Below are 72,089 nucleotides of genomic sequence, written 5' to 3' on the forward strand. Positions count from 1 at the left end.
CCTCTCTTCCTAATAACGTTACTCTTGACTTGCTTTCTTATCATTTCTATCCCTTTGAAATAAATTATATCCTAATATGTTTATTTTCCATTCTTAACCAGCTTACAGCCAAGTTTTTGTTCATGTTATTGAAATCAAGACCTTCCTGTAAACTAATTGCTTCCAGTTTATTCTCAGTTTATTTCCCACACTCTGTTCATAGCACTACATATGCCTGAGCCGTTTCTTTTGTTGATTTAACATGACCCTTTGCTGTGTCAACTTCTTCATTTAACCAATCTCTGGCCTTTACATCAATTCTTTCACTAATTTGGACCATTTGATTTTATTCAGCTTTTCCATATCTTCTTGCTAAATTGCTTTCCATGTGAAGGTAATCCCTATCTATTTTTCTTTCCACCATTGATGAACCCTGATTACTTTTAATCACATTTGCTCACTAAGTAAAAGTGGTGGTAGCATATTCAGCACACAATTCATAAATATATATATATATATAAATTTTTAGGAATGCAGCCCGAACGTATGAAAACCTCTTTCATAATTTAACCATGATAACCCAAGTGTTAGTCGAGTGAACCTTTGTTGCACTGCCTTCAGCACCTAGACTTCTTTGCTAAAAGTGTGGTGCCCTGAACTAGGCTTTATTATGGCAGTAACATAACATCTACCTGTTTGGTTTCTCATTCTTTGGACAGAAAGGCCAGAATTCTATTAACCATTTTTTTTGTACCTTATCATGACATTTAAGTGATATATCTAAATGGATCATAAAGTCTTTTTGGATGTCCCTTTTTTTGTTCCTTTTCAGCACTGGTTTTTCCTTTATTAATCCAAAGAGGATTACCTCATATTTAGTGACATTAAAATGCATTTGCTGCAGTTTTGACCATACACTTAACTTATCAATATCTTTTCATAATGTTATCATTCCACCTGTACTATTTACAAGGTTCTTTATCTTTGTATCATCAGCTGGCTTAGGTATTTGGCTTACTTTCCATAATAGATGAATAGTTGAAGCCCAAACATATTTCCTTGTGAGATGCCACTAGTTACATTCTGCCAAATTGAGTAATTGACCATTATCCACAATCTGTTTCCTGCTAGTCAGCCAATCTCTTAATCAGGTCCTCAATTTCATGGTTTTCAATTGTTCAAATGCCTTCTAGCACATCATATAAGTAACATCCTGGGACATTTCCTGTCCAGTACTTTAGTCACCAGCTCAAAATTCTCAAGCTGCATTCCACTTGAACAAACATGGGCATCAGGAGAATTTGATGGAATGTTGCCTTTAACAAGTCTGATCACACATCAAGTATTCTTGTAGATACGTCCATGAGCTTTTTCATGTATGTTACCCCATTCATATCCTCTGTAGCATAACACATTAGCATAACACCCTCTGAGGAGTTGGAAATGACATTATTTTTTCTCTGTACCCTGACTGAATACCACTGGTGCCCAGTGACTCACCACATGGATCCTACCATCTACACTACACCCGTAACGTATGAACAGTACCAGTATTTGAGCTAGTCACTACAGCTGACAGTGATCCTTAATCATTCTTTTGCTCATTTTGACCTTCAGCATTTCACTCCAGTTGTAAGGATTTGGCACTTGAAAATGAATCGAGTGGCATTGACCACTCATATAAGATCATTCAGTTTCTTAAGCCACTGCCTGAAAGTCTTCTGGATGCACCGGTTTGTAGTGACGCCAATTGCTAACTCTTCCCGTTATTTTCTAAGTGATTGGATAAAGATCTTTTCTGACCAACTGTATGAAGAGGACCCTCTCCTTCTGTCCACTCCATCATCTCTTACTATTGAAATCATTTGATTGATCTCCCTGGTAGAGGAAGGATGTTGTGAAACTCGACATGGTTCAGGAAAGATTTACAAGGATGTTGCCGGGATTGGATAGTTTGAGTTGTGGGGAGAGGATAAATAGGCTGGGGCTATTTTCCCTGGAATATTAGGTGCTGAGGGGTGATCTTACAGAAGCTTATAAAATCATGAGGGGCATAGGTAGGGTTAATAGTCAAGGTCTTTTCTGCAGGGAAGGACAGTCCAAAACTAAAGGGCATAGGTTTAAGATGAGAGGGGAAAGTTTTAAAAGAACCCAAGGGCCAACTTCTTCATGCAGACGGTGGTGTGTGTATGAAATGAGCTGCCTGAGGAAGCGGTGAAGGTGAGTACAACAACAACATTTAAAAGGCATCTGGATTGGTATATGAATAGAAGGGTTCAGAGAAACATGGGCCAAATAATGCCAAACGAAATTAGATTAATCTAAAATATCTGGTCGGCATGGATAATTTGAACTGACGGGTCTGTTTCCATGCTTTACATCTCTGTGACTTCATGACACTCACTGTGGCAACTCTTACTCCATTCCCTATCAATCATTTCAACCTTACATCATGAGATTTTCAGTTCCTTTTCCTGACTGGTTTGCAGCCAGATTCAATAATGGTGATCATGTCATAACCTCTCATTCGGCTTTGTGCCTGTAATTTCTCCAATTTTCTTCCTTATAATATAAGCATTTATATTCTAGCTGTAAGCCTATCCTTGAAGAAGGACTTCCAACTGACAATATTGCCCAACATAGCTGAATTCATTTTTTCTTAATATCAGTTCACACTTCCTTCACTGCTACTGGGTACGCTGGGACACCCTTTCTGACAACACCGAGAGTGTAGCTGGTTGCAGTGGTTAAAGAAGGCAGCTCATCACCGCTTCCTCAATGACTGCCATAAATAGATAATAAATGTGGCCTAGCCAGCAACATCCATGAAGAAAAATTTTAATTTAAATATCACAGTTTTCCAGTCATTAACGTTTGGCTTGGGGAACTAATCCTTAGATTACTAACCACGAGTTCCTATTCCTGTTTGTACTTTTTTAATAAGTGCCAGTTTTGTCAAGTTTCACACCTACCTTGCCTCATTAACTGCTTCTTACGGTGCCCCTCTAATCCATTTCTAATTCCATGCTACCACATGTTGTACTGGGAATAACGTACCACTGTTGGGATATTCTGGAATAGACTAGCATCCCTGGAGCTGTTGTGTACCTGGACAAGTGCTGTTAGTCTGGAACTGTACACCCAAACAATGTAGGCAGTGATGAGGATGTCCTGGTGGACAGAGTCATACAGAGGAAGGATGTCCTCATCCCCCAGGACCCCGAGTAGAGGCCACAACACCAGATCATGTCGATTCGGTCTGAGATTATCACTTGGGTCAGTGCAGGCTCAGTTGTAGCACTGTAGGAAGAAAATCAATGAACATTTCCACTCTGCCATGTAAGTACCACTATATACTGTCTGATATCCCACACCCACTCTATCTCTGCTGCTTCCCCCACCTTCCACCAGGGATAATTTCCAACCTTGAAAATTATTTGTCACCCTGTGACATGACATTTAATTTAGCAACTGAGAAGTAACTGAATATAATGGATGACCATCTGAGACTTCAAGACATCATATCATTGCATTTAACTAGGAATTACTGAACATGATTGTGTTTATTGTTGGTTTGTAAACCTTGTGTTTGGTGCCTTTGAGGGTTATTGAAAGATGTTGCCTGAAATTATCATTCCCTCAGGGAGCTGGAACACTGAATCCATGAGGACTCAAATGTTTTGTTGTAATCTGTCTTTCTCTAATCTCAGATAGTCAGTCATTCTTCCTCAAGCACATCTTGCTCCCAATCTCTCATCTCCATAATAATCCTCTCATTTGCAAAACTGCCTCTCCTTTCCCAATAATCCCAGGGATGCTCCCAGGTCCGTCTCAATTCTGAGACTGTGCATCAGCAAGGTCTGCCAGATTTGTTCCCAAGTCATGGAATTACATAGAATGTATAGCAATGAAACTCAAGCCAACATTGATGTTCCACCTAACCACTCAGAAGTCTTTAACATGTATGTTATATGCATAAATGAAATAGATGAAAAGGTTGGGGGGAGGGGAATGTTAAGCAAATTTGCAGATGCAACCAAGATTGGTAGAGTGGTTAATAGTGAAAATGATGGTTGTAGGTGATAGGAAGATATAGATGGATTGGTCTAATGGGCAGTGGCAGATGGTATTTAGCTCTGATAAGTGTGAGGTGATGCACCTTGGAAGAAGAAACAGGGTGAGGGAGTATTTAGTGAATGGCAGGAAACTAGGTATCTTAGAGGAACAGAGAGATTTTGGGGTAATTATTCGGAGATCCCTAAAGTTGGCAGAGCGTGTGAGTAGGTGAAAGTGAGGACTGCAGATGCTGGAGATCAGAGACAAGATTAGAGTGGTGCTGGAGATTCCTGATGAAGGGCTCCTACCCGAAATGTTGATTTTCCTGCTCCTCGGATGCTGCCTGATCTGCTGTGCTTTTCCAGCACCCACTCTAATCTTGTCTCAGAGAGCATGAATAGAATAGTTAAGGCATATGGGACACTTGCTTTCATCAGTTGTGGCACAGAACATAAGAGCAGGGAGGTAATGTTGGAGTTGTACAGAGCTTGGGTCGGGCCACAACTGGATTACTGTGGACAGTTTTGGTCACCTCAATAGGAAAGACGTGATAGCACTGGAGGGGGTACAGAGGAGATTCACCAAGATGTTGCCTGGGATGGAAAAAGTGAACTATAAGGAAAGACTAGATAGGCTTAGATTGGTTTCTTTAGAGCAGGGAAGACTGAGAGGGAACATGATGGAGGTGTGTAAGATTATGAAGGATATGCATAGGGTGAATAGAGAGCAGCTGTTCTCCCTGGTCAAGGGGTCAATCATGAGAGGGCATAGCTTTAGGGTAAGGGGCAGAAGATTCAGAGGGTTTGGGGAAAAAAAACACATTTTCATTCAGTGGGTAGTGGGAATCTGGAATGCACTCCCTGAGAAGGTAATAGAGGCTGGAAACCTTACAACCTTTAAAAAATATTTGGACGAGTACTTCAGATATCATAACATTCAAGGATATGGGACAAGTGCAGGAAATTGGGATTACTGCACTTTGAGTAGTAGTTATGTCAGTGCAGACTCGATAAGCCTTTTCTGCGCTGTATGAATCTATGAATCTATAGCTTCCCATGCTGACATTCCTGGCTTCGATTGGTTTAATTATTGAATTTCTGTATATTCAGGAGTGAGATGATTTAACATTGTATCAGCAAATAATACAAAAACTGTTTCCTCCTGTACCAACAACCAAGTAGAAATGATGAACAGAATAACGCAGAGGCCACTGGTTCCAGTTAAAATATCAGCCTTGTGATGGAAGGAATTGCATAATTCCTCCTCAATTCTTATTTATTTGCTGTTTAGTCCATTTTTGTGTTTATCACATAGCTACATTGATGTGACCTTGTGCAACCTTTATCTTTAATTATTGGTTTTAGCAAAGGAAGGCATATGTGAGTGTGCATGCAGATTCCCCATACTATAATCATACCACACAGGGCAGCTAGCTAGGAAATGTAGCTCTACAATGTTAGCAGCAATTGCTCTCAGGGCAGATGTGTTTATCAGAATCACTAAACCAGGTACAATCAAATTCATAGGAACTCCCTAAGAAGCAAAATACACTTCAGGTTGAAAGTAAATGTTATGTACGTTTCTAATATAAACCCACTGCAACAACATCTGTTTTAATAAAAAGAAACATGCAAGTCTGACTGGCAATGCCAAGTTTGGACCTGCTTTGACAGGTCTTGAGCAAAGAGCAGCTGAAAAATAAAAGGTCTGTTTAACCTGGCCCAGCAATATGTTCTAATTTCAGTTTCTGAATACAACTGCCCAGCACGATAGTTTGATTTCTCCATATTGACCTCTTGAACAGATTCAAAACAGTCTTGGTTTCTTATTGTCCTATCCTTGAGACCATTCGGCATAATTTCATAATGGATCCTTACCTGTTGGAACAGGAAAATGACTTTTATCTCATTAGTTCATTATGTGGTTCAATTAAGTTCTCGGGGGAAAAATAAAGCATCACAACATAAAAGCAAATGAATTACAGTTTATTCCTGTAATGAAAATTGGTCTTTGAGCAGCAATGACTCACTTCAGTGTATTCTTGCAATTCCTTAACTACAGGATTTCATTTTTAGCCACTTTAATTTTCTCCTTTTTGTTCCGTTGTTGAGCAGTTGGACAACCGTCAGCTGTCTGTGATTTTGCCCTCCTTTTCCATGGTGTGAACAAACCTGATGCATAGGCAGATTGATCAATGTCTTCCACACTGAGACTCTTCACTTAGCTGAGATTGGCAGAACAAGTTAGGCATAAGGTTATTTGATGATAATCTGCTGTTGGCTGTGAATTGTAGACATTTGAAGAGGCAACTCAACTTTTTTGCAGTACTGTACAATTCAATAGTTGTGTGCGTTCAGTACTAAAGTCAACTGCAATATTTGGAATAAGTCAAACTATTGATATCATGGATTTGAGAATCTAAGACTGAGGTGAACCTAAGCAGATTATAGCTAGTAATTTCCTGAAGGGTTATTTTGAGTAGCAATCACAATGGAAAATGCAATGAAATTAACCTTAATTTTAATCAGGATGATCCCATTCAATAATCTTAGATTTTGAAATGCACTTCCTGAAAGGCTGCTCGAAAGAGATTAAACAGTTACTTTTAGAAAGCACCTCAGTAAGTATTTGACGGAGACAAAAATTTGTAAGGATTTTGGAAAAGAGCTGGGTGTGGGTTTTAATAGATTGTTCTTTCAAGTGATAGTACAGATGGATGGACTGATTGACCTCCTTCTGTACTGAATGGTTCTTTGAAAAAGAAATGCTTGCGACTGGATTGTGGGCTATGCTGTTAAGAACAGCTGAAGTGGTACATTTCACATATCAAGTTAAAAGCTAATAGATATGATGTTTGAAAACAAGTTAACTTGCAGCTTCCAAAACAAGTCACCGTTTTCTGAATCAGAAGCCAGCTGGCAGGCAAGAAACAATGTTCAAGCCAAAAAACATGCTGAAGACTGCAGTGCACTTTTTTTTTGAGTGGAACTCAATGATACTGTCTGCCAGCAGTTAGCCATGTAGCTATAGATGGGAAGGTGCTTGGGTTCCTCAGTTGTGCTTACTTAGACTAGATTTCTGCAACTGATAGTGGAATTTCTGTTGATTACCACAAAGAATGTATCATTAAGTACATCCAAGACTGAGATAGACAGGGTTTTAATTAGGAAAGGTATCAAGGGATTTTGTAAAAAAACCAGAAAAGTAGAGTTGGGAATATCAGCTCAGCCTTGATTTTGTTGAATGGCAGAGTAGACTTTGATGGACTGAATAAAGGTAGGGCTTTTGCCCGAAACGTCGATTTTGCCTGTCCTCGGATGCTGCCTGAACTGCACCACTAATCCAGAAGTTGATGGACTGAATAGTCTACTCCTGCTTCTACATTTAATGGTCTAGTAGTCATAAAATGCTATTGAACATCAAGGGTGAACTTCTCTTGTTGGAGACTGAGGAATCACGAAAGGTGCTGAACATTGTGCAATCATCAGTCAACATCCCCACTTTTGACTGTATGGTTGGGTTGAGAATACTCTCCTGAGGAACTCCTGCAGTGTTGTTCTGGCTGTATTTCAGAACTATATTTCTGGCTTGAAGGTCATGGTATTTTGGGGTTTATACCAGGCAATGAGACTACAGATTGTGGTTAAATACAATTCTGCTGCTGATGGCACACAATGCCTCATGGAGGCCCCTTTTTGATTTGTTAGATCTGATTAAAGTCTGTCCCACATAGCATGGAACCAGCAAGCTGGAGGGTTCACTCAGTGTGAAGAGGATACTTGGTCTCCACAAGGACTATGAAGTGATCACTCTTACTGATACTATCATGGACAGATTTATCTGCCACACAATGCCACATATAAGATGAGGTCACGTTGATTTTTCCCTCTTGTTGATTCCCGCATCACTTGCCTCAAATGCAATCTAGCAGTTATATCACGGAATAATAACTGAAGCTCTGGTATGAGTCATGGAGAACACTTTGAGAGAAACCTCAGGGGTTCCCAGGAAAAATCCTTTATATCCTGCTGGGCAGAGTTTATATTGTGATGTCAGTTGAGGGGAGGCAATAGCCTAGTGGATTTATTGCTGGACTTGATACTCAGGGTAATGGTCTGGGGATCTGGTTTCAAATCCAGCCACAGTAGATGGTGGAATTTGAATTCAATAAAGTCTGGAGTCAAGAGTCTGTGATGACCAGGCATCCATTGTTGATTGTTGGAAAAACCCATCTGGTTCACTGATGTCCTTTAGGGAAGAAAGCTGTCCTTAGCTGGTCTGGCCTACATGTGACTCCAGACCCACTGCAATTTATTTGACTCTTAACTGCCTTCTAGGCAATTAGGGATGGGCAATAAATGCTGGTTATCTAGTGAAGCCCTCAGCATGTGAATGAGTAAAAAAGAAGTCAACTCCTTCAGGTCCTAACAACCTTATACAGCTTGCACAGCATCAAAATGCATTAATTTCTTTGGCTTACAAATCCTTCCAATTTAATAGCATGCATTAGTCTTTGCAGTTCAAGCAATCAAAGGAAATTATTTTATCACTCCTTTTTTGGCAATATCAATAACAGTCACTTGCATTTATATAGCTCCTTCAGTATCACAGAAATGATACAGTACCGAAGGAGGTCATTTGGCCCATTGTGTCTGCATTGGCTTGTTAAATGAGCATCATCACCTTGTGCCAATCTCTTGCTTTTTTCTTCATTCCCCTCTTTGGAAAGAGAAAGAGGTTTATGGGGGAAATTTTACGGAGGCACTTGGGATCTCTATCATTGTCCATAAGGCTGGTGAGAGAGCCACATCACCTCCTTTCAGAATGGTTTGCTGAACTGCAATAGAGATCCTGCCCACAATGACATGCCAGCTAATCAGAGGCCTGCAACTCTTTGCTCAGCAATGCCATCAGAAAAGCAATGGCTGCCACTGAAACAACCCCATCAGAGTGTCACAAAGTGACCAGGATGAATGATGGGGTAGAGATTTTGTGAAAAGGGTCTCACAGGGGAAAGGCTTCGAGAGGGTGTCAATAGCAATTGTAAGGGCATATCTCTAGGGACCCTTTCATTCCCAATACCAAGTCCTTTGACCAGTCACTGTCTGCCATTCACCAAAGCCCCCGCCAGCTGACCACGAGTGACTGCACAGGATTTGCACGTTATACTCCCTAAGTGGAACTGACCAGGCTGATACTGTGCTAGCACTAGCAGTGGCAGAATGATGAGATGTTTAATTGACATTCATACTGGGCCTCAATTAGGCAAAAATGCAACCAATGGCCTTTTTGCCAAAGACCCAATTGGCATGGAGTCAAAAAATTGCCAATGGAGATTCAGCAGGGTAATAATGAATAATTGGACAGCTCTTTCAAAGAACTGCTGAAGGGATGATGGGCACATGGCCTGCCTCTGTGCTGTGTCATTCCAGGCTTAGCTTTGATGTACCTTTGTGCAACTCGAAAGACAGCCCTAACCAAACAGTGCCAGTCCTGAGGCCTCTGAACAATAATTCAAGTAAACTGACATAAATTATCCTTGAGAGTGTGCAATGTGATAATTCATGAGAACTGAAGGCTTTTCCATTTGGAATGTACATTGTCTTTTTGCCCCTAATTTTGTTACATTGAAGTTTGCAGCATTTCAGTGGAGGTGGTGAGGAAATCATTAAAGCAAAGTTTATAGGTGAGTTAATGCAAATTCTTAAATACATTTATACTCTTTACTATATGACAACTGTTTCTTTGAGGGATTTGTGTGGACATAAGTGGAAGTCTTGTGGCACACTGGGTAGTATGAGCCAACAGCTCCAGGTTCAAGTCCCACTCCAGGACTTGATGATCAAGGAGGGTGGTCATGTGGTCATGTCTTTTGAGTATCAATTTGCAATTGTTCCAATATATGCCAAGGCAAATGTTAAGAGTGGGAGAGATTTCTGTTCAGTCAGAAGACAATGACAAAGCACTGCAGTACCTTGTCAAGCATGACCATGGACAACATAAAATTTCATGATCACTCATGTTTTTTTCAGGGCATCAACAGACTGTCATGGTAACTGTATCTCACTGTTGCTTTGGTGGCAATTGACTGGAAAGAAAGGTGAAATTGGGGATAAGTACTTTGCATATTAAGCTTTATAAAGTAGAAATATAAGTAAAAATTTTAAAAATAGCTTAGAGTGTGAATTTGCTGATGAGGAAGAGGAAAAATGGCTTTTGTGGAAGGAGAGTCATTCACATTCTTCTGGAGTTGTCATCTCAGTTCCAGGGCATCTCTGCAGGATTTCCTCAGGGTGGTGTCCTAGGACAAACTGCCTTCAGCTGCTTCAGCAATGACCTTCTCTCACTCACAGGATCAGATGTCGGAATGTTCAATTTCATTGCACGATGTTCACTGCCATCACAACTCCTCAGATATGGAAACAGTTTAAGTTCAAATGCAGCAAGACCTGGACCTGCCTACCGACATAACAGGAAACACAGCAGATGCCACATTCCTAGCTCTGCACGCATCCCTGGAACATCTGGACAACAAGGACACCTACGTCAGACTTCTGCTCATAGACTACAGCTCTGCCTTTAACACCATAATCCCTTCCAGACTGATCTCAAAACTCTGTGACCTTGGTCTTAGCTCCACCCTCAGCAACTGGATCCACAGCTTTCAGACCCACAGATTGCAATCAGTGGGGTAGGTAACTGCACCTCTTCCACAATAACACTCAACAATGGAGCACCGCCCCCCCCCCCCCACCCCCCCACACCCCCAACCCCCAAGAATGCATTGTCAACCCCTACTTACTCCCTGTACACCCACAACTGTATTGCCAAATTCCGAATGAACGCCATCTACAAGTTCACTGACGACACCGCGTAATAGGATGGATATCTAGCAATGACAAAATACAGAAGGGAGATAGAGGGTTTGGCGACGTGGTGCAATTTCTCAACATCAGCAAACTAAAGAAGTGATCATTGACTTCAGACAGAAAGGAGGAGACCATGCTCCAATCTATATCAACGGAATTGAGGTTGAGAGAGTGGAGAGAGTCAAGGTTCTGGGAGTGACGATGACCGACGACGATGTCCTGGACTTCCCTCATAGATGCGATGGTCACGAATGCACAACAGTGCCTCTTTTTCCTCAGGTGACTCAGAAAATTTGACATCTCCATAGGACCTTCACCAACGTTCATAGAGGCACCACTAAAAGCATACAGTTCAGCTGCATTAATGGCTTGCTATGGCAACTGTCCTGCCCAGAACTGTAAATATCTACAGAGGTTTGTGTGCACAGCCCAAACAATCACGGAAGCCAGCCTCCCATCCATGGACTCTCTTTACATGGCTCGCTGTTGCAGAAAGGATGCCAACACCATCGAAGACCCATCGCACCCAGTAATGATCTCCTATAGCCTCTTCAGTCAGGCAGAAGATACAGAAGCCTGTACAGATGCACCAACAGGTTCAAGAACAGCTTCTTCCTGGCCAATATTAGACTGACGAATGGACTCTCTAGCCTCAAATAATGCTGATCCTGCTAATGCTAATCTTGTGTTGTGCGCGTCCTGTGCAAAGTAAACTGCATGCTGTGTCTAAATCTTTTTGATTTGTATATCCTTGCTTTCTATGATCTTGCTGTACTGCTCGTAAACAAAGTTTTTCACTGTACTTCAGTACGTGACAATAAATCAATCAATAATATCTAGGTTTACGCTGACAAGCAGTTTGCAATATTTGCACCGAACAAGTACCAGGGCAATGATCATCTCCAATAAAGAGAATCTAACCATCACACCTTGGCACAATTACATCGCCATCATTGATTACCCCATTCGCAACATTCTGCGGATTACCATTAGCCAGAAACTTAAACGGACAAGCCATGTAAGTTCTGTGACTACGGATCAGAGGCTTGGAATCCTTGCATAATGTACAAGTCAGGAGTGCAATGGAAAGCTTTCCCCTTGTTTGGAATGACTGCAGCTCCAACAAAACTCAGAAAGGACACTTGATTGGCACCACAACCACAAACATTAACTGTCTCCACCACAGATCCTCAGTTGCAGCAGTGTATACAATCTAAAAGATGCACTGCAGAAATCCGCCAAGGTTCCTTTGACAGCTCCTTCCAAATGACCACTTTTATAATGAAGAAGAATGTCAGTAAGCACATGGGAACACCAACACCTGCAATTTCTCTTCCTAACTACACACTATCCAGACTTGGAAATACATCATTTTTCCTTCAGTGTTGCTGGCTCAGAATCCTGGAACTCCCTCTCTAATGGCATTGTGGGCCTACTTAAAGTAAATAGACAGCAGAGGTTCAAGAAGACAGCTTAGCACTACCTTCTCAAAGGTACCTAGGGACCGGCAATAAATGCTGGCTCAGTCAGTGATGCCAACATCTCAGGAATGAATTAAAAACAAATTTCATGGCCATGAAGCTCACAACAATCAGGACATCAATAGGCTACTCAGGAGGAATATTAAATAAAGTAAAGGATATAATTGTCATACACCTAACAGACCTTAGGTCTGCTCTCTTATTAGAGAGGGATGACTGGGGTGGTTTAACCAAAGGGTCACCATGCCTCAGGCAAGGGGAGAGGTTGAGAGGAAGAATCCTTCATGTTGATCTCAGTTTGTGTAGGAATTGAACTCATGCTGCTAATATTGCTCTGTATCATAAACCAGCCATCCAAGCTAACTGACCCCCATTAATACCAAACATGGGGGAGAAGTAGACTATAAATTGTTAGTAGATGTAAATGTCTTCCAAGTGGTAATCTATTTCATTGATGACAGAATTGTATATTGACATTAAAAAGAAGTACTTTTTGTGTAATTCAAAATTGTGTTGTATAGTGCTTGTGGAAAACATACACATACACATATTAGGTTTGTGTTAAAAATTCTTGCCCAACTGTGGTAATAGACACTTTAAATTGTTTGGTTTGCTTCTAGCTAAAAGCAATATCTTCCTTTATTGCAAAATTCTTTGATTCTTGGCTACCTAAACATTCATTCAATTCCTACTCTATTGCATCCCCCAAGAAAGCTACCCTCGCATCAAAAATTAATGATGTCATTTTAACTTCAGTAGGGTCTGTCTGTGTTGCTTTTTAATTGGCAGCACTGCACACAGTCGGTTTATTTCTCTTTTGAAGTTATTGAACAGTTGTGCTTAGTGTTCAGCAATTTGGTTATTATATTGGTATTGCTTCTTGCAGTTGTCAATGTATTTCTGTCAATGCTTTTCATCTAGTTGCTGCTTTTACTTTTCATCAGGCAACCATCTAGCAATCTTTAGTGTGGATTTAGCTGTGGTTTATGAGTCTTACTAAATACATGTTACGATGTGTGAAGGAAATCACCTTTCGAGGGGAACATTTTATTTGTACCACATTACTCAATAGAATACTTCACATGTGGCAAAGCTCGCTAAATACATGCTGTTGCGCTCACTTACAGACTTGTACTATTGATTAAATAAAATCTTTAATAATTTACTCTTTGACAACTAGAAATAACAAAATACTCCAAATATTGTAAATAACAGCTGTAAAAGTTGCACATTAACAGTACTTTTCCATAACCTGCTCAATCCTGAGCGGGTACAATTTTCTGGAGATTTGCAATTTATTCCATAAAACTTTGACTTTATTTTGCCTTTATTTATTCATGGGTTGAGGGTACCACTGGCTAGGCAGCATTTATTGCCCATCCCTAATTTCCCAGAGAGTATTTGAAAACAAACCACATTACTGTTGGCCTGGAATCACATGTAGGCCAGACTAGGTAGGGATGGCAGATTTCCTTCCCTAAAGGGCATTAGTTTACCAGATAGGTTTTTCCTACAACTGGTAATACCTTTATAGTAGGAGAAAGTGAGGATGCTGGAGATCAGAGTTCAGAGTGTGTGCTAGAAAAGCACAGCAGGTCAGGCAACATCTGAAGAGCAGGAGAATTGACATTTCGGGCAAGAGGCTTTAGAGCCAAGGGGTGGAGAGATAAATAGGAGGGATGTGAGGTTTGGGGGGAAGGTAGCTGAGAGTGATAGGTAGATGGAGGTGGGGATAATGGTAATAGGCTGGAGACGAGGGTGGAGTGAAAACGTGGGAATGCAGATGGACAGATAGGACAGGCCATTAGGACAGTGCTGAGTTGGAAGGTTGGAACTGGGGTAAGGTGGGGGGAGGGGAAATGAGGAAACTGGAGATTTATAGTATTCATCGGATTCTTAATTCCAGATGTTTATTGAATTCAGATTTCACCATCTGCCATGACAATGTGGGATGTGGGAAAAATAGTGTTACTTCTGCAATTCCATTTACTTATACAAAGTAAATGAACTCACACCAGTGTGTAATTGTTTTAGCCAAGAGCTGAGTCAACAAGAATGGAAACTATGTGGAGGAAATATATAATTGTTTTTGTATTAGCTAAAATTGTATGCCAGAATGAAACGTGACTGCAAAACAATGGTAGATATTACAGGCGAATAGATAAGATGCTGTGAGGGGAGGAAGTTAAGCTAGATACGCCTGTACAAACAGTAGGTATAAACATCTGTTTCCCACTTTTATAGAAACACAGGAACAAACCCCAATTAAAAGGGTCATAAGGATCAGGGGAAGGTACAGATGGAGGGAATAGATAATGGTGAAGAAAGAATATGCCTAACAATGACCTACAGCGGGATGAGGTCAAACGGCCTTGTGAGGCCAGAATTAAGCATTTTGTCACAGACAAGGCCGGATAAGGCAAGAGATAAACAGGAGTAATGGGTGCCGGTCTTAGGGAAGTGGAAGATGTAAACAGGGGAGGAGCAATGTAAAACAAAAGAAACCAAATTATATAAATGTTATGTATTAATTGAATGTGGGCAACATCTGAAGAGCAGATGCATTATAGACACTGGACATCACAACCTCTTGCAAGAGTAAAATAAAGGACACTACTGATTCAGATTTTGTCTCGGACTGCAATTATTGAAGTGTGTGAGCTTTGTTTCTCACAACAGGATTTGAACGCAGGTTGTCAGAGTAATATCTGGGTCTCTGAATTAACAGTCCAGCAATAAAACCACTAGGTCATCAACTCACTACTTGAAAACCATACTTAGGCTCCGGCCATGCAAGGTGACATAATTGGATATACATGGGCCAATAAGTAGCATAATACTCCAAATACCACCTGATGAGGAGCAGCACCTCAAAAACTAGTGCTTCTAAATAAACCTGTTGGATATAACCTGATGTTGTGTGCTTTTTAACATAATACTCCAAGATATACTTCATTTGTAGCCACAGAAATACAGCAAAATGCAAGTAAAGAGTAACACTCTAAAGTGCAGCGCTATAGAAACATTCGTCTGGATGAGTGCAGCTCCAACAACATTCCGAAAGCTTGACATCATCAAAGTCAAAACAGCCTGCTTAATTGGTACCACATCCACAGACATTCAGCCACTCTATCACCAATGTTCAGTAGCAGCAGTGTGTAAGGCCAATAAGATACACTGCAAAAATTCGCCAAAGCTCCTGAGATGGCACTTTTCAAACCCACAAACATTTCCATCTAGAAGTACAAGGGCAGCAAGTGCCTGGGAACCCCATCAGTTGCAAGCCACATTCCAATCCTGACTTTTTAAATATATCACTATCACTGGGCCAAGATCCTTGAATTCCATCCCTAATGACATTGTGAGTCTATCTACAGCAAATGAACTGTAGTGGAGCAAGAAGGCAGCTCACACCCATCTTTTTAAGGGCAACTAGGGACAAGCAATAAATACTGCCCCAGCCAGCAATGCCCACATTGCACAAGTGAACAAAAGAATTCCATTCTGTACATGTTAAACAACTGCAAAGGTAATGGGACAAACTCAATTTCGTAAAGTACTATTGCATACACTGTGCTGTGCACATATTTGTGGTCAACATTCATTGACCTATCCCATTTAATAAAAGTATTGAAATCGAGAGGCAAAGACAATATTGAGCATTGATACAATAACTCCACTTATTGAGTTACACAGATAGTATACCACAGAATCAACACATCTAGCCAAACTAGTCCCTCATCAACATCATGATGGCATTATGCCCTTTTTGAAACTCCTCCTAACCTTCTGCATCTCAGCTTCCACTCAAGTGCATCAATTCTATTTGCCTCAACTACTCCCTGTGATAGGGAAGTGCTCATTCTCAGCACTCCCTTCTGAATTTCCCGTTGAACTTTTAATGACATCTTGGTGCCCTCATGTGGGAACACTCCCTGTGTACTCTGTTAGATTAAAACTTTTCAGAATTTTAGACACCTCTTTTAATTCAAACAATCACCCCCACCCACCACCTCACCAGCCTTTTTTCAGGAGAAAAGAGACCAGCTTGTATATATCGTTTCCTGATAATTTCTGACATCCCTCTTGGAAATCGTTTTTGTACCCTTTTTTGTACCCCTATATTGTTTTTATCAATAAGATTACTATAACTATACAGACACATGGTCTGACCAAAATTTCATTAGTTTAGTTTCCTTACTTCTCAATGTAATCCCTCCAGAAATAAACATACAGCTTAGTTAACTGTTTACTGTCTTTATTAAACTATATCATTCATTCAAGTGATTTGTGTATTGGACCACCCTGATCCCTTTGTTCCTTTCCCAAATTAAATTCTTGTTTTAGTTTCCTCCTTGAGCAATCCTTCAGGCTTGAGAATGAGATTTAGTTCCCACTCCAGTTCAATGGATTCTGAAATGGATAATAGGCCAAATGTGTGTTCTGCAGACTGTTGAAATATTGGATGAATGAGTTGTTTGGGAGGTTTGCATGCTCTCCTCAACATTTTGACCTTGTCAGTCCATGTTGACATAAAGTGCCTTCCCAGATAAACCTTCCTCCACTGCAGTCAGACACAAGCCAGGGTTTCCCACGAGTTGACAGGAGGTGTTGATCACTTCATTTGATGACATCCCCAAAGCATTTCTACTATCCTCCTGGAAGTCTCCTGCTGGCTCTGAGTTCAGAGTAAAAAGTTCAGGAGTCTGGTGGAAGATGTTCAAAAACCATATCCTATCCATGGAACTGATTTTGTGTTATGAGCATTTTGATACTGGGCACGTTGCTTTTGGACTTCTCTCCTGTTTTCTAAACGACAGGTGACCTGCTTAATGTAATACCTTGTAATCATCTCCATTGAAATTCATTTGTCCATTTTATGCCCATTGTGCAAATTTATTCATGTATTCATATCTACTTGTAATCCTCCTCACCTCTTCCCCCCACCCTCATTGTCTGGAAATTAGAAACTAGGAATTTGTTTAAAAATGTATTTTTTGATCCTAACATTTAATTCTTTGACATAAATGTTGAATGGGTCCTCGAGTATCCCATTTCCCATGTTCTACCATTCTATATAGTGTGTGTTTACCTTGCTATATTACTTTCTGTCTTGCAGCTAGATTTTGCATTCTCTGACCTTATTCATTCATCTATTATGTGATATCTTACTGAAGGCATTTTAGAAATTTAAATACATTACATCTGTATAACCCTTCTCTTCTTTCTCTATTACCTTTCCAATGGATTCAATAAGGCCAGTGAAGCAAGACTTTGCTTTTTAAAATCCATGCTGACCATTTATTATTATATTATTGGTTTCTAGATGATTTTTCTATTTTCTCCTCTGGTAGCAATTTCATTATCTTTGCTGCCTTCGACATTAAGCTGGCTGGTCTATCGTTCTCTGGACCTGTTAGCAATGTATATCAGACAGTCACTACATGCTGTCAATGTATAAATTCAATGAGATTCAGGAAAATTCTAGTTTGCTGTAATGCCTACTGATTTTCAGTGGGCTGGGTAGAATGGTTGTGAAAATCATTGATGAAACAGTAAGTGACCAATTAGGCAAAGAAACAAAATAAAAGGTCTTAAATTCCTAGAATGCACTTTATTTACTGTCCATTCAGGCTAGGGTAGAGGGTGTGCAACAGAATGAAATAGTGCTAAGGGGAAAGAGTACACCATGGATCCTTCAGAGCTTTGGCACTTGGTGTCTTCAGCAAGCATGTTAATAGTTAATGCCGTAATACAACAGCCTGTAAATGAGTGTACGGGTTATGGCACAATTTAAAGGAGGTTTGTAAGTTGTGGAGAAGCACTAATAGAGCCTGAAGACAGAGAATACAACTTCTGTCCTGTTTTTGTAGATGTAGAATCAATAGTTTTATTCAGTTCAGCTCCTAGATTAGTAAAACCTTTCAAATCACTCCTGGTCCTGGGTGGTGTTGTTGATGATGTAGTCTTAGTGATGCTGCTGTTAAGATGGAGCTGATTTTACCTTTTCTTGGTGGAGATGGCAATTGGCTTAATGCAGTGCAAATATTGCTTGTGACTTCCTCAAACCCAAGTGCTGTTGCAGGCTGACATGAGCAGCTCCATACATGCAGTGGCTGAATCACTAGAGAATCACCAGAGGAAGCCCAACTTTGACCTCATTAAGCCAAACATTGATATCAGTTCAAGTGTCAAAATTAGAGATAAGCCTCAAAGCTTTATCCAGCCAACTGAGTACTGGTACTGTAGTGAATTACCTCTGGTGGATTAATCTAACTGACTCAGCTGAGGGATTGTAATGGAACGTTTTGGGATAGTGTCTGGAAGTACTTCTGAGTGTGACAAGGTCAGTCTGTGAGGCATCTGGCACACATTGGGAACTTTCCTCGAGAGGTTGCTGAGGAGAACTCTTAAGGCTTGATCAGGCAGTCATTCTTTTCTTGATTGGTTGTCTCATTTACAACAGGCTCACCCAGTACTTCTAGAAATATAGAGCATGGAAAGAAAGTTTGCTGATAGACAGGAAATAAAGAATCAGAATAATTCACAAATTGGACATGAAGTACCAAGAAGCAGTTCTGCCTCAACTTCACAGCTACAATATAATTCTATCTAAAGTACATTTATATTTACACAATTCAGACTGGAGGATATGAAATACCACCTTGTAATCTGCAAGCAATGCAAACCAGATTTGGCAAAAAGCAAACAGATTTGTAAAAGACTTCAGGAAGACATGAACACAGCTGCCAATATGGATGTTCATTGAGATCGTAGCTTCTGTCTTCTCAAGATTTAGTTGGTGGAAATTTCTGTCCTTTGAGCATTGGATTTAAACGAACAATCTGACAACTCAGAGACTGGGCTAAGATGCAACTGGAACTTTTTAATGTTATATAAAATCTAATGTTATATCTTTGGATATCACTGAGGGGCAGAATGTAGATGAGTAATCGGAGAGGGCCAAAATGAAATCTTTAGAGAACACCAGAGACAAAGGGCTGGGAGTTGGAAGAGAGGACATTGTTCAATTCATTCTACTCAGAGAATCACTGATAAAGTGAAAGCAGTCCTTCCCAGCTGCATGATGTTAGAGAGGTGTTGGAGGACCATGGTGTGGTCAACTATGTCAAAGACTACAGGCAGGTCATGAAGGATGGGGAGAGTTGGTGTCCCAGCATCACAGCCACAGATATCATCCTTGTGAGTTTTAATAACAGCCAAAAACAGAAAGTTGGAGAACCTCAGCAGGTCTGGCAACATCTGTGGAGCGAAAGCAGAGTTAGTGTTTCAAGTCCAGCTCATTAGCGAGATTCTCATCTAACCGTTCAATACTCGGTTGGAGTCTAGCACTTTTTGCTCTTGACATCAAGAATCTCCTGAATTTCGCAATTTTGTCACCAATTTCCACATCTTCTAGTGGTTGGGAAGAAACTGCCCAAAAGGCACTCCACAGATGCCCAATGCCATCTGAAGTGGGTCTCTTGGCATCTGTGGAATTACCTGGTGTCAGATGTGTAATGGGTCATAAAGTGATTCGCCGTTTTGTTTATAACTTTGCTAGTTACAGATGAGTAAAGTATCACAACTGTAAGGGGATCTCTGTCCTACCACAGTGCAGTTTTTTACGCTTTGTGCAAGTACAGCCCTGGCTGTACCATTTGACCAAGTACACCAAGGATTGGTTGCTCTCAGGCCTGTTCCCTGGGACACACACCGAGACAAACATCGACTGCGCCTGGAGGGACCAACAACTCGGTGAAAGATGCTCTTTGGTCTGCCCGAAATTTGTTGGTCTTCCAGAACAAGGAGCTGACCTCGAATGAGTGTTGCAGACTGGCACATTCCAAGGTCCAGCACTACATGCTGAGGAGCAGACTAAAACTTGGGGCAGCTGCTGCTAATGTCCAGTGGGGAAAGGTCATGGTTTAAGATCTTCCTGCTGAAGTTTGGTTCAGTTATTGGACCTCCCACGATGCCTCAAATATATGTAAATATAGTTTTGAACAAGTAAGAAGTGCCTTGGCTTTGTTTGTTGGAGGGAGACAAACTCCAATGTTTGTTTGTTTCTTCATATGGTAATGTATAGAACCGAACTGCTTTCGAGACTATGTATGTATCTCAAGATATTTTACGAATAAAGTTTATTTTAGAAATAAAAAAAGGGATTGATTGCACAACTGTGCCTATCTCTCAGCTGGAAGGCCTGGGTTCAAGTCCTACCTACACCAGACATGTGTAACACTATTTCTGAACAGATTGGTTAGAAAAAATCTAAAAAGCAGTTTTCGTCACAATGACAGCTACGACTATGCTTCAAGATCTTAGCTCCAACAGATACCACAGCACCCATGTAGACTGATTGCATACATTATGACAACATGCCTGATGGCACATTACAATGTACATTGTACCTGCAGCAGCATCACACTAAATATGGAAAATATCCAATTCATGACCTGACTGTCACAAGCCACTTACTGCCTCATCATTCAAAGGCTACTGGGTCAGCTCACTCATTGAATATTTTTGATACCCAGATATCGTCTCCTTTCCCTTTAGCGTTGATGAATGGTTTTGCAGATTGCCTGAGATCAGGAGTAAGGGACATGCAGAGGGAGTTTGCCACAAGATAATTCTGCCTGTCTGGATCACTTGTTTGACGTGAAAACAGAATACTCTACAGCTTGCGTGGGGAAAGCTGAAGGAAAATCCAACATCTGTTTTTTTCTGAAGGGAGGTCCTTGGGTTGTGAGTCTTGGCCTTGTGACCTTTTAATGAGGTAATGGAGCACATCAGTGCATTCTGAGAGCTGCAGACACTGAAAGGGTTGCCTTGAACACTGGAACAATCACACTCGCATCACTATGCACAGCCAAAAACTACCTCAACTATTTGTGAGTAGGGGGCTGGAAAGGAGTGGGAAAGCAATCCCGAGAGATTAAAGATGATCATTATGCTTCTTTTGCTACCTATTGAAAGCCAGTTTAGATTGAAATGATAACCAACTGCACTAGAATTTAGGAGATAAACACACAGCAGTGAATGCTGGCAATCTGAAATGTAAAAGAAGATGCAGGAGTTACTAGGAATCTGAAACAGAAAGGCATTTTTAACAAAGCAGGGAGTGGTTAGTGAGGGGACAGAAAACTCTCCATCAAATTATCAGCTCTCAGTGGCTAATTCAACCTCTGTTCAACTCTTAAGTGGTAATTTTTAGACTTAAGATTCAAATGGTGATGATTCTTTTCATGAAAGCGTCGTTAGTATTCCCATTAGAATCAAATTCTAACCAGCACTGAATTAGCCACCTTCCCCCGCCAAGCCCTTAGAGACTAGTACAGTTAACACAGCCATCCAGAATGGTTATTATTCCCTGTGTGCTGACATTTGCTCTGGCCTGTCATCATTTGCCCGTCACATTTCAGCAGATTGGATCCAAAGTGTGAAGCGGACAGTCTTTACAGGAATGAGAGATCTCTGTCAGCGGCAGGTGAAACAATCTGACAGTCTTAAAGCCACTTTTTTAGCCTGCCTCCGCCGAAGCAGAGAGAAATTGAGGTTTTACAGTTCCATAAATATTTTATCATAAGTCATCATTTATGAACTCTGGCAGCTCCCATAAAAGCCCGACTCATTTTTTTTAAGAGTCACATATTAAGGCAGAAAATTGCTTCTCATGGTGACCCATAAAAATGCAGGTGGAGAGCACAGTGGACTGTATTATACTGAAAGGCAGGGGTGGGGGGGGGAGCTAACCGAACCACAACAATGATTGCAGAATCTCTAGATCACGACAACTTGATCTTGAAGAACATAGGCATATTATCAGGCAGAGAAAAGCTGATCTGTCACTGGAAAGAGCAACACTATTGCCATGCAGTTGCATTTCTTGCAAATCTGACTGATTTATTCCCCATATCAACAAGAAGTGCTGGATACAAATGGACACAAATCCATTTTACTGAAATAACATCAAACTGTAAAATGACATTCAAATATTGAGACCCACCCAATCATGCTATTTTTCTTAAAAAGGAAAACTTTGGGATGTACTTCAATCTTTTTACCGTCGTTACCATGGTACTAGCAGTCTTGCAACATATCTAGGACCAGGAAGACAGATTAAACCTTTAAAGGTGACAGGACAAGTTGACAAAATTGTTCGATAAACAGACAGGATCTAACAAACACAAGATATAGAAGCAGGAGCAGGCTATACTCCCCAGAGAGCCTATTCTGCCATTCAGTACAATCATGGCTAATCATAGTCTTTACCTCCACTTCCCGTTCACTGTCCATATCCACTGATTCCCTGAGAGACTAAAAATCTGTCTCCCCTCCAACCCCCTCAATTATTCGCAACAATGGAGCATCATAACTCTTTGCCTTTGAGAATTCCAAAGATTAACAAGCCTATGAGTGAAGAAATTTCTCCTCATCCTGTCCTAAATGATTGGCCACTCATCTTGAGGCTGCACCTGCCTGTATTAAAATTCATGACCAGGGAAATCAAATTTACAGTGATGCTTGCACTTATAAACAGCAAACGTGAACATGATTGTAAGTGAATTAGGACAATCCGTTAAAAAAAAAATCATTCAGTTGAAGTTCAGATGTGAGCACTGTGCTTTAGGGAAAATGTCAAGAGAGCCTACGAAGGAGGTTTACCAGAATGGCACCAGGAAAGGATGACATTATCTTATTTCAATTTCAGTGGCAAACAGTGTGTAAAAAGCAGACAACTAACTATAGTGATTAGTGCAGTGTTGTTAGTTAAATTGTAATAGCAATAATTATATTGTAATATAGTATTCTTATTATGAGATCATATTATATCCCTCCCACCTCTGCCATTCACCTCTCCACAGTTTCGCCCCTCTCCCTCCACCCTCTCTGCTCTCTCCCCACTTTCACCTTTTCTCACACACCTTCCTTCCCTCTATCCATCTCTTTCTCTCCATTCGCTTTTATCCTGTAACTACTCCTTTCCTTTTCCGTCCCTCCTCCTTTCTTGTCCTTTTCTCCTTCCCACTCTTCTCACTCCTCCATCCCTCTTTCTGTTCTTCACTCTCTCTGCCCTACTCTCCTGCTCACATCAAGCCCCACCCAGAACTGAAACTTATATTGAGGCCTATTTTGGTCTGGTCAGGTTTGTGATCTCTGGAGAGGTATCAAGGCAGCAATACAAAGAGAAATAGCCATTTGGATACAGAACTGGCACGAAGGTAGGAGACAGAGGGTGGGGGGGGGGGGGGGGGGGGACGGTGGGGGGTGATTTTCAGACTGGAGGCCTGTGACCAGTGGTTTGCCACAAGGATGGGTCCACTACTTTTCATCATTTATTTGAATGGTTTGATGTGAACACAGGAGGTATTGTTAATAAGTTAACAAATGACAACAAAATTGCAGGTGTAGTGGATGGCGAAGAAGGTTCACTTCGAGTAGAATGGGAATGGGACCTTCATCAGATGACTCTATGACATTTTCACAGGTTAGGGGTTTGGGAGGTCCATAAGGATGAGGGTTGGGGTGGGGTTGATTTGGAATGAGAGTTCATGATTGGGGTGGTGGTGGTGGTGGGGGTGGGGGGGAGGTAGGAGAGGGGTGGGGTGGGGAGCTAGTACAAGGGTAGGCTTATTCTCCTAGCAGGGAGCAGTCCTGACCTTTGGGAGGAGGGACCTCAGCCTTGCAGAGGTGAGGACTGACACTTGAACCAGAGCAAGTAGAGGGGGTTTGGGGATGCACATGGTGGGATGTGAAGGATGCTCCTGAGCCCAGGGAATGGGAACGTGAGTCTCTAAGATTTGAGAGAATGGTATAGTTGCAGGATGTGGGGATGAGGGGCAAAGATATATAATGTGGAGGTGTGGGATAAGGGATGGGTGAATCCCTGAGATGTGGGAAGGAGGGGGATATGTAGTCCTCAGACAGAGAATGAAATGGGTGTGATAGTGTTGAGATGGGGGAGGAATTTGGTGTAGTCTGGAGATGGTTTGGGATGTGATGTTGAAGGTGCATTGGCAAGTTGATGACTTGGCAATTTTTCCTTGTTCGTTGTATACTTTGAAAATTATGCTTCTGAATGTTGCCACATTTATGTTGTTACTTATGTCATTGACTTTCATCACCTCCCTGATACCAACACCTCCATTAAAGTCCTTTTCTTCTCAACAGAGTTGGTTACCTTGGTGGAGTTGGCAGAGTCCTCAGACATGATCAGAAGGACAGGTCGCAAGCCAATTGACATCAAAGTGGGGTGAGGAGAACTGTTAGAAATTTTTTTGAAAGTACACAGTGAGAACTAGTGTACTTATTTTTATTATCATAAGTTGCTTTTGTTGCCTCATGCTTGGTTGCAAACATTTAGTGAGTTGTAACCAATTTTAAATGCTTGACTCCTGAACTGTGATATTAATTGAATACTCAGTCTTTGATGAAGACTCATTCCAAATAAAATCATTTGATTTTTGACAGTGCACTCTCAGATTTGGAGTACAATCACATGCTGATCATTATCAGGTGATGAGAATGTTATTTTAACATAGCCAGCTAGCACAGCATGCACTGAAAGGGTAATGGAAGCAATATCAATAATTGAAAGGGAATTGGGCACATGTTTGGAAAGGGAGAATCTCCTTGGAAACTGGAAAATACCTGGGGAATGGCATTAACTGAGGAGTTCTTTCAAAGATCCAGCGCAAAGTCAATATTTAGGTGCAATGGTTCATTTCTGAGTTGCTTAACTCTAGAAAATGGTGTCAAGTTGTATCCACACTATGTTTCTACTTTATCAGATGAGACACACGATGTGCCACATATTCTTGTTAGATCATTGTGGTTAATGTTTCAAAATTGGATCTTCCAGTGGTTTTGGGTAAATGCAACCAGTGATGTCAACCTCGCCCAGGGTGTGGAATCTTATGTTATGGAGGTGGATTTGGAGGTCTACTTCTGACCAGCAGCCAATCGTGATTTCTTCTGTGATCACGTAGTTTCAGATCATTATGTAGGCCTATGGGCTTGTGCACAAATGCGAAAACCAATCTTATGGGATGAGGCGCGCTGGAAGCTTCCCCCTGTGTACGACCTTCCTGGGTCAAAGTTGCTGGCACCATATTTCAAGGTCATCCAGGCAGGCATTTGCTCATTTCAAGATGCAATAATCACCCAACCAGCGTTGGTTTCCCTCCACCTTCCCTAGGAATTCTCACAGCAAACAGAAACTGGCCCCATAGTCAGTTAGTCAGGAAATGTAGAAGGTCCTCTTCCTCACGGAGCACACCAGGAGGATTTCCTGTCTGATCAAGGCAGTCTAAATTGAGGTAGCACCACAGGTCAAAACACACATAGGCCTCACAAAAGATTCTGGATCCAGACAGGAAGAGGATTAATGATTTCCTATGGTTCACAGTGATAAGTGACACTGTATCCTCACTGTCAGATGGGCATCACTCGGCCTAACTGAGCCAGTACAAAGACATATCATAAAAGGAGGGTTGCGTGCAAGTCTCAGAACCAGATGGATGATGCATTTTGAATGGCTCAAACTGTCACCATTCTATTAGTTCCTGGGCAGTGCACCTGTTAGTTACTCAACAGGGAGGGCCCAGCTCCCAGCATGGCTATGCATGCTCATAAAGTGCTCATGTGCCCATTGCCATCACATTCAATCCTGCTCTTTGTCTGTGGGACACAAATACCCACAGGACGAGAGAACATAAGAACAGGAGTAGGCCAAGCAGCCTCTCCAGTCTGATCTGTCAATTAATGAGATTGTAGCTGATCTGTGACCTAACTCTGTACACCTGCCTTTGGCCCATATCCCTTAATACCTTAACTTAACAAAGGTTATCTGTCTCAGATTTAAAATTAACAACTGATTTAGCATCAATTGTCATTTGTGGAAGAGAGTTCCATCCTTTGTGTGTAGAAGTGCCTCCCAACATTTCTCCTGAGCAGTTTGGCTCTAATTTGAGTCTGTGCCCCCTAGTTCTAAAATCCACAACCAGTGGAAATACTTTATCTACCCTGCATTTACCTGTTATTATCTTGAAGACATTGACCAGACCACCCTTAACCTTCTAAATTCTCAAGAAATCAGGCCTAATTTGTAGTTTCTCCTCATAACCTAACCCCTGAGATCCATTCCTGTAAACCTATGGTCTACACCCTCCGACATCAATCTATCCTTCCTATGATATGGTGCCCAGATCTGCTTACAGTACTCCAAATGGGATCTAACTGGGGTTTTGCATAGCTGCAGCATAATGTCTGCATCCTTATACTCCTGTCTTTGAGATATAAAGGTCAGCATTCTATTAGCTTTCCTGATTACGTTCTGTACCTTCCATAGCATTTTAAAGTATTAATCACTTGAACCTCATGTCTATTTGGACATCTACTGTATTTAACTTTCTATCATGTAGAAATGCTCTCAGAAGGCCGAGTGCTGGATACTCAAATATTCACCTTTTTTGAAGAGTCGGCTACAGAGCTACCAGGGGATGACTGTGGATGTGCCTGCACTGGTGGAGAGGTAGGACTCTCACAGAGAGCTAGTGAGGATGTCTTCAGTCTGCAGATGTGCTGACCAAGTGAGATTGCTTCGATGGCGGTGCATGTTCAGCAACTAATTCCTCCTCTTTCCCCAGTTCAGGTATTACCAACCAAAAGTCAAAGAATGAGACATTCAGATCCCACCCACTTCCTCCTCAGCCTCCAGCTCAATCTCCACCAACAGTAAGGATGGAGTCTCCAAATACCCAAAGAATGCAGCAGCAGAATGGGCACCCATGCCCTCCACCTGGGTGAAGTTCGAGGTCACAATCTGGTGAGTATATCAGCTCGGATGAAGCAACACTTGATGTGTCTGCCATTTGAGGACTGCTGGAGACCAGGTTCATTATCAGCCCCACGTAGATAAGACGTGTCTCCATTTGACCATAGATAACATGTTGGAGATGCACAGACAGGCAGGGCCACATCAGACTGACAGCTGGAGACTGGTATGTAGATTAGAGTACAGGCTGACCAACAAGTGCCTGTTCTGTTCATGCCAGTATTTAGCTGCATCCATGGCAAGAGTAGTCCCCATCTTGAAGAATGAGGTCCAGCAGAACACGCACTCAGTCATGCACTCCACCACAGTAGCCATGCACGTGTTTCATTATAGGCAAGGTGGGATGGGATTGAGAAACCTCAAAGAGCCAGGGCAGAGACAGACATTTCAGGCTATTTAACTTCAGATTCTAAAGATGACACCTCCTCAACCTCTGCTCTACCTGTGACACCTTTGCCTGCAGTAGGTCAGAACAAAAAATGGCTCAGCCTCAATTGTACAGGATACTGTCAGTAGGCTGGAACCTCAAAAGACACCTATCAGCAGGTCACCTCCACTTCAACAGTGAATGTCATTGCAGTATCTCAACATAATTATAGGCAAAGGCTGGGAGATAGGTGCCAAGATTATTCATTCAATGCATATAATTCACACTATTTTTGTAAATATATCTTGCCTTACACTACATGTTGTGTCATCATGCCACTAGGTGCTGACATTGGTGGCTGAAGTGAAAGAAATGGAGCACGAAGTAATTCTGGTTTTCCATTGGGGCACTTTACATTTTCTGACAACATTAGCGATGCGTATATGCCTAATGTTCTTTTCACTTATGGGAACATAGACCCATCATTTGAGCATCACAGCTAATGTGCGCAAGGTTGATTTCAGGGACAGTACTGGGTTCACTACACGGCAGAGAGTAAAGAATAAAGAACCGTGGCTGGCTCTGCAGGATGGACGTAAGAAAGATTTTTCTTCTAGCCCGCTTTTTCCATAGCCAGACAAAACATTCTCAGAAAGACAGGCAGGCAATACAGTCCTGTGACAAGAAGGATCACATTCTCTCAGAGGATGGGATGGTTGTGTTTGGAATTTTGCCAACCATATGGCAGCCCAGTCACTGACGATGCGCAACTAATGCAACTATTGAGTCAAGGTCGCTAAAACTGTGGGAATAGTGAGGGAAGGATGCAACGAATCAGCCATCACCCTATACGACACAGGACAGGACAGAAACATGCCACTACGTCTACTCTTCCTTGTATGGACAGTACCCCTCTATTACCCCAGCAGTGCCCTCTTTGCCTGAGAGTGCCTTATACTCTCTCACTGGCCTGCTATTTGCATTGCCACTTTTACTCTGTGTGGAGACTACACTGCAGTTCAATCTAACCTTGATTTAAAACCATCTCACCATAGGGACCTGCAGCAAGTACTTATTCTGAAGTCCTGGAGGAAATCAATTTTCCAGGTACATGCCTCCTATGGTCATTTGGTGTTTTAAAGGTACAGATTTCTCAATTGGGTAGCAGCTGATTAAGATTAAGGCCTCAATTCTATCAATTTGTGTTTTAACAAGGTGTAAATACAAGCAGTGTGCCCTATAACTGCAATCAGGAATGTCAACCTGCCTTTTACTGTTGAAAACTTCATCGCTAAAGTTTATCACACTGAAGGTTCTGAAATTTTGACTTTTGCTCAAGTTAGCCCACCCTCCACACTCAACCATTCTTCTTATTTTGGACTGAATGATTATGACAGCAGGGAACCAGAATTAATCTCAGGAACTCAGGGCTTGAGAGCAAAATAATGGGTACGGGGCATTTAATTGAACAGGAGGAGGGTGAGTAGGGACCAGTTCACCTTCCTGTTTGTGCTATGCTAGAACCTGAATGGGAGGATTCATGGCGAGCTTTCTTGCCCAGCCCCAGTGATCAGTCAAGCAATTATTTAATTAATCAATCACCAATCAGTCTGCCATAGTAGGTCTTCACACACCATTCTGCAGCCACTAAAGCAAACCTGGTTGCATAGCTTGAGGGTATCCAGCCTGGGTGTGAGAGCGCGGGTCATGGGGGAGGTGCTCAGTTGGCACTCAGTGCCTGATCGAGGGTCCCATCATCAGGAGGAGGGGTGCCCACTGATAGCACACTCTGCCTGTGCGATCCACTCCCCTCCCTCTATGACCCTCTGAAATGTCTCACACCTTTGACTTGGACCTTGGCTGATTCGGAAGAATAGTCATACCGCCCTTGAAACGTTCATAAAGTTTCTCCTCTCTACAGATACCACTGAACATGCTGAGCATCTCCAGCATTCTCTGCAGTTATTTCCAGTTTCCATCATCCAAAGCATTTTGCCTTTATACATTTATATTTTCTGGAGTCGAAAAGGGGAAGAGGACACCTAATTGAAAACCCGTAAGATCCTGGGGTGTCTTGACAGGTTAGCTGTGTAGAGGATGTTTCCTCTTAGGAGGAGCTTAGAACTGGGGTCACTGTTTATAAAAAAAAACTCATCCATTTAAGACAGAGATGAGGCAAAATTGTTTCTCTTACTATGTCATAAAACTTTGGAACTCTCCTTGATTTATTGATTTTATTTATTTATTTATTGTCATGTGTATTTTGCAACAGAATACAGTGAAAGTGTCACCACTCTCCAGTACCATCTTAAAAACAGAAAAATAAACCAAAACCTGGTATATAAAGGCAGAAGAATGAAGAAATAAAGAAAAGTTCTTGTTAAGTGCTCCCCCATGGACCATAGTCCTGGCAGTTGGGCACAATTGTCCTTCACCACGCTACCTGCCGCTGGGACATGTGTTGCCACTCTTCGGCGCCATATTGCCATCACCAATACCCTCTTCCTGAAGAGAGGGTGAAATCAGAATCCTTGAATAATTTAAGGAAGAAGTGGGTCAATTCTTAGTAAGCAAGAAGGTGAAATGTTATCAGGTAGGGGCATGAAGTATTGAGGTTAGAGTAAGATCAGCTTTGATCTTATGAATCAAAAAGTGTGGCGCTGGAAAAGCATAGTAGGTCAGGCACCATCCGAGCAGCAAGACAGTCGACATTGTGGGCATAGACCCTTCATCAGGGCTCCTTGGATGCTGCCTGACCAGCAGTGCTTTTCCAGTGATAGATTTTTTGACTCTGATCTCCAGCATCTGCAGTCCCACTTTCTCCTATGATCTTATGAATGTCAGAGAAGTAGATGAATGGTGTGCTCCTACTCCTTGTTAGTGTGTCTGTAAACACAACTGTAACATAAAAACATGGCTGCTAATATGCACACAGCAAGCTCCCAGAAACCATAACATGATAGCATTTGCTTTGGTGATGTTAATTGGGAAATACATATTGTCCAGAGATGGCTCCCCTGCTGTCCCTTGAACTAACCTTATGAGTCACACATCCATCTGATAGGGCAAACTCGGGACTCAGTCCAATGGCTCAATAAACAATGTAGCACAGTCTCTGTACTGCACAGGAATGTCGGTTTGGGGTTTTGTGTTCCAGTTTTCTGGAGTGGGACTTGAACTCACCAACTGGAGCTGCACACAAAGCCACAAATCACAGCAGCAAGCGTGCCCCTTGCAAGAGTCACCAGCTTCACGAGAAGAGGCAATGTGGAGAAAATTAAGTTCTGACATATATCAATGAATGTCCCGATTTCACAAGTGCATTGTTTAACTCATGGTTCTCCCAGCAGCTCTTTTAGCCCCTGGAATTCCCATAGTGTGGGAACAGAGTGATATAGGGAGTTAAACAAATAGCTGTCTAGCACCGGATTTGGATCGCAATGCAATCTACCCACTGACAAAATGTTTGCTGCAAGTGGGCATGAATTTACAAACTTAAAAGCTGACATAAATTGGCGAACTCACTCAGAGAGGTTACAGGAAGGCTTGCTTGTTTGGAATATGCAAACAAATATCAGACTGGATACAGTGAGTTCAGCAAATGGAAGCTTTCTGAGGCTGAAGCTCAGGTTTGTATAGAGTGGAGGAAACATTATTCATTGCTTTCTGTGTACCTGGCCCACCCTATAATAAAGATTAAATAATTTCACCAACCAGCGGCTGGTACTCACTGCTTTATACAAATTTTGAACTATAGATGGAACACTACAGGGGGTCTGAGCAGTGTGAATGATGGTGGGATATGTAGCAGAATCGGATGACAAGTTCGGTGAAGCCCATCTCAACACCAAGATCATCTCACTCCAACTTTTCAAAGGTGGCATGGCAAGATTCTCACTAGGCTGTGGCAAAATGCTAATTGACCTTCATTAGTGATCATTAAACATCTTTCTTTATAGTCTCATTAATATTCAGAAACCCAAGCTGAATATCAAGAAACATGACAAGGAAACCAGAGCAGGTACCTTGAGGATTCAGCTCATTGCTTGCTCTGATCGATCTCCGTGTACCAACATCTCAGACCAACAGTCACACATAGCCCACATTGTTTGCTCTCTTAAAGCTAACTCACTCTGAGACTACCTGGATGCTCACAGCATCTCTGATGCACACTACTTTGCCATTCCAAATTTTGCCTCCACAGCCAGAGATTGCAGATTCATAGTTCTTCTGTCTTGTCTTGCTATTTAGTGCAAAGAAAAAGCCAGAAAGCTTGTCATGGTTGTGAGTGGGATTCAGTCAAGTTAAGAGGTTCTTAATGTAAGCTAAGGGGAGCATCCAATACCAGCTCAGGCCTGCCAAGGGCAGTCAGAGTCGGGATCCTCTCCTCATCGGGAGCAACACAGGACCTCTGTTATTCTTTCTGTCCTATTGTGAGCAGTTTTCCTCCTGGAATTAGAGATAGGCAGGTACTGTAGGGGATGAAAGTAGGTGGCTCAGCTGTTATTATTGATCCTAGTGGGGAGGTCATGAATGAATGAGTCGGCAATGCAGAAGACATGCAAGGTACATAGTTTCAGGGGTTAAGGTGATTGAAAGCCAGAGATGAAAATGTTGCAGGCAAAAGTGAGAGTGTGAGAACATGAGTAGTGATGGGAGGTGGGTACAGTAGCAGTGACAGAGTGAGGGAGTTAGGGTGGCACTTGCCCTGGTGGTTTGGAGAAGGACATTGACTTTCTTCCTACAGTGATGGGCATTCCTCCAGACAACTGAGACTGTTTTAACACAGGTGGAAACCTCAGACCAGATTGGCATGATGTGGTGTTGTGATCTCCACTACTTGTCCTGAGCAAAAATGAAGACCGATGATGGCTCTATGCCATCCGGGACGGTCCGAGCTTGTGCCCACTGTCTAACATGCCCAGGACAAATTTCAGGGATCATGAAAGAGTATTTTTCAACTGCTAATGCTTGTCTGGGTGCATGGCATTCTTTCAAAGATGGTATGAGAGCAATGAATGCTGGTGTTTTGACATATATCTGTGGAGTGGCAAATTGGAATAGTAAGATGGAGTGGGAAGCAGACATGAGGGACTCCATGAGGCAGGGTAGGCAACAAATGAGGTGAGGTCAGTAAGATAAGGTGAGAAAACTCACTAGGCCTTGTGGCAACTCATCAAAAACTTGGAACGCAACAGGGTGTAACCAAAAAAATGTACGATTCATCACGATATGTTTCCCTCGCTGGATCAAGCAGGTAATGAAAGCATAGCTTGCTATTTGCATCAGATCCTGGAGAAAACACTTACACAGCCAATACAACATGACTTAGTCCAATATAACTCAGCAACGAGTGAAATCTTCGGTAGCCCTAACACTATGGGCCACAACAGATTTGTACAGCTGTGTCTTGTTCACACCTATTCCCAGCTGCTAACAATCTTTGACAACAATTATTAAGTCTGGACCAACCCCTCCTTCACTACTGCCCCTTACAAGTAAATTTTATGTTGTGTGAGAGACTATGATACACCCTCTCAATGGGGGTTGACCACTTGGCTTTGTCTCCTTCGAGCAGGCTTACTGATTTCCATCTGTACAAGGCTAAGCACACAGTTAACAATAGACTACAAACCTCTCAAGCACTACTACACAAGACACTTATCCAAAGTCTCTCAGTCAATAAGGGCCCCCCTTCCGTGCAGTAACTAAGAAAGCAGAAAGATCCGAATCCAATAAGTCACTCTGGCTCCAGCCCGACAACCGATGGCTGCTGGCCTATTTCCTCCTCCCCATTCGGAATTGTGAACTAGGCAGCCGGCTCCTCAATTACAAGGGCTGGCACAAAGCAATCTAATGACGGGTCAGGCTTAATGAGAATCGCGGCCGCTTGTGATGTGGTGGGGCTGAAGCCGGCGTCCTGCCGAGAGCTGGCATGTAGTACCTTCATCCCTTTTGGAAAACGAAGCATGAAAAATCAACAGAACACAGCCCGATGTCTCCGAACAGAATGGGCTGCATGAATGGATATTTACTCTCATGAAAGGGAGAGCATTAGCACAAATGGAAGTGAACATAAGGGGTCCTCCAGAGAAGAAAGGAGCTCTGGTAAATTTATAGACTCCCCTGAAAGAAACTGATTACAGATCATTATCCAATTGAGGCAGATTGATGGTCTGGGGGTCAAAGTAATATTGCACAGTGCACCAGGGACAATGTCTAATTGTCACTGTTAGATACTGAAAGAGAATTCGGCTGCTAGACATGAAGGAGAGGTTTAACTGTCAAAACAGTGAGATTTTCAGATACCACGACTGACAGTAGCTCATAAACAATAAAGGCTCAGTTTGGCCCTACTTTGGAAAACTAAAGCTTCAGTGATTGACACCAAAGCTGAAAACATCACCAAAAAATAAATCTATCCCTTTGTGGAAATAGTCTTTTCTTTTTTAAAATGTGTTATTGGTTGTCAGAGAGATGCAGCATTTTTATTTTACAAATGAATGAAAGCAGAACTGATAATTCGCGCTCGTAATCAGAGGTAGTTGAATTCAAACAATGCTGCAAACTCGACTCCCACCTTATGAAATTGCTCACAAGTCAGTTTGGAGGGAGATAGAACAACTGGAAAAATAAGTGGTGTCTTCACATTGATTCTGCTACACCCTGCCCCACCACATAGAAATGCTCCTTTTGCTAGTTGCTCACAGCCTTGTGTCAATAAAGCCCACTTGTCAAGATCATCTTTGCACTGAAGTGAGCAGCAAGGTGACTGAGATTACCAGTTGTCAAGGTATCCTGCGGGTCAGGGCCAACACTTATCCTTTAACCAACCTCACTGAGAAACAGATCACCTGACCATTATTACACCAAAGTTTGTTCAGTTCAGATTGACTGCCACATCTTCTCCATTACAACAGTGATGTCTCGAAGTGCTTCAATGACTGTAGAATGTCAAATTCATGAAAGGCACTAAACAAATTGCACTACTTATGATATACATCCAAGATTTTATTTTAAAGGAAGGAAAAGCAAGAAGGAAAATAAATAAAAATGAAAAAATTCTTGCCTTCAATGCTCAGTGAGTATAAGAGTTGGGACATTGGCAAGGCCTCTTCTGGAATACTGTGTTCAGTTCCGGTCACCCAGCTATAGGAAGGATATTATCAAGCTGAAGAGGGTTCAGAAGAGGTTTACCAGGACGTTGCTGGGTATGGAAGGTTTGAGTTACAAAGAAAGGCTGGATACGCTGGGACTTTATTCTCTGGTTCATAGGAGGTTGAGAGGTTACCTGATAGAGATTATAAAATAATGAAAGTTATAGATGGAGTTGATGGTTGTTGTCTTTTCGCTAAACTGGGGAATTTCAAGACTAGGGAATATATTTTTAAGGTGAGAGGACAGAGGCTTTAAAAAGACATAAGAGGCAATTTTTTTACACAGAGGGTGACGCAAGTTTAGAATGAACTTTCTGAGAATGTGGTAGATGTGGGTACAATTACAATGTTTAAAAGACATTTGGATGGACACAGGAATAAGAAAGGTTTGGAGGGATATGGGCCAGGAGCAGGCAAGTGGGACTAGTCTAGTTTGGGATTATGTTCAGCATGGACTGGTTGAACTGAAGGTTCTGTTTCCATGCTGTATGACCTTATGGCTCCAAAAAAGGAATATAGAGAGGTACTCACAAACACTAGTTACTTGGAGCATTTAGCCATTGAAGTACTAGTAAAATAGTTGGTTTCACATTGGTAGAACTGAGTGTGTGTGTATGCAGAAGAAAAGGCAGCTCAGAAGGGGCATTCTCTTGATGTTTCGTGGGTTAATGCATTCAAGCAGTTGGCTCGAAGAAAATATTATGTTGCTATGCCAGTCACACATGCTAAAGTTTATCCCTCTCAAATCCACAATTTTAGAATACTTCAGGTACCCATGATTGAGGTCACTGTTATCTTTCTGCTGTCACTGTTTCAGTATAAGAAAGGAATAGGCAGCTCAGAGTCTTGAGATCATTCCACCATTCTGTTAGTTCATTGCTGATTTGTAATTAAACTTCAGTTCTGTAACCTTTGCACCTTACTTTTTCAATTCACTTGCTGATGGCTCATTGAGTTTAGACACTGAGGGTTCGAACCAGGCAACTCCTGTTTGATCCCTAGTTTGCACAGTGTTCAACCAGGTGGTAGAAGAACCATTACAAGTCCCATTGTTGTCTGCCAGAAAAGAATTCAGTCCAGGAGCCTGCTCGTCATCTGTATTCAGAAAGCCCTGCTGAAAATGAGGTGCAAATTCCCTCAGGTTGGCCCTCATATAGGTGCCCCATGAAAATACAAACCTCAAGTGATCTGGACAAAAGTTAGACCTCTAGCCTCATTGATGTTACTTGAGCAAAGAGAGGAAGAGTATAAAGGCAGTAGGAATATACGTAAGAGGGAAATCTGGAGGGCAAAAAGGTGACAGGAAATATCTTTGGAAAATAGGGTTAAGGGGAATCCAAATGGATTCTACAAATACATCAAGGACAAAAGGGTAACTAGGGAGAGAATAGTGCCCCTCAAAGATCAGCAAGGCAGCCTATGTGTGGAACCGCAGGAGATGGGGGAGATATGAAACGAGTATTTTGCATCAGTGTTTACTGTGCAGAAGGACAAGGAAGATAGAAAACATCGGGAAATAAATACCGACATCTTGAAAAATATCCATATTACAGAGGAGAGGTGCTGGATATCTTAAAATGCATAAAGATTGATAAATCTCTGGGACCTAATCATCTGCACCCTAGAAACAAGGGAGGAGATTGCTGGGCCCCTTGCTGTAATATTTGTATCATCGGTAGCCACAGGTGAGGTGCCGGAAGACTGGAAGTTGGCTAACTTGGTGCCACTGTTTAAGCAAAAGGTGGTAAGGAAAAACCAGGGAACTATAGACCAGTGACCCTGAGACTGGTGATGGGCAAGACATGTTAGATCACATGGAACACAGGAAGAACTAGCCATTTGGATACAGAACTGGCTCAAACGTAGAAGACAGAGGGAGGTGGTGGAGGCCTGCGACCAGTGGTGACGCCACAAGGATTGGCGCTTGGTTCACAGATTTACGTCATTTATATAAATGATTTGGATGTGACCACAGGAGGTATGGTGAGTAAGTTTGCAGGTGACACCAAAATTGGAGGTGTAGTAGACCATGAAGAAGGTTACCTTAGAGTACAAAAGGATCTTGGTCAGATGGGCCAATGGGCTAAGGAGTAGTAGATGGAGTTTAATTTAGACAAATGTGAGATGCTGCATTTGAAAAGGCAAATTTGGACAGGGACTTATACACTTAGTGGTAAGGTCCTGGGGAGTGTTGCTGAACAAAGAGACCTTGGAGCGCAGATTCATAGCTCCTTGAAAGTGGAGTCACAGGTGGATAGGATAGTCAAGAAGGCGTTTGGTATGCTTGCTTTTTTTTTGGTCAGTGCATTGAGTATAGGAATTGGGAGATCATGCTTTGGCTGTACAGGACATTAGTTTGGCCACTTTTGGAGTATTACGTGCAATTCTAGTCGGAAGGATGTTGTGAAACTTGAAAGGATTCAGAAAAGTTTTACGAGGATTTTTCCAGGGTTGGAGGATTTAACCTATAAAGAGAGGCTTAGTATACTGGGGCTATTTTCCCTGGAGTGTCAGAGGCTGAGGGATGACCTTATCGAGACTTGTAAAATCATGAGGGGCATGGATAGGGTAAATAGGCAAGGTCTTTTCCCTGAGCTGGGGGAGTTTAAGGTGAGGTTTAAGGTGACAGGGAAAGGATACAAAAGAGATGTAAAGGGCAACTTTATCACACAGAGGGTGGTGCGTGTATGGAATGAGCTGCCAGAGGAGTAGTGGAGGCTGGTATAATCACAACATTTAAAAGACATCTGGATGGGTCTATGAATAGGAAGGGTTTAGAGGGATGGGTCAAGTGCTGGCAAATGGGACCAGATTTATGTAGGATATCTGGTCAGCATGGATGAGTTGGACCGAAGGTTCTGTTTCCATGCTGAGTCTAAAACTTTTGAGATGAACGTCAGCCTGGAGGGAAAGCACAAGAACAAGGTGCAATGGCAACAGGGGGAGTGGACAGTCAGGAGCACTTGGGAGGAGTCGGGGCACTATGCCTGACCCTTCTTGTTCCACAGGAAAATTGATTGAAATTAAGATTTAAAAAATTTGCAGTCTGCTGTAGAATCCCAGGCCCAGTCTCTGCTCTGCTTATTGCTGTTCAGTTTCCCATCTGGCAGGCCTAAATCAGGCAGCGGTGCAACAGTGAAATATGTACACAGCCTATGCCTAAAAGACAGGAGAGATGCCTGAAAGATTGTCCACCTGAGATCTGGTCAGATCATTTTCGAGTGTGCTTTGGGCATGGGACATTGGCCTCTAAAGTCGACCCTCGTTGTATTGGGCATAAAACTGTGACAGTTAAACTTAGTGTGTTGGATGAGTACAACACTGGGCTCAACATTAATGACTGTTGCAAATTAGTGTCCTGTGAAGGAATAGATACGAATAATAGAAATTGATGGAAGGGGAGATGAGCATAATTCAGACAGAAAATAGTGCTATTAAGAGCAAATCAGCAAAAAAGAATGCAGAGGAATTGATAAGGAAGCAAATAGTCAGATATATAAACCTCACAGTCATCTGTACCCAATAGCGACCAGAACTGACTGTTATAAATTTCATACTGCTTGATACTTTCAATGAGATTTTTGTTGCCATCTCTAATATTTCAACATGGAGGTTTGAGATGATATTTTAAAACAAATTTATGAGTAGATTCTCTCTTTCTAAAATTGTTCATTTTTTGAGGGTATTAAACCTTCTCTTGACGATTCTGAGGCATGGATCGATCTGGGGGAGTGAGCAATCGTAAAATGCCTTAAAAAGCACCTCAATGGTTAGATAGCAAGCAGTTCTCAGATTGATCTCATCCTACTCGCTGTAGTATGATCAGCTGGCAGCTTTGAATCAAGGAGTGTCAATCTTCTGCAGTGCCCTGTCTGTCTCTCAGATGCCAAGGTCTCAAATATTTAACCCTTCAACAAGCTTATGGCATCAATGCCATTGATGAGAGTTTGCTGTGTGCAAATTGGCAGCCACATTTCCGACATTACAACATCATTCACTGGCTGTAAAGCACTGTGGGATGTTCAGAGATTGTGTTGCTGGAAAAGTGCAGCAGGTCAGGCAGCATCCAAGGAGCAGGAGAATCGACGTTTCGGGCATAAGCCCTTCTTCAGGAATGAAGAAGAAGCATTCCGGAAGAAGAGTGTATGCCCGAAACTTCAATTCTCCTGCTCCTTGGATGCTGCCAGACCTGCTGTGCTTTTCCAGCAACACATTTTTCAGCTCTGATCTCCAGCATCTGCAGTCCTCACTTTCTCCTGTTCAAAGATTGTGAAAGATGCTACATACAGTACATGCAGGTCTTTTCTATTGGTCACATTTTCGTTTATTAATTTAAAAAATATATATCTTTCTTGACCAGAAACAGGTATGAAAAGTCATCTTGACCCAATTAATAAAAACACAGCAACATTCTGAATTCCACTTGTTACACATCTGATTACAAATTGCTTACCTGTCTTTATCAAGGAGGACAGAGACATGGAACGCAGAATAAGGCTAAAAGAAGAATTCTGAGACATCCATGTATATATTTAGTGAACAGAATTTATTTATTGCTTATTACTGAGAAAATCTATTATCTTGTAAAATATATTGATTTAAAGGTGTATTCAGGTTTAACATTGTCAATATAGGTAGACAGGCAGGCACTTATATAACAGGGCAGAATATAAATTCTATGAATTCAGGTTGAATATTTGGCTCCAGAAGGGTGAAAGTCCAGATTTCCAAATCTTAAATCAGATGCTTAATTCTTAGAAGACTAGTTGTTGAGCATGAATGTGTTCTTAGATCACTAGGGATTTGAATAGACTCCAACAAATATGCATTGGAGCAAGAAATCTATTCTATTTTAACTTTGCACAATTAAAGACACAATCTCTAATATCCCCATTCAAACAACATCTTGCATTCATTTAGTACACATCCAAATAGTAAAATATATCAAGACAAGGTTTTACAATCAATAACACCCACAGGCACTCAGCCTCTGATATTCCACATAAAATGAATCTGATGCCTATATATCCAAGGCATTACCCTGTCCTCTCAGCAGATAATGGAGAAATAATTGTTGCCTTGGACATATGTCATGATTCAATTGCTAAGAACCCTTGGAAAGAATAAATCCAAAAAAAAGATGAACATTTCTACTAACCAGCTCATCACCACAGGAAAATTTCTAAATCAGGCGGGTAATTATTCATACTCACCTCTCACATACAATCTGAGGGCTTTCAACATTGGACAGATTGAGTGACCTGTTCAGATTCCCACTTTAGATTTGCCGCTCACTTGGGTTAATTGGTGTCTAATTGGATGTGAATGATAAGTTTTGGGGATGCTAAGTGAAAAGAATTTCTTAGTGCTTGATTGCTGTTCAAATGAACGAATTTTGTCAATGAGAAAGCAGGCTGGAGTGACCCTATCTGGGGGATTAAAGCATTTATATTCATCAGTGAAGTGTGAATGATTGTGCTCTCACGCATTTATACATAAAACTCTCAGCTCCATATATTCACCATGCAGACGTTGCACTGAGCAATCAGTTTATTTGGGGACAAGTGGAGCTGGTGTTTATGCTCCACACCAGCCTCCTCCCACTCTTGTTCATCTAATCGTATCTTTCCATCCTCCGATACGTTTCTACCTAATGTGTTATCTCGCCTCCATCTAACTGCATCCATGTCAGTCATCTCAACTCTTTCAATGTGGCAGAGCTGTGTAATAACATCTCTGAAAAGGTTGAGAAGAAAATATCCGAAAGCGCGTATGAAAAAAATCTGCTGTGATAAAGTTCTGGTAGAAAGGGTACATGCAATTCTCAATTTTACAAATTAATCTATTATCAGGAAAAAAAAACATATGTTCCCGTTTCATATTCACCTAATTGCTTGAAATTGGTTGAGCAAACAGAAGTTCTGTGCTAATTTCTTCTGACCTATGAAGAACAGGTGGTTGAGGAAAAGGCTGCTGTTGCTTTTGATTCAAAAAAAAGCAAAGATCTGCAGATGCTGGAAATCAGAAACTAAAACAGAAAGTGCTGGAAAAACTCAGCAGGTCTGGTCGCATCTGTAGAGAGAAAGCAGTGCAAACATTTCAGTTTCTGAAGCAGTGTCACTGGCCCCAAAACATTATCTCTTCTTTCTCTTCATTGATGCTGCCAGGCCTGCTGAGTTTTTCCAGCAATTTCTGTTTTTATTGCTGCTCTTGTTGCTGCTCCTGTTGTTCCTCAGCAGAGGTACAAAGTAGCAATGGATACGCAGGCCCAGTGCTTTTGAGAAGGCTAATTGCTGGGAAGTGCAGAGAAATCACTTCCAAGTCTTGGAAATCACTTCCAAAACAGTGAAAGCACACTCTCAGAATACGAGTTGTGAGCAAACAGAGGCAGGAAAGCAAGTGATACATCTCAATATGTGCATCATTTATTGCTGGTCAATATTGAAGGTCCATAGATTCCCACAGCCCTCTCATATTGATTTGCTTAGGGACTTCCAGGAAGGCTGGGAAACCTATGCATTCAGGATTAAAATCAAAATCCCACAAGCATGCCTTCACTGGTTGATATGTATGTTGGAATTTACGTAGCTCCATGTACTATAAGATTGGCCCCATCAACAATCTGGTAAGTAGGGCCTTAATCCAATGTCACCTTGTAATGCTGCGATGCAATGTCTTGGATGGTGCCATCATTTCAAAAATATGTTCTGATTAGTATACAATTGAACATGGTCATATACTTATTTCAGTGCTGGTGCAATGTCAGGTAAATTGGTCATAGCTGTCAGTGACTGGTTGACTGACTCAAACTGCATATTGATTCAGTATACAACAGCCAAATCATTCAGGTATGATTCCACCATTGGGCACCTCTTGTTGAACAACCCTTAATGCACTGACAGCTACATTAAAAGCATCTTAAAATAATCAGTAAAGCTTCTAACAGGGCACATGTATGTTTGCAAGAAATTCATAGACAGTTTTTTCATACAAAAGGACCCTACTTTTGCCAAAGCAAAATGTTCAAGCCTTGCGACTGCTTTGAATTATTCAGGGTTTTCTATGTGGCAATTTCTGCATTTGTTCTCATAAGTAAAAGATGAAATCTTCAGCAATAATAAATTTCTACACTATCAGCCCGAATGTTGCCTTAATATACAAAATTCAAACAAAGGGTCTACATCACTGAGCATTTTGTTTTAAAATGCATATATTTCTTGTTGAGTTCCTTGAATTGTCATGACAATTAGCTTTGTGGAAGAGATACCAGAGAGTGACTAACTCCTGAAGATCTGGGGTCTGGAGGAAAGAAAGGGATTGAAGAATTATAGAATCTTAAAGCGTAGAGGGAGCCTATTCAGCCTTTGTGCCTGTGCTGTCTCTTTGGTAGAGTTATTAACTTAATCCAATTGTTGTGTTCTTTGCAAAAGGCCCTGCACGTATTTTTCCACTTTTAAATATTATTGTTCAATTCACTTTTTTTAGTTACTACTGAATCTACTACCATACAGACACAGAAAGCAGCAAAATGCAAATGGATATTTTTCTCTTTATTATGTGAATTTGACTTGTATTTAATGGATGTTTAAATATTAAAACACAGGTTATATCATGGGGATTATGTTCAGATGACTTACTGAACCCAACAGTGTAAATTAGTCGAATTAACATCAGCCATCCAACAGCAAGTATGTAATTTCAATTATGCTTGTCAGTTCAGTTCAACCAGTAAGATTGCGATAAAAACTGCACTAAACTAGCATTCACTTAACTGATTGAGGAAAGAAAAATGTATAAACAAATTAGCAGAAATTAAATGTGAAACAGTGTTAAACGAAAATACAAACATTGTTAACTTCATTTTTAAGCCATGACCTAACACTGTCAGTGAAAAGACACAGTTCTCACCCAGGAGGGTTCTACAGGTCTTTTGAGTTTGCTAACATCAGGCCATGCAACACAAGCTGGAAAGTATAGCAGATGATTCAAAGCTGTAGGAACTGATGACAGAGGTAAACTGGAACAGGGTAATGCTTTGCCACTGGAAAATCTTGATGTAACATCAGTTAACGTGCTTCAAAACATATTTCTTTGGCATTAAAATGGTTTGAACATCCCTAGATAATAAAAGCGCTAGTTAAGGCATGTCCTCTCTTAGCCCTAAAATACTTAATCAGTGTGGAGTGGCAAGGTGACTGGATCCTCATGCAGCACAACAAAGAGCACAAAATTCCAATTATGGCATGAAGGTTGCCATTCAGCCCATCAAATTCATGTGATCTTTCTGCAAATAATCCAGTCAGTCCCATGCCCTACCTGATTGCCTTAGTTCCACAGTCAGAGTGGAGGGTAGAGCAGATAGGTGGGAATGAAGATGAACAGGTAGGACAGGTCATGAGGGCAGTGCCAACTTCCTACCTGTTCATCTTCCTTCCCACCTTTCTGCTCCACCCTCGTCTCCAATCTATCACCTTCACCCCCACCTCTATCTACCAATTGCACTCTCAGCTACCTTCCTCCCAGCCCCACCCTCCCTCCCATTTATCTCACCACCCCCACGGCTCACAGCCTCATTCCCGATGAAGGGCTTTTGCCCGAAATGTGGATTCAACTGCTCCATTGTTGTCGCTTGACCTGCTGTGCTTTTCCAGCACCACACTCTCGACTCTGATCTCCAGCATTTGCAGTCCTCACTTTCTCTGAGATGTTTATGCTGGCAGAGCCAACCTGGTTTATTTCCAGGTTTGTTGTCCACATACCAGCGAGAGAATAATGAGATAGCGATGCATGTGATGATGTACAATGATGTTAACAGTCATGTGTTGAAAAAAGAGGAGTCTGCACCAGAGAGAGATGAACTGACCAACAGTGGAGAGTGTATTGTCATGGAAATAAAGCAGCTTTACAGGAACCTATCAGGGCCAGAGTCACTCTCAGACAGCCAGAAACCTTCCTAATAGAGAAAGGTTGCAATTTACACAAAGAAAATCCAAACCAAACCATAAAGCACCAAATGTCCATGACGTCAGTTAAAACAACTTTTTCAGAAGCAATCAATACAGCTAATGGAAAAACTGAAAGAACTGCGGATGCTGGAAATCAGAAGCAAAATAAATGCTGGAAAAGTTCAGAATCTGTGGAGAGAAATCAGAGTTAATACTTTGGGTCCAATGACCATTTCTCAGATAATGTCCCTGAGCTGCCACAAGAGGATGAAGCATCATGTGCATTTGTTAATTGTATAACAGTGTGAAAAAAACTCTTTTATTTGGCAAGATATGGTTGCAAACCAGAAAAGTGTAAGATGATTGGGTTCACTGACATGCTAAATGTGGTTAGCTAGTCCGCTGAGTTACTCTTCCCTCTGTGGTAACAGGGCCTGGGCTCCATAACGTCTCCCTATACTCTATAGCTGATAACAAGAATGTGCAATCCAATGATGGTGCTCATGTTCCAACAACTACTGTCACTGTAAACCATTTATGTGCATTAGAGAAAGACACTTTTATACTTCTATTATAGATAGCTCAAGATAGCAATATGTGTTTACTACTCTTCTTTTTCACATTTTGATTGTATGCTATTCTTTACTGAACAAAAAGAAACTTGCAGTCACGTAACACCTTTGACCAAGTATTAACAGTCAATAAAAATATTTTTGAAGAGGAGTCTTTTTTTTATTAGATTAGATTACTTACAGTGTAGAAACAGGCCCTTCGGCCCAACAAGTCCACACTGACCCGCCGAAGCGTAACCCACCCAGACCCATTCCCCTACATTTACCCCTTCACCTAACACTACGGGCAATTTAGCACGGCCAATTCACCTAACCTGCACATTTTTGGATTGTGGGAGGAAACCGGAGCACCCGAAGGAAACCCACGCAGACACGGGGGGAATGTGCAAACTCCACACAGTTACCTGAGGCGGGAATACACATTGGTGTAATGTAGGGATGTACAATCAAATTTGCATACAGCAAACTCCCACAAACAATTTGATAATAACTAGATGATTGCTTCTAAAGATATGGCCTAGGAGATAAATATTGGCCAGAAGGCTCCTGCTCTTCTATGATTATCTGAGATCACAGATGGGAATTTGATTTGATACCTCATCTGACTTCAACAGTGCAGTATTCATAATATATTATATTGGAATCTCATCCTGAAATTCATATTCTATTCCCAAATGGAACTTTCTGCTGAGCCAGTGACATGAGTGCTACTTTTAATCCACTGCTGACACTTCTGCACAACAGAATGAATCATTTGCAAATGTTTATTGGCTCCAGGTGTTTATACATCCATGAATCTGCAATGCTATTGGTTCTCTCGACATTAAGTTCCATACACTAAATAGTACATTGTCATCAAAGAAAATGTTTGGGAGCACATGTGCCAGTAACTGCACATTCCGTGGATGTGCTAGTTTGCAATGTAAACAACATAAATCTAAGTATAGGGATGCAAATTTTTAATAAAACAGATTGAGTATTTAATTTTCTGGTGGAAACGAGATGGTGGCAAAGAGTGGTGACTTTCATTCCAGCGATGGTGATGGCCCATGATGGAGCACTTCACAAGTAGACCTGTCAAGTTGAACACTTTTTATTTTGCTTTTCTGCCTTTATATATCACGTTTTGTGGTTTTTTTTATTTTTTAAATGGCACTGGAGAGTGGCAACATGATACAACACTTTTCACCATAAATTTGTAACAAAATACAAGTGACAATAAATGAATCAAATAAACCTAATAAAATTCTTCAAGAAACACAGTTGTTAATAGGTTAATTTTAATCCGTTCCTGCTCATAACTGTCTATAATTACCACCAGCTCAAGGATAAATAAATTTCTAGGTCTTTTTAATGAATGACGATTAAAAGTATTGTTTCCATATAGGTTACCATAAATGTGTTGGTCTGTTTCTAGTTTGGAGTTGTTATGTACTATAATGAATATGAAAGGGTTCATTTAAGCGAAACTGGAGATTTGTCCACTGTGATACCTAATACAGATACTGGGTGGTGCATCAGACACTCTTTGACTGTTCTGGACAGTTGTAGTTGGAGATAGGCATGTCTTTTGCTCCTTGTTTATCTTGATTCTAACGTAACCTGTATAGAATTATTTAGATGTAATAAATCTTACCTTGTGATCCATGTGCTGAGACTTATTTGTGGTTCATCCTTCAACAGAAATTATTAGAACACCCTTAGAATAAAATAAGAAGAAAGATTGGTGGCAGCATTCTACTTAAATTACTCAAGCCTTATCATCACTGTTATAAGAAGAATCATGCTCCTTTTCTCCCAATTCAAATGCAAATTTCAGTTGTGCTATGTTGATGTTTTTGGAATTTTCGTCCACAGGGTGGGTAAATGTGGGAGTGGTAAATTAATTGAGGTAATGTTTCCTGCTTATAAAAGCCTGTAAGAATTAACAAATTGTATCAATAAGCCTGGTGTAATGCCCCTGCAGGTTACTTCTGCAGAGCTTGTTAACAAATATATTTTAAAATGATCCTTACCTGATACAACAATTCAAGCAGATGAATTTAAAAATACTTCACTGCATCAATGTGTTAACTATCCTTTGCCCCAGAGTGTACGCATGGCATAGACACACCTTTGGTTACTTTTTAAATTTTATGCTTCAACAAAGTAGATTCAATGAATAATAGTGTCCTGCAAATGGTTTAATCCAGTAAGAACTAATGCACATAAAAGTTGTGATCTGAGTAGCTCCCTTGCCACCTTTCCCAAATTCTCTGATGTATAAATTCAGCAAACTTAAGAGCATTCAATATTGCAGGTGTGGCTTTCCCTTACATAAAAGTAGAAATGCATTCAATGCAGTTGATGTAATGTAATAAAAACATTCAACTTTAGGTTGCAAAGACAAAGAAAAGCCAATGATCAGGATGAGTGCCACGTCAGCCTCCTACAACAAACAACTCCTTGCGATTTTATGAGCTTTCTTTAATGATACATAATGAATTACTTTAAAGGGTACAAGTTGATTTTAACAGAAAAGAAAACGGTATCAAGAAATCCTTTCTTTACTAATGTTTCTATGGTGGCCTTTTAGGTAGCTTTTAAAAATTCTTTTTTTAACTTTCGTTGAAATCAATCTCAAAAGTGGATAGAAAATTGAGGAAAAATATAATTTAACTAGGAAAGGAATTTTGCCCAAAATTATATGGGCCAGAAGATGAAGGATTGTTGAAGAAGGATTTATTTTCATAATATCAAATTTCTGAAAAGCTTTGAGATAATGTAGTCTTCCCTGTTGTAGAAGTTTACAACTGTCCAGGTACTTTTCATTTCAGGATGCGTTTATCATAATTGTTATCTTCAATTGTAATATTTCATGAGAATTTATCACCTTTGCTTATTTAATGTGAAAACCCAGATCCCTGCGTAAAACAGACACTTTTAAAAATAAACTGCAATAACAGACCAACGACCTAATGATAAAAACACTTTTCTAGCTCCTTAAATCATGTAACACTTAATTCTGTGTATCAGTAGGATCTCAGAAGATGAGACACTTTACAAAATAACTTCTGTGACCCAGAGTGTGAAAGAAACAAGTAGGAAATAACATAGAAGTGAAAGTGTTAAAAAGTCCAAATCAGATCTAAATACATCCTTTAACCAAAATATAATAAACACCATTGGTGAGATTTTGCTCTCCCTGGAATTGGCAAGGAAGATGGCAAGAAAGGTAACTAAGTGAATGAGTTGTCCCTAGGGAGATATATATCCCCTCCTTGTCACTCAGTAATATATTGCAGGGTAAGGTAGCCCTTTGGGGAACTTTTCAACTCGCCACCAATTAAGGTCCTTAAATGGCCAATTAACAGTCACTTAAGGACCACAACCTGCTATCACCCCAATCAGCTACCTTCCCAACAGCTGAGAAAAGTACCTGGTTTTCTGAAAACCAAGACATACTGTCCTCTGCGTTGTATGGAACTTCCATTTGCCCCACTCTCAGTCTAATTGGAGGGACGGATGGGGGACAAGGCCATTAAAAACTGTGCCCATCCATTTGCTTCCAATCCATCTGACCCTTCCTTCATAACTCCACTCCGCAGAACCTGAAAGAAATTGCCCTACATTCTTGCCATTGGATTCCCTGAAGACTTCGGCAATTATTTCTAAGAAGCAGAAGCTGTTGGCTTCTTTCTACCTTTTTTTCACTTCTCTGCTAATCCCATAATTCTTTCCCATTCTTTATTTTGTTTTCTATACCTGATTTGATGCAGAGTTAAATATTCTGACACTTCATGGCTAATTTCTGTGGATCGCAATGGGCACTCTTTAGTCTCATTAGTTAGTCTCATTATTTGCCCTTTTTGCCGAGGTCTCGAATCCAAGAGTTGATAGCACCGCACTAAACTGGCTATCTATTCACTTCAGGCTCTAAGTTAAAAAACACAGAAAGTCTGTGGGCATATGTAAATTTAAATGGCACAGGTACTAATTGTCAACGACATGGTGGCAGGCACCCACACCTAGAAATATATTGCTCCAATCCTGTAGAGAAAATTTTTCAAAAAAAGAAGCATTTTTAACATACTCCATGAAATGCTTTGGGCAATTACGTAATAGCAAGGGAATAATCTCAAAGCCATTTCCGTTTGTCTCTCTCTACCCAATGTTCATATTTCCTACCATGTAAGATTGAGATTTCTAGAATCCTTTGAGAGTTGTTCTGCTCCACTTGAGTTTTCTGTAGTGAATCATCATGAACAATGCATAATTCAATAACTCCACCTTTTGTTGAATCTTTAAGAATATACTTTTTCTCATTTCCCTTTCTTTTGTACAGAGACTAAACCCTTAAATGCACACCATTTGGCTTTTAACAAAAAAAAATGTTTTTCTTTCTTCTCCACATCAGCAGCTTCTTTACTGTTTAGTGAGCTATTAAAGGTCCTAAACCTGGAAAATTCTACATCTTAATAGGTTTCCATTTGAGTTTCTCTCTGTTTGGCAACCTGAGAAAACATTGCTACATTTTAGATAAAACAAAGAGCTGCGGTTGCCGAAAGTCTGAAACAAAAGCAGAAATTGCCGGAGAAACTCAGCAGGCCTGGCAGTATCTATGGAGAGAAAGCAGAGTCAATGTCTCAGATCCACTGAGGTTTCTTCAGAACGCTGCTTTTGTTGTTGCCACTTCTTAGAACTGACATCAGCCAGGAATTCACCATCTCCCTTTTCAGATCCTTCTTTGTTAATTTGAAGGACATTTTAAAAGATAATTATCTTGTAAAGCTCAGCATTCATGACAACATAAGGAATGCTGAGGGGTTAGCTGAACTTGTGCATTCTTATTCTCTGGCTTGTTGGCATTCCTTTTTGTCTTCTGGATATAAATGTTATTTGAAAAGTGTTCGAGCTGTCCAAGTCTAAAGAAACATATTGATAAGGCTTTAAGAGAGAAAGGGAAGAGTCACATTTCCTGGCGTGGCTTTTTGTCCTGCAGCATACTACTGAATTTCACAGACTGAATAGTCTTTTAAATGGTGCTTAGAGGTTTTGTGTTGGTTCAGCTGCTAACACTGGTTTTATGCCAATACCTACCCCAGTTGATACATAAATAAGTATACCCAAGCAAAGTTCTGTATGTCCCTCTAGAGGTCAGAGGCAGATGGAGCACTTCTTTTTTAAATTGTGCACGTGGTCCATTGTAGTTTGAACCAACTCCAGTCAAATCGATACAACAAAGTATAAGATTCCAAGATACCAAACCATTATATATAACTCCTGGTTGGAGCATATAACAGGCATGCAAAATCTTGATCAAGTCTTCTCTGTGGGAGTTTTTAATTGAGTCAGTACATGCAATCTGTGACTGAATTTCTTTTTTCTGAAATACAATCATGTTTATTGAGTATTTTTTAAAATGTTACTTTTTTATGAATTGAAGAAATGATATGCCAATTGGTGATCTTATCCTGCAGTTTGTAAAAATAATTGATACGAAGCAAAACTATTTGCGATTTCATTAAGATTCAACCTGCAGTTAGGAAGTCAAAGATGTATAAGACAAAATTGAGCTGCTCGCTTTCCGGGAATCTGATAACCTGCCTAAATTGTGCCGACTTGAGGCCATGCTCACTGTGAATTTGAAAGCAGAAATCATATTAAATATGGTACAGAAAACAATTTTCCTCATAGAATAACTAATTTATGCTTTTATTTGCATCAACAAAATGATTATGTCAAAATAAAACAGTGTACAAAGCTGCAGCTGGAATGTTAGCGTGTAGGATTGCAGTGAGTGTTATATTTGATTGTGTAACTGTAATAAGAGATCTGCCAGTCACAATGGCTTGGGTAATTCCTCAGAGAACTGGGTGTCAGTGCTGGAAGAAATTTAATAAATTCATTTCATACTTTGCATTTACTGACAAAGAGATACAGATGAATCAGGAGGCTCTGTCAAGCTAGGAAGGACAAGTCTCTGCCTCATTTTACAGAGTTGCATTTGGTTTTTCATAGCTCAATGGTTTGTTAAATGTAAGGCTTGTTCAGTCTACTTTCAACATTTGATTAAAGAAAACCTTGCATCTCTCTTCCAAATGGCATTGTGGGTGCACCTACCCCAAATGGATTGCAGTAGTTCAAGAAGGCAGCTCACCATCGCCTCCTCAAGGTCAACTAGTGAGACACAGCCAGCAAAGCCCACATCCCATGAATGATTTTTTTAAAAAAAATCACCAGCCATGCCCAAATGGTGACATGTGAATCCTCAAAGGTTTTCCATTAAAAATGAACAAAACAAATTAATAAATTTGAACATCTTTGATATAATCACAATTCTTCACGAGATGCAGGATGTATTTTCTTTTGCACGTGTTGAAATTTTTAATTTTATAGTTTCAGATTATAAAGACTTGCAGAAAAGGAGGCAGTTGTGCTAATAAATTATTACAAAGCCTTAATTTCACAAACTAAGAATTTCTCCAGTTTCTATGCGAACTGACATTGACAATGTTTTGGTGTCAGCTTTCTTTTTGAAATTTGACAACTGCAGAAAAACATTTTATTGAATTCATTTATTTTCCCAAGTAATTAGTTTGATGAAAAGTGTAGTTCCACTAAATCATCAGCAAAGTTGGATTTATAATCTACTGGTGTATTCCAACGCAGATTTAAATTGAAAGGTTATTGACCTGAAACTTTAACACAGTATGTTCTTTAACTCTGGCTCCCTGACACACTACATATTGACAGCATTTTCTATTTTCATTTCAGATCTCCAATTGTATATCATTTCTGTTTGAGTTGTAAAATAGTTCAAATCCTGTTGACAATTTCACTTAAAATAGTTGGCAGAGGAAACCTTTATAAGTACATTTTTGCTATTACCACATACAGTATACTAAAGAGATTTGTTTCTGTCTTAATATTAACAAGGAACACATGGTGTCTGATTCTAAATTGTCCCATGATTGGAGAAATTGTTTAAAAATACACGTGATAGCAATGTGTTTGACCAAAAAGTGCCATTGGTACAAATTCTGTTCTATGATCTCTTACCTTAGGCTCATTTATAGATACAATTCCATGCAACCAGATCTGAGTGAGATTGCAGGAGAAATTTCTTGAGTTTTACACTATGTCACTAATGTTGTGCTCCCAGGTATTTGGAAATCGAAGGAAAAGTGGAGGAAATCAGTCCGCAGTGGGTGGGATTCAAATCTTTGCTCAGAACTTTCAGTGAAATGGAGTAACACTTGCAGAGTGGCTCACTTAAACCAATAAAGTTTCTGTAGATTTGTGCAGAGGTTGGTTTTACAAAAGTGGCAAGTACCAACTTCCTACTATTTATGTCTCGAAAGCAGAAAATAACTTTTCCAGGGCTGATTGGCTGTGTTATGACCAAGATTGGAGGGGTGCAATGTTCCCTTTTCCTGGCCCACTCCTCCAATGGTCACAACAAATTTTAAATTGAACAAGGTAGATAACATGACCAAGTATTAGCATCACAGGTTTTATCAGGTTCAGGATTAAGAGCTACTCAGCCAGCTTTCTTTAGTCAATGACAAATAATTGGTATATTATCAGAAACAGACTTACTCAAACAAAAAAAACAAAGATTATTGACAGATAGTTTGGTTTATGCAAACATTTTTTCAAAGCAAAAAGTTACACACGCACACACACACACACACAGACACACACACAGACACTCACACACAGACACATACACACACACAGACACCCCTGTGGAGAAACAAAAAAAACTTTCGAGGGTGTTAACTTAAAGTATCTTGGCAAGTTGTGGCTAAATCTATGAAAGGGAATTGTCCCAAATGATATTCTGATCTGAAGTCAATCTGCATACATACAAGCTGCTGGTATTGGGTTTACTCCCGAGAACAGTTGGATTGGCTGATTTTCCTATGCTTCAGATGATGGGATAGATTGCAAGAAAATTCTCCCAGGAACTCTCCCTTAGTAGTAAACATGACTCATGGTGGGTTTGCTGCTCAGGTATGCTGCTGGAAGGATTTGCAAAGGAGAGAGGGAGCACTTGGCTGTTGCCCTTCAGGATGGCTAAATTGCCTCTGACTAAGTTCAAAAATGGAATACTCCATTCCACTCACAAATAATTGATCTCTCCCTAAAAGTTTTCCAGAATGTATGACTCCATCTCAATTTCTTGCTCCTTGTAAGTACAACGATATCATGTCATTTGTTTAAATGTTCAAGGCATGTTTAGATCACATCTCTTCATAACAACTGATTGATTCCAGTTTACAATTTCACTGTTGGCTCCTCCCTTCTATAAAACCTTCTCTCTGTATATTTATCCACATTTTTCTCCATTTGCAATCCATACAACTCCATCCTACCCAACCATTTATTAATCTCCTCAACTACTTTATAATCCAAAAAAAAATTTATGATATAATATTAGGGCATCCAAAGCATATATCAAGCCTACTTCAACCTCAAATCCATATTTCAACTTGGATTTCTTTTCATCATCAGTTTGCAACGATTATCTAAGATTTGATGCAAGCTGCACTATTATCAAATAGAGAGCTGCGCTTGTTGATGGTTGGTCAAGTCTACTTCTACTATTGGGTCAACCAAATTGATCCACTTGAGGAGAGGTCACATCTGAATAAGATAAAGTTAGTATAGACCATGGGTTGAATTTGACCAAAAATCAGTTGTGAATTTCAGGGAGTTTCTGTCCATGAGTTTGAGTGAGTTATCTCATGCTATTCTCCACAGCTCATCTCATTAGGTAAGGACGCAGCCTCTGTAATCCACCTCTGGGCTTGTGTGTGCAGCAGAGGTACCCGACACTATTGGGCTCTGTTGGGTTTCCCGCCACCGGCACCATTTTTAAAGTCCAGCTATGCAACAGGTCAATCTTGGTCAACCACAAATAGTCATTCACAGCAAATATAGAGGGAGGCAACAGAAACAGAACAGCTTCTCCCATGTCTTCCATGTGGAAGCTTTTTAAAGGCTTTGCTAAAATCCACTACATCAAATAAACTACATCAACTGCACTTCCCTTATCTGGTCACCTGGTCACCTCTTCGAAAAATTCAAACAAATTTGTTAAGCATGACTTCCCTCTTATTGATTACCCCTGATCAAACTTGCCTCTCCAGTGGAGATTAATCCTCTCTTTCAGAATTTTCTCCAATAGTTTCCCAACCACTGCTGTGAGACTCACCATTCTGTAATTCTCTGGTTTATTCCGAACACCCTTCTTTAAAAATTGAGCCACATTTGTGGCACAGATAACACTTCATTGAAACGAGACTTCCACATTTGTAAATGCATCGCTATTTTACACCGTCACCTATCTAATTGATAGTTTTTGTAGCTACAAGGTTTCTGGCACATGTTTTAATTCCTCTCTGGCCACAGGAGACTGGAGGATAGCTAATGTGGCTCAATTTTTAAAGAAGGGTGTTCGGAATAAACCAGAGAATTACAGAATGGTGAGTCTCACAGCAGTGGTTGGGAAACTATTGGAGAAAATTCTGAAAGAGAGGATTAATCTCCACTGGAGAGGCAAGTTTGATCAGGGGTAATCAATAAGAGGGAAGTCATGCTTAACAAATTTGTTTGAATTTTTCGAAGAGGTGACCAGGTGACCAGATAAGGGAAGTGCAGTTGATGTAGTTTATTTGATGTAGTGGATTTTAGCAAAGCCTTTAAAAAGCTTCCACATGGAAGACATGGGCGATTGAGTAAGAAGAGATGCACATGGGATCCAGGGTGACTAGGCAAGTTGGATCCAAAATTGCCTTTGTGGTAGGAAGCAGGGGGTAGAAGGTTGTTTGTGTGACTCAGGGCAGTGTCCAGTGGCATACCACAGGGATCAGCGCTGGGTCCCATATTGTTTATAAACGATAAAGATGAGAATATGGGGGGTGCCGATAAGTAAGTTTGCAGATGACATGAAGATTGTCTGGGTGGATGACAGCGAGGAAGCAGGTCTTGGGTTAAGGGGGATAAAGACAGATTAGTCAGATGGACAGATCAGTAGCAGATGCAATTTAACCCTGGTTTAGCCCTGGGGAGCCTTCCCACTCAAGATTGTGGCTCCTCACCAGAGCTCATCCGCTCCAGCTGCTTTGCTTTCTTCTGCTTTCCTCTTTTCTCACTTATTCTCTTTCTTTCTTTTAGTCCTTTAGTGTTTAGAGCTTGGTCGTGGAAGCAGCAATGGCCATAAGGCAGCTGGTTGCAGTTGATTGCACCATGGAGTTTGGACTGGTACCAGGGTGTGACTCTTCAGTGAGGCAGCTGATGTGGCAACAGAGCGCGGCAGTGGCTGGGGCCCAGCGTGAACCCTGATGGTGCCAGCAACACGGCAGCCATGAAGGATGGCTGCAGTTGTCAGTCGGCCATAAAAGATGGTGGCGGTGGCAGCCAATGGTGAGGTGGCAGTGGTTAGTCAGCATGAAAGGAGCCAGTGGCAGCAGTTAGCAGTGAGGTGGCAGTGGTTAGTTGGCCATGAGGGATGGCAGTGGCGGCAGTCAGAGATGAGGTGGCAGTGGTTGGTCGGCTGTGAAAGATGCCAGCAGAGGCGGCAGTTAGCGGCGAAGCGAGTCGGGGCTGCAGCCTTGTAAGCGGCAGCAAAGCCTGGCATGCCCCATGCTGATCAGCGGCGGCAATCTGCAGCAAAGGTGGCTGGCAGTTACAGGCGGAAAGCATGTCTAGTGCAGGGGAGAGTGAGCTCTGTTGAGGAAAGTCCAGTTTGGAGCATCTGCAGGCCAATAGCTTAAGGAAGGACTGTAATGGTTGACTTCTTAATTTTATTTCTTCGTTTTTCTGATTTTATACTAAGAAGTGCTGAATCTCATAACTTATATCTTTACTTTTCTACTTCTGGAGCTAAGATTTTATACCTTGGTATTTTGTACCTAAGATAGCCACTGTCGCGCTCTGTTGCCACATTAGCTGCGTCATTGCAGAGTCACACCCTGGTACCACTCCGAACATTGATGGAGTTGTACAGTTTTCACGGGACTTATGTACCCTGTACTTGAGTATCCGTGACAATAAAACCTAAATCTAAATCTAAAACAAAATGTGAAGCGATATACTTCGGAAGAAGTAACAAAACAGGGGAATACTTAATGAATGACATGACACTAGGGCACTCAAACAAACAGAGGGATTGTTGGCTGCTTGCCATAGGTTCCTGAAGGTGGTAGGATGGGTTAATAGGGTGGTTAAGGGGGCACATGGGATACTTTATCTGTCATAGCATGGATTATAAGAGCAAAGAGGTTGTGTTGGAATTGTACAGGATTTTGGTTAGGCCACAACTGGAGCACAATGTACAGTTTTTGTCACTACACTATAGGAAGAATGTGATTGCACTGGAATGGGTGCAGTGGAGATTCACCTGAATGTTACCTGGGATTGCCCAGCTTGGCTGTGAAGAGTGGCTGGCTAGGCTCAGATTGGCTTCTTTGGAGCAGAGAAAGTTTTGAGGGCACCTGATTGAACTATATAAGATTATGAGAGGTATGTACACGGTGGGTAGCAAGCTGCTGTATCTGTTGGCTGAAAGATTAATAACTAGGGGGCATGATTTAAAGACAAATTACAGAAGATTTAGAGAGGATTGGTGGGAAAGAAATTCACCCAAAAGGTGGAGGGAATCTGGAATGCACCACCGGGGGGTAATACTGACCTCATAACCTTTCAAAATGTGTGGGGTGGATGAGCACTTGAAATGTCATAACATAAAAGGCTATGGGGCCAAATGCCAAAAAATGGGATTAGTGTCAATAGGTTGGTGTAGACCTGATGGGCTGACAGGCCTCTTCTGTGCTGTATGGCTCTATGACTTGACTAAGCAAGTGACACAAGCTACATGGTAATTATAACATGTCTGAACCTAGTCTAAAGGAGTGCTATTTTTTCTGTAACGTTTAGTGTATAACAATATCTTGTCATTGCTCAATGCAGAAACATCCCATGCTGAAAATTTCTTTGAACACATGAAAATGTTCATTCTGTTGAATGGGAAAACAAAGAAACAACAAATAAAAAGCTGCATTTGGTTTGAGCTATGGACAGGGAATGCTTGCCTTTCAAGCAACAGCAAATTTGCAGTCAATGTGTGATCAGAGCACCCAATTCAATCTATTGGAAGTGGGCATCCTGTCTGGATGTTGCATTCAATGTTGCACAGCTCTCTCATACTGAAAATGATATTCTCCCTGCCCAATGTCCTCATCTTCCCCCTTGGAAGACTGCTGCTGCTCCCCCCAGCTCCTTTACATCCATCACAGTCCCTTTTTGCCTATTCTTACCTACACTTCACCTTAGTCAGGAGTGGTAATGGAGTGGTCACTCATGTTTCCAAAGGTAACCCTTGTCTGCCTTAACTTTCCTTGTAAGGCAATCAGCAAGGATATAGGCACCATTGCAGCTTTTAAAATGCAGTACCAGTGATCAAAGGTGACTTGTACATTAATTGAATTGAACCATTTCTATTGATGAGCTCCACCATGTTATGATATGGTCCTTTCAATCAGATGTGTGTCTTGAACTGGGGAAAGTTTAGATTAGAGTGGTGCTGGAAAAGCACAGCAGTTCAGGCAGCATCCGAGGAGCAGTAAAATCTGTATTCCTGATGAAGGGCTTTTGCCCGAAACGTCGATTTTACTGCTCCTCGGATGCTGCCTGAACTGCTGTGCTTTCCCAGCACCACTCTAATCTAAACCCTGGTTTCCAGCATCTGCAGTCATTGTTTTTACCTAGTTGAACTAGGAGAAGCCAGCTATGTTGACAAAGCCTATTGCCCAGGCTGCAGCACTGATCTCATCACAGAGAAATGAGACAAGAAGTGCCATATATCACAAATGATAGCACAAACACCTTTGACACATTTGTGGATTGAGAATTGAGAGATCCCACACAGGACTCTACTGGATGCATAGAAACAGCCAGCTGCATAAAACTTTAGTGCTGCTGTCATTGCAACAGTCACTGGGTTAAGATGACCATCCACCCCTTCAGGATCCAAGTCCTTGCCCAGTAGATGAGATAGTACTGCAACAGTGTCCTGGGACAGCCTCAGTCTGTGACAGTAAGGCACATCACTCATTTGGAGAAAATTATACTGATTGCGACAGACTTTGGATTTCTGGGCCAGAGTCTAACTTTTTTTCCTCTTTGTGCAGACTCTGTGCAGAGGTCCACGTCCACCAGCGATTTCGGGAACCAGAACAGCGCACGGTGTCAGAATGCCACATATGGAGCCTTGGAGTAGCTGAATGTGTGTGCAGCCTTGCAGCTTAGAGGGAACATTGGTCTATTCCTCCTCTATATCTTAAGGACAGTCTTTGCTGTGAATGATTCATGTGAAGGCTGTTCCACAGCTGCTGGAGGTTTCTGCTGCTCCTGGCCTTTTCTTGCCCACGGTCCTCCTCCATTTCGCTGTGCTTTTGTAGCACCATGGCCACAGAGACAATACCCCGTGCTGTGGCTGCATCCATTGGTCATGGTTGGGGGGAATTTCAGAAGCAGAACTAACTCTGAGTAATGTTGGCATCACACACAAATGATGGTTTAGCATGAAACAAAAATTAAAACTGCAGATTCTGGAATCCCAAGTAGACAAGCAGGAGGCTAGCAGAACACAGTAATCCAGGCAGCTTCCCCCTCCCCCTCTCCCTCCAACATGTCCATCCTTGGCCTTCTCCATTGCCACAATGAATCAGACTGCAACATGGAAGAACAACTCCTTATCTTCCGCTTGGGCAACCTAAAGCTCAGAGGACTCAACATTGAGTTTTTAAAATCTCAAATAACCTTCTCACTTATCCCCTGGCTCCCTTTCCAGCTGCACCTCCCCCCTTCCATTCCACCTTTCCTTCCAGCTACCAACCTGATTCATCACGCCCATCGACCAACCAGGTCATACCCACTACTTGTGTCCACCTATCAGTAGCTCACCATTCCACTACTGTCCCCATATCACTCTCCCCACTTTATCTGTAGCTTCCCCCTTACCCCCACATTCAATCCTGAAAAAGAGTTAATACCCAAAACGTTAGCTTCTCCATCTCCTCCTGCTGCTTGGCTTGTTGTGTTCTTCCAGCCTCCTGTTTGTCTGCTAACGGTTTAGCATAGTCCTCCATAGAGTGGGACATGAATGCCACTATCAAGGAGGGCTATGGGATGCTGGTACACGTGGTTTTGACATAGAGACCTTATTCCAATATCTGCAGCATATGTAGTGTTGCATGAAGAAAAGAGGTGCATTAAGATTACTGAAGCTTTGCCCTGCCATCCTCCAACCAACATGACCAGCCTCCATTCCATCCTTCAACATCACCCAAGAAAGGCAGCATTGCATATCAGAACATGTTGACAAATACTTACAGCTTAAGGTGAAAGGAAATCAGCTCCAGTTTCTCCTGAGGCCAATGAGATCTTGAACTGTCTTTATGAATTGTGACCCACAAGTAAAACTTTGAACATTGCCTATGATTATTTCAGCTTCACAGGCATGTCTAACTCAATGTGTAATGACCAAGGACATGACCAAGATTGATTGTGAGCAGGGTTCGTACCCGGCAAAATTGGACACTGTATGTATTTCACATCCAGAATTCTATGATTGTGTACAATGTGAGAGCCTGATTATTGCAATTGCCTTCGAAGGGCCTCACATCCTTCACATGCTCAGACAGAAAAGCAATTTACTCAGCCTGGGGGATGGCAGCCATTTTTAATTTCCTTTGCACAGTTCCAATTTGGATCAGGCAACACAGGTCATGTTTCAAAGAATGAGACAAAGCCTAATGTTTAAGAGGATTATCCAAACCTCCATGATCCTTTTATTCTTGCATTCCTTGTCAACATCATCAATTTTTGAGCTTCTTAATGTTCCCAACCAACTCTTCCATTTAAGCCTTCGTCTCCCATCATTATAACCAGAGCCCTATGCTCCCTCTCCCATGCAAGCTATTGTGAAGAATTGTCCCTCTGCTGAAGCCACAGTGATGGTGATTGTCAATGAAAAACTCCTCCAGCAGTGTCTCATGCCCTCCAATGCACTACAGTCTCCCAAAGGTACGTGTTGAGTTGCCTCCATTCACAATTATTGTCCTGTCTGTATCCCGAGAATTGTTTCCCCTACTTGCCCACCACAACAGTGCCCCTGACAACCTGTCTTGACTTTCAAGGATCATCCCTGATCAATTTGGAAGGAGACCCCTAACCGTTGAGTGACCAGCTTCCTGACAGATCTCTGTGCAGCTTCCTGAGTGACTGTCTATTAATTCCTGCATTGAGTGCAGCACAGAGTGTGGCCTACTTCCCGGACTGTAGAGGTACAACCCCCTTGTCTATGACGACCCAAGCTGATGACTGATCATGTCCAAGCTCCTTGACTGACTTGGTGACACACCCTGATTTTACTGAGGACTACTCATCTCAGATTTTGCAATGTAACCATTTGGTTGAGGCAAATAGAATGTGTTTGCCACATAACTGCTGGCTCATGATATTTGCGTGAGGATGATGTTAGCAGAGTGGCATTACAGCAAAATTTCCATCCCCTTAACTGGTCACTGTTGCCAGTGATGGCATTTTGCCTGGCCTCGTGTCTGTGCTAAATGACAAAGCAGGAGCAAAGTACTGCGAATCCCTAAATACTGAATGAGGCAGCAAAGTGCCAAATGACAAGGCAGGGTAGAGACGCTGTGAGCACTCAAGGAGGTACAAACTGATTGGGCACTAAGGTTGCAAGCAAAGAGTCCTGAGGTGCATCTTGTTCTGATCAATGATCTAGGTGCACATCCCTGCATGCGAAGTGGCCCAGCAGTAGAATTACAATGAAAAGAATCGCTGCGCTCCAAAAATGCAGCACAAAAATGGAGAGCTATACTTTGAGTCAGAGATATGCAATGAGAGTACATATCTAATGCCAATCTTCAGGGTTAGTAGCCGCAGGCAGTCACTGTACATGAAGTATGTCCTCAGATGTCAGAAAATGCTGGTCAAGATGGAGGCTGGGCAGCAAGCTGGAGACGCCAGGGAACTACTGTGACTTTCATGTCAGGAATTGATTCCTTCCGGTTTCTTTCTACTGCATGGGAGAATAGCACTCTGTATTATAAATCAAGTGACCCTAGGTAATAAAGAGATGTTAATGTAATGTAAATAGCCCTCTCACTGCTCACTAGTGAGCTTCTTGTCTTGCTGTTCAAACCTTGGTAGTTTCTTCCTTGATATTGAGAATCTCACTTTTCTAGTCACACCATATTTTCCCAAACTGACTTGTCATTCAGGGGCTGGGAAAATTCAGCCCCAACTTTCATGTTGAATGTGAGCCCTGTATATAATCTCTAATAGAACACAAGACATGATCTAACCTTGACAGTGGCAACACAAAGGCATGTTTATAATCTCCACAATTTTTCTCCCAACTGGATAAAAAATGCAGTTTGAATTACAAAACCAAGGATAGTGGAGGTAATTTAGATGAAGTCGTGCTCCGCTGTTTGAAAGCAGCACTCACGTTAACGCATTGTTCATCAAAACGAACAGTTGCAAATATTGAATCTTCAGTGTCATCTTTAGTGAAACTTCATCCTTGAAACTATTTCGACAATAGGGTGTGCCTCAATGAACATCCGGTACATTCTCAGGTTTCATAATTGTCACGCACTTTATGAAGAATTTAAACTTCAGTAATTGGATTTCATTTGAGTTCCAGTGGCTTAGCTGTATCTTTTCTTGCAGACTGTTGCTTTGTAGACAGACAGCCTGAGAATTGATATTTTACTGTTCAGTTATTGCTACCTGGACAGTGGCAGTATGAACATGAGGAACAGGATTAGGCCACTCAGCCCTTCAACTCTGTTCTGTCATTCTATTAGATTGATGATAGATCTGTATCTTCATCTATTTTTCTTGGTGCAATAACCCTTGATACCCTTACCTAATTAAATGATATTTAGCTTAGTTTTCAAAATTTCAGTGGATCCCCAGTCTCAACAGCTTTTTTGGGAAGAAAATTCAGATTTCCACCATCCTTTTGTGTAAAAAAGGACTTACTGGCATCACTCCTGAATGGAGCAGTTCCCATTTTAAGGACATTTTGTCTGGTTCTGGACTCACCCAGCCAGAGGACACAATTTATTACTATCTGCTCTGTCGGTTGCTTTAAACATTTAAAACAATGGCAAACAGCAGCAGTGCATTTATGTATGCCACTAAAATCATGAACCATTCCAAAGAACTTAACAAACAAGTCTTAACAAGGGACTACTCAAAGAGATGTTAGGACAAATGATCTAATTGTTGTCAAAAAAGTTTGTCTTAAAGAGTATATTAAAGGAAAAATATTAATAGAGTGGTGGAGAGCTTTAAGGACGGAATTTTAAGCTTTAGAATTCAGCAACTGAAAGCAGATCAAGCAATTGTTTTGTAATCAACATCAATATTGTGTAAGAGTCTGGCATTGGAGGACAGTAGATACCTTTAAGGGTTAGAACACCTCATTATTGGAAACGTCAAGAACATAACGCCCAAAGTTGATGAGATAGATGCATGATACTAAAGAAAAAGATAAGAAGTTTCAGACTCTGTACAACTATCTAACCTGGATTTAGCAATGAAGGGATTCAGAGGAAAGGACTTCTGTGTGCTACCATGATACTGTAATGATCCAGATTCATTTCCTGGTGTCCAGAACTGATCTTTTACACTTTGCAATGAGTTTCTTCTTTGCTGTCAGGTGATGTTCTGGGGTAGGGTGTAAATGTTATCTAGGACCAATAGTGACTTACTTCATATACTTAAAATTGCAGTTGGGACTCTACGACTGGTGAAACAGCCTGATTTAACATTTAACACACCAGCACACATCTAAAGTCAAGGTTTATGGTAAAGATAGTACTTTCAAAGGTCACTGTTGCAATGTGGGCAATGCAGGAGCATTGGACATACAAGCTCCCACAAAGGTAACGTGACAAACAATAAGGTAATATGCTTTATTCAACTATAAATATTGATGGGGGAGAGGGGATAACTTTACTGGGCTTCTTCAAAATGGTAACACAGGATCTTTGACATCTACCAGAACCTTCTGATGGGCTCTTGGTTTAACATCTCATCTGAAAGACAGCTCCTGAGACAGTGCAGCATGCTCTCAATGCTGGATCAGAGTGTCAGCTCTGATTGGGCAAAAGTGAGGACTGCAGATGCTGGAGATCAGAGTCTAGATTAGAGTGATGCAGGAAAAGCACAGCAGGTCAGGCAGCATCCGAGGAGCAGGAAAATCGACGTTTCGGGTAAAAGCCCTTCCTCAGGAATGAGGGGTCTGCTCAGGCCATGTAAAAGTCAGAAGTCACACAACACCAGGTTATAGTCCAACAGGCTAACTTGTAAGCTTTCGGAGCGCAGCCCCTTTGACAGGTGAAGTAATATTTGTAATGTTTCATTATTTCTGTTCTCATTTCCCCAATACAATTTCACGTGTGAAAGCCTAACTTGAGTTCACAATCTTCTGACACAGGAGAGAGAGAGAGCATGACACACTATACTTCAAATGGGCATCACGGTGACACAAATTAGCTTCAGAGCTTGTCTCCTTGCAAGGAAATTTACACTCAGCAGCTTGAGACTCTCAGAGTGACTCTTTACCATTACCAAAAGGACTGCTGGTAGTATCTATCTTTAGAGGTGAACCTGCAGGAGGTTGGCTACATGCTGACTGGCTGGTTGAGATCAGGTGGCTAGCTTGTGAATTGCCTACTTGACTAGTACCATATCACTGTCCCTGATCAATTTCCGCTTCAGGAGGTGGGTAGAAATTCCACATAGCAGTCAAACAGCTGGGCAGTTTGAAATAATGGAAGCGATAAAAATATAATAAAACAGAACTGCTCCTGACCTCTTTAAGGCTGTGGCTTCACCTTAAACCCCATGATGAGTCCGTTTAAACTATTGAAGCAACTACTTATAACCATAATGCTGAATGTGTCGGCACCCACTCCACTGGGAATGTGGAAATTCAACTTTGAGGACAATTTGCTGCGGCAACTTTGTACAGCAATTTCCACTCATGTGAGTGCCACACTATTGATCACCAATTCCATCTTTTTATTTTTTGATTCAGAGAATGGAGGCATCGGTGAGCGGCACAGTGGCACAGTGGTTAGCACTGCTGCCTCACAGCGCCAGAGACCCGGGTTCATTTCCCGCCTCAGGCGACTGACTGTGTGGAGTTTGCACGTTCTCCCCGTGCCTGCGTGGGTTTCCTCCGGGTGTTCCGGTTTCCTCCCACAGTCCAAAGATGTGCAGGGTCAGGTGAATTGGCCATGCTAAATTGCCCGTAGTGTTAGGTAAGGGGTAAATGTAGGGGTATGGGTGGGTTTCGCTTCGGCGGGTCGGTGTGGACTTGTTGGGCCGAAGGACCTGTTTCCACACTGTAATGTAATGTAAAAAAAGTGTAATCTAATCATCAGCAAGTTCAGCATTTGAAACTCATCTCTTATTGTCATTGAGAGGTTGAAAGTGAGCCACTCCCTTGAACTGCTGCAGTTTGTGTGGTGAAGGTACACTCTTTAGGCAGAGAGCTCCATGAATTTGACCCAACAATGATGAAGGAACGGTCAGGATGTTGTGTGACTTGGATTGACCTGTGTTTCTTTCTTTGGTTGCAGGTTCCAGGTTCTGTTTAAATGACATTAATACATGTTTTCAGCTATATCTGGATATTCCAAGTATATATTTTAGTGGAATTTTCACGATAGGTCTGGCATGTTTTCAAATATGTCCCCAAATATATCTCTTGACAATTTGTAATAAATTCCATGATATCAGCTTTATAATATTTCATTATTCCTGTTCTCATTTCCACAGCATAATTTTGGGCTGCCTTGAGTCTTTATGTTCAACTTCTTCAGTCTACGCTTTACGCTTCCTTATTGGGTTTTGTAGATATTATTAATCAACCTGTTCAGGCATGTCATGACACTCATTTGGAGTAAGTGGGATTTGAATCCAGGTCTTCTGGACCAGAAGAAGGGACACAACCACAGTGCCACAAGAGGCTCTTAAAACTTGACTGTACTGGGATTTGTTACCACAATCTTTGAATTTTGCATGTGAATATCTGATCTCCTTTTATTCTTCGAAACTCCACAGAATATAGGTCCAGTCATAATTATTTCATCACAAGACTATCTCTCTATCCCAAGAATCAGTCTGGTGTATATTTGTTGCAGTCCTTGTATGGCAGTATTTCCCTGGAAAAGGATATCAAAAGTGTACACAACATTGCAAGTATCATCTCATTTAGTAACTGCAGAACTTCTTCTTTGCTCCTATACTTGATTCCACTCATAATGAAGACCAATATACCCTTTTCCTTCTGAATTGCTTGCAGTATTGGCATTTTAACAGTCAGCGACTCATGAACAATGACACCCAAGTCTCTTTGATGCTTAACACTTTCCAGCATCTCACCTTTGAAGAAATACTTTGCATTCTAGTCTTCTAGTCTTCAATCGTTGATACAGATTGTTAATAGTCTGGGCCCATGTGTTACATAGCGGATAGGGCTTCAATTCAACATCTCCTCAGAAAGATAGCAGCTTTTGGCAGTGCACTGCAAGCTCAGTGGAATGTCAGCCAACATACTGTTTCTCATTTCTCTATTGTGTGGCATGAGCTCACAAGCCTCTAACCATAGAGTTGAATGGTGTTCCCAATAATCCAAATTGATAAATGCTAAAACTGGAGTTCACAAAGTGAGAATATGGCCATTCTTCTCTATTACTTATTTTTAGCAAACATTCTGTCAAAAACTAGCTTGCATTTATATAGCATCTTTAATGTAATAAGTTATCCCAAGGCTATTAAACATAATTTGGAGATGCCGGTGTTGGACTGGGGTGTACAAAGTTAAAAATCACACAACACCAGGTTATAGTCCAACAGGTTTAATTGGAAGCACACTAGCTTTCGGAGCGACGCTCCTTCATCAGTTGATAGTGGAGGGCTCGATCGTAACACAGAATTTATAGCAAAAATTTACAGTGTGATGTAACTGAAATTATACATTGAAAAATTGATTATCTGTTAAGCCTTTCATCTGTTAGAATACAGTGATAGTTTAACTTCTTTCATGTGTAAATCACAAAACCTTTTTTTTAAAAGTTGCATTCTCAGGTTAGTTGTTAACAATGGTGATAGCTAGACAATATGTTGAAGGTGTTAGCCCCCTGTGTTCTCTGTCTATGACCTGATGTTTAGATTGATTCTAATCTAAAAAGTGAGATAACAGAGTTTTACATAAATTCATGCAGTTTTTGAGCTCAGAGTTCTACATGAATGTATGCAGTTTTTGAGCAAAGTACAATGTAACTCTGCAAGTACAAATTCACCCCACAAAATACATGTGTGCATGTGGGTCTTTGTCTGTCTGTGTGTGTGTGTGTGTGTGTCTGTCTGGGGTGGGGGTTGTGAGTGTGAGAAAATGTATGTGTGTGTGTGTAGTGAGTGCAGAGTGTCTTAAGTCTGTGAGGGGGTGCATGTGTGAGTGTGGGAGTGTGTGTGTCTATAAGGGTGCTTGTGGGTGTCTGTGTGTATGTGTGTCCGTGTGTACCTGTGTCTGTGTGTATGTGAGAGTGCGTGTGTGTAGGAATATCTGTGTGTGTGTGTGTGTGTGTAGTGCAATGGTGATCACCTGTAATGTGACATGAACCCAAGGTCCCGGTTGAGGCCCTCCCTATGGGTACCGAACTTAGCTATCAGCCTCTGCTCGGTCATTTTTCTCTGCTGCCTGTCCCGACAGTTACATCACACTGTAAATTTTTGCTATAAATTCTGTGTTACGATTGAGCCCTCCACTATCACCTGATGAAGGAGCGTCGCTCCGAAAGCTAGTGTGCTTCCAATTAAACCTGTTGGACTATAACCTGGTGTTGTGTGATTTTTAACTATTAAACATAGCCCACATTATTGTCTGTACCCAAATGAAGGGTCGACACCTGAGTAGTGATAGCTAGGAATGTTATCAAAGTGCCCAACATATGACAAACTGAACAAAAACTCAAATAACAAGTACAGTTACCACAAAGGATTAAGACAAAAGAAAAACGCATCATGTCCAGTGCTTGAAGGACAAATAGAGGTCAAAATTGGAGAATATCACAATTGACAAGGATGGATGGAATGGCCTGTGCTTTGGTTTACTGATCTAACAAAGGTGTGGTGCTGAGATATCAGTAAAAAAAACTCCAGCTTTGGTGAAAGAAAAGAAATCACTACAAAATCTTCAAGGTAATTCCTGAGGGCGGGGCGTCTATCCCTGAAACTCAGATGTCAAGCAAATTGACACAAGATTGAGAGATTTATTAAAAGTAGCTGGGACAGGACAAAGCTGTGTTTAACCTCTCTGACAGACAGGCAAATAATCCAGTACACAACCTCTTCTACTTTTACTTTGATCGTGAGCTGATTCTATTGTAATCCAACCAAAAGAAATGTCAGAGGAAGTTTCACGTATATAAATTCCATGGAGTAATTCTTCAATTAATATCCCTGCTTGTTTTAGGAGTATGTCTAACAGAGACATATTTCTTCCCTCAGCTAGTGCAGGTACATAAGTTAAAACAATTTAGGTCACATTTTAAAAAGAAACACCAATGAATAAGCCATTTTCTATGACATCATTAGCTGAACACTGTATGTAATGATGAAGCACACGCACAATATTGACAGTAAAAATGCTAAAATAAAAGACCAAGACAACAAGCTCTTTAATATGGGCAGCACGGTGGCACAGTGGTTAGCACTGCTGCCTCACAGTGCCAGTAGACCCGGGTTCAATTCCCGCCTCAGGCGACTGTCTGTGTGGAGTTTGCACGTTCTCCCTGTGACTGCGTGGGTTTCTTCCAGGTGCGCTGGTTTCCTCCTATAATCCAAAAATGTGCAGGTTAGGTGGATTGGCCATGCTAAATTGCCCATAGTGTTAGGTGAAGGGGTAAATGTAGGGGAATGGGTCTGGGTGGGTTGCGCTTCGGCAGGTTGGTGTGGACTTGTTGGGCCAAAGGGCCTGTTTCCACACTGTCAGTAATCTAATTTAAAAAAAAACTCTAAGTGTTGATGTTTTATGGTAGCATTCAGTGAATCTTGAGAGTAGAACTGTTATCACTTCATCATCCTTTGCTGTTAGCCCTCTTTCTCATAACACTGTGTTCAACTGATATCGTCTTGGATTCCAGAGTTAGTCAAGATGCTTATGATAAATTGTTTCTTTCAGGCTTTTGAACTTTTCTACAATATGAGAGACAACCCTCAATCCCTACCCTTAAAAACACTTAGTTTGGATCTAGGTTTTAATGATATTCCAGATGTTTAAGAGAAAATGCATGCAGATATCTACAAGCACTTGGTAATCTCGCCTGCTGGTTGAAGAGCCAATGAGATCCCTACGTTTCCTCCTCTATGCAAGCCTATCAGTATTAAGTGCTACTCAGGCACTTAGGTAGCTTTTGGCAGGTCTTTCCCATGATCAAGGACTCTGGGGCAGAAATCCTTGCTACCAAGAGCAGCTGGCCAATCAGAGGTCAGCAGCACTACTGAAGAGGCCATTGTTGCTGTGAGAAAAATACCTGCTGGTTGCTCAGAATTGAGGAGTGAACACTGTAAGGGTGAGAGGGCATTCACAAGCTGGGGGTGGCAAGATGAGGGATGCAAAGAGGTCACCAGTGCAAGCAGAAGGCACTTTGCATTCCACTCGCAATGACCTATCTCCTAATCAGACACTGATTTCTTTTTGAATGAGGAGTATTCCCCTCGGAAACCACATCACAAGCAGGCAACATTTATTGTGCATGCCACATATTGATAGGTGTTCCCACTAATGAGTTACCAGCAATGGTGAGATGAAGCTCCTAACTGGTCTTTATTTGCCTGCTTAAGTGCATTAATTGGCAGTGGAGTGGTCACCTTCACCATGGGGCCTTCCCCTCCCTGGCAGAGTTGGAAAAACAGCAGCATTCAAGCACATAACCATCCTGCCTATTTACATGCTCTTCCACCTCCTACACACCACAAGGGAGACCATAAGATTCTATCCTTTGTGACTGTTGATAGAAACATGGCAGCTAACTTAAGAATACAAGTAATTGTGAGCTAAATGACTGATAAAACTGGTTGGATGGTGTTTGCTGAGGAAAAAGGCTTCAGTATGTACCAAAGCATTAATTAGCAGGTATAATGTTTTGTTAATTGCCTCTAAATGGTTTGTGCTTATTCTGTTAAAGATATGGTCTCCAATTATTTAAAGCCACTATACCAAGAAAGATACAAAGAAATGTTTTCAGAATCTCAAGATATCCCCAAGTGCTTTATGGTCAGCTGGCTCTCTTTGAAATGTAATTCCTGTTGTAATACTGCAATAGGTTATTGTTCTAATATACGGAGTCTTACTTTGTGCTCCACACCACAGTTGGATGATATGCACAATTTGAATTTTGTACATATCTTAGAGGGTACAATGTGGATTTTCATCAAAATAATTGCCAACAGCACCATAAAATGTATCTATTCATAAATTTCCATGATGATTCAATAGTCATGAAAATGGGCGACTAAACGTCGCTCTGGTTACAATTATATGCAAGTCTTGGTTAACTATATCTGGAACACTGCGTACAAATCTGGGCACTGCTGTAAGACGATAAGTCCACAAGAAGTAGGAAAAGCCATTTAGAAGTAGACGCTGGTCTTGGAAGGAGTGCATCACAGACTTACCAAAGTATTAACAGGGCCCTAAGGCTGAAATTATGAGGAAAACACATTGAAAACTGTATTCTCTGAATGCATAAATTAATGGCACAGTGGCTCAATGGATAGCACTGCTGTAGGGATTCTCTGAATCTTTTGGTACTGGTGTAATGCCAGATTTTGAGAGGAAGTTGTAGGTCAGATGGAGAGAAACTGATAGGGAATCCAGGACAAGGAGACCTTCAAATCAGAGCTTGACCATTCAGGAGAGGAATTAAGAAATTCTTATTCATGCAAAGTTCACAGTTCAGTTACCTAAATTAATTGGAAAGTTGGGATGGTTGTGTTTGAAAAGGATAAAGTTGAGAGAAGGTTTGTTAGAGGTATTGAAAAACATTAGAGGTCTGGAAAGAAAAGATAGAAATTGTTCCCATTTGTGAAGGTTCAAGAACAGGAGAGCACAGACTTAAAATAATTATCAAAATTATCAATGGTTACACAAGGAGATTTTTTTCCACTCAGCAAATGATCTGGAATGCATTACCTGTGAATATGGGGGAGGTGGGTTCAATTAAGACATTCAAGAGGACAGTGGATTGTGCAGGGTAATGAGGAAAAGGCAGTGAGGATTGGCAATCAGAGGATTGCTTATTCAGAGAACCACTGGCATCCCACTGTGTTTTAACAACTCTATCATTCTGGATGGTAGAACTGTGTAATTCTCTCCAGATAAAAACAGCAGATTTGAGCTCAAGTAATAAAATTAATTCTGCTATCACTAGATACTTTTTTTAGTCAAGAGTGTAAAATGTATGTATTCACTGAAGCTGTATGGAACTGGTTACAGACCAGTGATTTCATCGAATGGCAAACCAGGGGCTTCTGTTCTGGTGTACATTTTGAATAAGAATGAATCTCATTACCTCTTAGAAACCCATTATGATTTCATGATTCACCACGGTATCACAAGGCTTCAACATAATTATTAACTTTTAAGCAAAAACATTCCTCCAATAATTTATATTTCCTTTAGTTGTTTATTTAGAATTATCACTCTTAAAATTTGCCCTCAGTGTGTCCTAAATTTTCATAATTCTAAATATTTCTATTGTGATATTTCTCAATGCTCTCTCTTTCGAGGGGGAAAACATCCACACAACTTTTTTGTGTAACTCTTTTTGAATTTGAATAGTCTTTTTGAAATTTCAAGATTAAAAAGTGTGCAGAGCACTCCAAATATGGTCACTCCAAGACTAAATACAATTACTATAATGGCAAAGGAAATCAGTAGAGATTTGGCTAAATTGCTTTTGTACTTGAAAACTATTATTTAGCCTGAACGTTTATTTCTGGAGATTCTACTGATCTCGTATGGAAGTTGTTGGGCCAATGCACTGCAGAAATACTGAGTCATTCTGAAAATGGAGAACAAGTGCAAAATGCCATAGGCAACATTATCTTAATAGTTCAGCATACCACCCTAGTACATGTACTACAATTGTGAAAAAAATACATTTAGAAGGAGATTATTTGGACTATTGCACATGTGCTTGGACTTTGAAAAACTATGAAATCAGTCCTACTCTCTTGATCTTTCCCCTTAACACTGCCATTTTGTCCCTTTCAGAAATGTATAATTCTCTCTTTTGAAGTTATTGTCAAATCTGCTGTCAATGCCATTTTAGGCAGTGCATTCCAGATCATAACAATTTATAGCATTAAAAAACCATTTCTTAAATGAGTTCAACATCTTAACTTAAAATAACTTCTGCAGTTTTTAACAACTCTGCAGCAGCATCTCTACAACTTAGACTATAGTGTGATAGTGGCTCAGCACCAGGACAATTAGAGGTGGACAATAATTAACCTCTTCATTATCCTGAGTTCAAAGTGCATCGTCAATATTTGGTTTTAGATATTTTGAATTGCCTATCTTGACTTGACAGCAGTAGTTACAGTGCAGAACCAATTACAAAAAAAATTAGGTTTGAATTGAAATATCCATGAATCAATGGCTTTCAACCAATCGGCAGTGTATTGTATCATTTAAAAATGATCAACTGTCACTTGGTGCCAGTTAGAATATGATGGGTTCAAGTTCCATTCCAGAGATCTAAGTACAGAAATCAAGGCTGATAAGCCAGTGTAGTGCAGGGGGGAGTGCTGCATTGTCAGAGATGTTGAATTTTGACTGACATGTTAAACTGTGATGCTACTCTTTGTGGTGAATAAAGAAGATGACATAGCATCATTTTGAATGAGTGATAGTGAGCTATCCCGGGTATCCGTCTAATATTTATGCTTCATTCAAATTACTAAGACAGGTTAACTAGACATTATTAGAATGACATGTGCAAATTAGCTGCCCATGTTCCTAACTTGTATCTGTGGCTACCCTTCATGACTGCTCCACTGGATGTAAAGTGCTAAAGAACTTCCCAAAGTTGTGAAGGTTGCTACATGAAAGCAAGTCTTTTTTTACACACAGCAGAGGGGAAATCATCATGTTACAATTCCAACCACTAAGTAGTATAACATAAATACACTGAGCTACTTCCAAATGTAACTGTTAGCAATTTCCAGTATAAACATATAGGCAGTGTTCACCACAGTTACAGAGTCAAAGCCTGGGATATTTTACATTTGCATTGGTTTTTGAAGAATTTAACCAGTATGATCTTCAATGTAAAACTTCTAAGAAGATCACTGCTTTTTTTCAACACTGTGAAAGTGAATAGAGGTCACTGCTGTCTCCAACAGTCGAAGCTACAGGAAATATCAAACATGTGCTCAAATCTTTGTAATTTGTCTTTAGGTATGTGTGTACATATACATATGTATGGATGTGTTTGTTTGTTGAATTGTTTTGATCAAATAGCTCAGGATCCAATATTTAATCCACAGTCTGCACTCACTTATCTCAATGCACGTCAACTGGCAATATCAGATCAGAGATCTGTACTATCAGAAATAATTTATTTGAGACCATCCTGCTTTTAAAAAAAACATTATTTCTTAACCCAAAACATGTTTGTGGGGCCAAACATTCCTGGATTCATACATAATACATG

This window comes from Chiloscyllium plagiosum, unplaced genomic scaffold (genome assembly GCF_037043375.1).
Source record: "Chiloscyllium plagiosum isolate Xiang-an unplaced genomic scaffold, Cpla_swu_hap1 HiC_scaffold_4, whole genome shotgun sequence".
In the NCBI taxonomy this organism is placed as follows: domain Eukaryota; kingdom Metazoa; phylum Chordata; class Chondrichthyes; order Orectolobiformes; family Hemiscylliidae; genus Chiloscyllium; species Chiloscyllium plagiosum.